General features: G+C 30.9%; 1 protein-coding gene and 1 long non-coding RNA gene across 12 annotated transcripts; one reads left to right on the top strand and one right to left on the bottom strand.

Annotated features, from left to right (window-relative positions):
- Positions 1 to 6815: 6815 nt before the first annotated feature.
- LOC107900234 (uncharacterized) lies at positions 6816 to 9410 on the bottom strand. Of its 11 annotated transcripts, none has more exons than XR_005912411.1 (7): positions 9227 to 9399; positions 9056 to 9107; positions 8745 to 8836; positions 8549 to 8645; positions 8185 to 8423; positions 8017 to 8107; positions 6816 to 7939 (listed from the first exon to the last, which is right to left on the bottom strand). It is a non-coding gene; the product is annotated as an uncharacterized lncRNA (long non-coding RNA). The 11 variants fall into 11 exon arrangements; XR_005912409.1 differs by having other exon boundaries at positions 8185 to 8258; positions 9227 to 9397; XR_005912413.1 differs by having other exon boundaries at positions 8549 to 8578; positions 9227 to 9391.
- Positions 9411 to 37426: 28016 nt separating this feature from the next.
- Positions 37427 to 39163, top strand: LOC121216300 (myb-related protein 306). The gene is made up of 3 exons (XM_041091886.1): positions 37427 to 37916; positions 37996 to 38125; positions 38212 to 39163. The coding sequence occupies exons 1-3, from the start codon at positions 37784 to 37786 to the stop codon at positions 38942 to 38944; spliced, it is 996 nt and encodes a 331-aa protein (XP_040947820.1). The 5' UTR covers positions 37427 to 37783; the 3' UTR covers positions 38945 to 39163.
- The last annotated feature ends 14657 nt before the right edge of the window (positions 39164 to 53820 follow it).

Genomic DNA, 53820 nt, shown 5'->3' with positions numbered 1-53820 from the left:
AATCTATGTACTTAATTATTTGGGACATTGTTTTTCCATTCATGGAGGAAGACCTAAAAGAGAAGGAAAGGTCTTTTGGCATTGTTTTAAGAAATTCGATTTCTTCAATTGTTGGACTAACATTTGAAGGACTCGTTTGATTTTAAAATTTCTAAATTTTACTTTTGCATGCAACTTACAACTAAAAATATGTAGAAAAACTGTAAAGTTTACCCATAAAGATTTATTCCAAGGTTTTGCCAAAAAGTGTGCAAATATTTTATTATAATATATATATATCCAAAAATCATAAGATTGATTATTTTTTAAGTACCAACTTTAGTATAATAATATTATCTAATGTTTATATAATCTTAAACAATAATCTTGAAATGATAAAATAGGGTAAATTACACCCTAAGTCACTAAGCTATGAGTAAATTTACGTTTTGGTCATTCAACTTTAAAAACTTACAAAATGATACTTAAGTAATTGGGTTGTTAAATTTGATGTTGAATGACATTCTTTGTTCTCATGCCTACACCAATTAAAAGCTCTCCTTCCTCCTCTTTTCTACTCCCATTTCAATCATATTTTATCTCATTGTCACCATTGAATCTTTCACGATTAAAAGATTATTACTAAAAAATAGTAATAACAACCTTTCATTTCTGACAAATGACATGTGATCATGTTCCTTTTTCATAATCCATACAATGCCAGTGAGAGGATATCGTTTACTCTTTAACCAAGCTATGGATTCCACTATTCTAAATGAAGTCATGTCAATATATTAGCTTTCGACTTCGATACCATAAGAAACATACATGATATTAAAATAAAAAATTAAATTAAATTAAATTATAAGTAAAACAAAATTTAAATACATAAGATTAACAATACTAAATGTACTACAATTATTTATTACGGAGTTGCCATCAATCGTGAGTTAGTATCGAGTTGACTTGTGACACTAAATCAATTAACAACATTATTAATATATACAACTGTTGAAGGTAATAAATTGTGTATATTAAAATAAAAACATATAAAAAATGAAAATAAAGTTTTGATTGAATGGTACATTTAAGGTTTTATTAATTTAATTGGTAAGGATTCAAATCCCACCATATGCATATTTTTATTAATTTCTATTAAAATAAAATGATTAAAATATCATCGTATAATATAACTTATTTAATTATAAAAAAATATTTCTCTAATTTTCTTAACCAAGAATCCAAGAGTCTTAGATATGCAAGAGGCATATATCAACAAATAAACTATATATAAATGGATTGTAGAAAACAGTGAGTCACCCTCGGTAGCCCAATAATTATTCGATAAGCCCAATAACAGTGGGTCAAATTTTTAACATTTTATATTTCCAGCCATGATCCTCATCTATTGCTAGAAATAAAAAAGAAGCAAATATCTCATTTTCTAAATTATAAAGGGTGGTTATCTCTTTTATTCGGATTTTAAGGACCAAAATTTAAATATTGTTGTCATTATTTTGGGAAAACATACTTTTTGATACTTATGTTTCATTTTGGTGTTTATTTTTATATATATTTTTTCAATTTTTTTTGTAAAAATAGAGAGTTAATTACAAATAGACAGAGACACCATTAGAATTAGACAGTAAGGGATGATTATCTAATCAGATCTGATCAACAACTTTAGTAGGAGCAACATGAAAAACGCGAGGCTCAAGCGGAAGCTCTTTCATTAGACCCGCCAGAATGTGGGGACCATGAATTCCTTTAATAGCCTAAGCGCAATCAGTCTCAACGATAACCTCTTTCCACTTGAAATCCCATGCTAGATGAAGGATATCATAAATAGCCTAAAGTTTAGCTTGTTCAACACCACATCTTCCAATATTTCTCCCAATCCCCCAGAGCCACCTACCATGCTCATATTTCGCTACTGCTGCTGAAGATGCAAGACCCGAAGACAAATTGTGGGCACCATCAACATTAATTTTATAAGAACCAGTAGATGGTGGACTCCACCTACAATTCCCACTTCGTTTGCTGATAGGTCCACTAGGCTTGCCAGTCCTCGAATTAATATAACTCGCCCAAAACCATGAAGACTGTATAATTTTGGCAAAATCAAAAGAATCCCCTTGGAAAATCGCAAGATTCATTTGTTTCCAAAGTTTCCAGCTAATACTTATCACTTGTCACTGATCAAAAGTACTCAAATTCGGTGTTCCGCTCAATTTGATCATTTATTCGGTTTTCGTATTTTTATTTTATTCTCATTTCAACAATAAATATATCTCATCATACATTATATAATTCATGAAATTAACATTTAATCATTAAATTTCAGCCATATGAACTTACTATTTCATTACCTTTCCACACTCGTTTCCTATGCACATCACATAAGATATAAACATATCATTCAACTATAGTCGCAAGCTAGTGTATTTAAACATAACTCTTTTTTTTAAAAAACTAACCACATGATAAACCATTTCACTAGAGATTACATAATTTAAACCTTACCACCATTTTCATAATCACAAGCATATTTTCAATTAAGCACTTACCATTTCAATGCATAACTTATAAATTTAACGTGGCATAATCTAGCCACTACTTGGTCAAAGCCTAAGCATATACACCAAATACGTTAGCCAAATACACATATAGCATAAGCATTATAAGCATGGATGAGCACAACATTTATTCATATATCACGTTTACCAACATGTGTTAATTCATAAACCATTCATGACATTATTTCATGCCAAATCATATACCGAATATACCATACACACATACTATGAAACTTTATTTTCACACATGAACTTAAAACATGACCAATAATGCACAAATATAAGCATCATTTATATTTCATTGTTTATCAATTATAATCAAGCATATGACCAATTATACACAAATCATTCATATATTTCCCAATTTTACTCCTCCTCCTCTCCATTCCACATCCTTAATGTGTATAACACACTTAAACAACATTAACTATAATTTTACTATTCACTCACATGTATATTCAAAGCTGTTTATTCGAGTCAGAGTCACTAAATTATTTTTATCCGGAGCTACAGAACTCCAAATTAAGATCCGTTAATTTTCCATGAAACTAGACTCAGATATCTTCTTACCATAAAATTTTCAGAATTTTTTTTCCAGCCAAATAGTACAGTTTATTATTTAAAGTTTCCCCTATTTCGCTGTCTGACAATTCCGACCACTCTTCACTAAAAATAAATTATCTAATTGTACAGAAATCGGATCATATTTCCGTTTGTTTCTTTTGAAAATAGACTCATCAATAATTCTAAGAATATAAATTATAACTCATAATTATTTTTCTTCAATTTTTGATGATTTTCCAAAGTTAGAACAGGGGAACCGAAATCATTCTAACATTGTCTCACAAAATTTATTATATCTCATAATTTACAATTTCATTGCTACACCGTTTCTTCTATGAGAAACTAGACTCAAGAAGCTTTAATTTCATATTTTATTCACCCTCTAATTCAATTCCCACAAATTTTGGTGATTTTTCAAATTTAAACCACTGCTGCTGTCCAAAACAATTTTAGTGCAAAATGTTGATTTCCATTTTTCCCCAAATTTCACAGTTCATACAATTCAGTCCTTGCTCAATTAACCCCTCAATTAAGCTAATTTTTCTCAATTAGTACTTTTCCTAGACACTATAAGTTATTTCACAACTATTGAAATTTAGAATTTCCATATAAAACCCTAACTTCAAACTCTTTTACTATTAGGTCCCAAACATTCACTTCCTATTCAATTCTTTCAATAAAATCAGCATATGAACAATTTAAAACTCTAATTCCATTCTAAATCATCACATACTTCCAGCATGTATTCATAACAACTTTCAACTTCTTTCATAGAATCAAAAACTAATGAATTCAACAAGTGGGCCTAGTTGTAAAAGTCACAAAAACACAAAAATTTCAAGAAATAATAAAAAATTGAACTTACTTGCAGTAAAAATATGAAGAGCCAGCTTAAGGAAACCCTTCTATGGTGTTTTAGCTATGAGGATACAGAAAAATAAAGAGAAATCTAGATAATTCCAATTCAATCCTAGCTTTATTAAGTAAATATTGCAATATTTCAATTTTGCCCTTAATTCTCCTTATTTTCTTGCTGATTTTGTACCTTTGCCGTCCAGCCCAAATAGACCTTGGGCCTATTTTCCTTTTAAGCCCTCTTCCTTTTATCATTTAAGCTATTTAATCATTTCCTATAATTTTGCATTTATTACAATTTAGTCCTTTTTATTCAATTAATTATCGGAACTTTAAAATTTCTTAAAGAAACTTTAATACTAACTTTTTAACACTCCACAAATATTTATAAAATATTCATGGCTCCGTTTAAAACCTCTGAGGTCTCGATACCTCATTTTTTATTCTAATTATTTTAATATTTATTTCTAGTGCACTATTCACCATTTCAAAAATTTTCCTAACTTCACATTTAACTTATACTCACTAAATTAATAATATTTTCTGCTTATTTGTCGAATTTAGTGATCTCGAATCACCGTTCCGACACCTCTAAAAATTCAGGTCATTACATTTTTTTTCCTCGTCGGATTTGTGGTCCAAAAACTACTGTTCCGACTAGACATAAAATCGGGCTGTTACATCCAATAAAGTGTCCTCAATAAAGTCCTAACAGAGTCTATCATATGCTTTCTCTAAACCCACTTTGACAGTTATCCATGACTTCTTCCCTTTTTTGGTACGCATTGAGTGCAAAATCTCTTGAGCAATTACAATGTTATTCATCACCCACCATCTTCCTTGGTGTTTATCTTGAACAAGGATGGCTTGCCAGCTCCGCCTGTTGCCTAATTTCGGATTCAGCCTAACATTGGTAGAGTTGATTTTATGTTTGCTCTGTCAACTTTGTTAGGCTCTTATTTTTCTTTGTTTATTTAATCAATACATGGATGCATTTTTCTGAAAAAAAAACTTTTACTTCAATTTTGAATATAATTATTTTACAATAAAAAATTGAAAAAGGAAAATTTTGTATTAATTATTGCATATTTGATAAATGCTAATTTTTTGTATAAAAAAAGAGATAAATGCTAATTTTTAATAAATTTTTAAGTTATGGTAAAATCACATTAATTTCATGATTATGTTGAATAATTATAGTATTTATGATAAGATTTAAAAAAAACAAATAATTTTTGGTATAAAAAAGGATGGGTATGAATTCAATGACAGTATTAACCACATATAAAGTTTGAATTTGTATTAAAAATTTTTTTAGATATTTCAGCTGGATTTTATTATTAGAAACTTAAAAACAAAGCCCAAAATAGAAATCTAATACAATTATGAACCGGCCCAAACCCAACAAAAATAACAGAGCTTGCCTAGAAGCATCCAACCTATCAGCAACAAAGCAAACATAGGCACCAAATTGTAAGATCAACCCCATTCATTATCTCTCTTTCATCTGCACCTCCACTTTCTTCCCCTTTCCTGCAAGCAAATGTTGCCCATTACAAGTACACAAAGGTCATAAATAAATACAAAATTATTTACAAATTTTCTTAAAAAATTCATTTCATATACAAACGTCATAAATAGTTTACATAAAAAATAAATATTTTTTAAATCATAATTAAAATTAAATTCCCTTAAAAAATTCACTACATATTTATTTTTAATTTTATTAATTTTACATATATGTTTAAAAATGGTTTAAAACATATTTAAAAAATAAATTAAATAAACACATTTAAAATTCAAATATTTAAAAATATAATTAATATTATGTTTCAAAACAAACAAAAAAAAAGAATCATATTCTTTTGTTAACCAATAATTTATTTTAAATTGTCTGTTTACTTAAAAAATTAGAAACAAAATTTTAAACAGAAATTTTAAATTGTTTAAAAAATTGTTAATTAATTAATTAGTTTTCTACAAGAATTCACAAGTTATTAGGTACACCAATATATAATTTGCATTGTTTTTTACACACTAACTAATATTACTAATTTAATATTTTGTTGGGAATGAAGCTCTTTTTCCAATTGTAAACTTTGCTTAGTTAAATTAATATTAAAGTTAAAACATGTCATAAGCCCCTCTACTTTTCATAAATTTATAATTAAGTCTTTGTATTTTTATTTTTAAAAATTTAAATTCCTCTACTTTTCATACAAAGACACTACACCAAAACAGGTTTTTAACGGTCTTTTTTTAGGCCTTTAGTGGAGCTTCTTAGCGCCGCTAAAAGTATTTGTGGCGCTTTCACAAGTGCCACAAAAAACGCCGCTATTGACAACGTCGCTAACATTTGCGGCGTTTTTAGAAATAAGCGTCGCTAAAGATCATGACTTTTAGCGGCACTTTCCCAAAAACGCCGCTAAAGAACAAAAACTTTAACGGCGCTTTCCATAAAAACGCCGTTAAAGAACAAGACCTTTAGCGGCGCTTCCCCCAAAAACGCCGCTAAAGAACAAGACCTTTAGCGGCGCTTTCCCCGAAAACACTGCTAAAGAGCAAGACCTTTAGCGGCGTGTTTAGAGAAAGTGCCACTAAAGGTCACGAAAAATAAAAAAAAATATTATAAAAACACCACAAATTATTATATAAAAATTATTATAAACGGCACTTTCCACAAATATTACCAGATTTATGAGATCATACATAAAAAGATAATTTCTTTAAAAGATACAATCTTCAAATTACGATTTTAAATCTTAGATTTGCATTTTAAAACACATACAAAAATAACATTATTTTTTATTTAAAAATAACATATGCAATATGAACAAAATAAAATATGTAATATGTGTAGGTGAAAACTTTTGTTTAATAATATTAATATGTACAAAAAATTTAAAATAAAGTCTAGATATTCAACCTACTTTATATGACTTTATAATATGAATAAAAATACAAGTATTCAATTGGCTCACAATGTCAAGTCCCACATACCCATAAAACCTGCAGGGTAGGTCTTATCAGTCCTAACCTTCCCATCTAACATAACATGCCTTTGCATAAGAATAGCAATCACTTCTCTGTATGTCAAAGCATACTTCAGTCTGTTTCGCAGAATGAGAATAATGGCAAACATTCCCTCAACTTGTGGGGTCCAGACGATGGCTTTGGCGCCTGCATTAACAAATACAATGAATACAAAATTAAAATGAAGTAGCATCACACACACACACACACACACACAGAGATGACAATCCAATATGCAATTGAACAAAGTAAACCACATCAATCTTATTTTGAGGAACAAACAATTATCCATTAAACTAGAACAATAAGAAACTTTAGCTCACACATTATAGATGGAAGTCTTTAGCAAAAGGAAAAATCATTTATAGAAAGTCAAGAAAGGCAAATACTACCCAAATTTCATCTATCCATGCAGCAAGTAAATTATATATGGTAAACAACAATAATTTGTTTCAAAGACCAACTGTATTCAAAACAACAACAGTTGGTCCAAGTGCATGGATGCACCAAAAACAGGATGAAATTTCCAATTTGACTAACTTTATTCACCCATCAAACTGGGGATAACAATGACTAACTTCAACTTCATTTATTATTTTATCTTAGCAGATTTCTCACAACATAAGCAGCTGAAGTACAATGAAACATATGAATGAAGTGAACCAAATTCAACCAGTCTCCAAGTGCCCCAAAAATGAGGAGGTCAAATGGTATTGTTCTCTATCAGATCTCTGCCACCACAATCAAATTTACAGCAAGAAAATCACTAAAAAAAGCTGATCCAGAAATAGTAATAGAACTCCTGATAGACAAGAAATAAGAAAAAAGAGAACTAGTTGGTAGGTTGCCTCTTTAGTTGTCAAAATATTTGCACCCTTGATATCCCGATGGATAACACCCTGTTCATGTAGATAAACCAAACCTTCCAAAACCTGTTCAACAAGTAATTAGCATATCGAAATGATACTTTAATAGGGAAATGATGCAATAAATTGCAGTAGAAACAAACCTGGGCAATATAAACAGCCACCAATGATTCAGGAAAAGGCCCAAATTTATTTGGCTTGATAATGTTTGCAAGTGAACCATTCTCCACATACCTTCAAACATGTAAAGCAATAAGTACAAGTTTCAAACAGCTCAAAGTACACTACAGTCACAATGTAAGGTTTCTTACTCAAGAATTATATGCAGGTGAGTTGTTGTCTTCAATGATCCAAGATACTTGACAATGTTTTTATGATTCAAATTCTACAAATAATTCAAATAAGATACCAAAACCCAACTTTTTACCATCAGTAATGAGACCAGCAGCAGTAACTAACTACCATGAAGATGGCCAGTGAAAAGCAAAAAATTAACAGGAAAATTAAAAGGGATTGATAGTTGCAACATAGCCAACCAGCAGTAAGACATCTGCAGTGCACATTTGCAAAACTCATGAGCATCAAACATACAAGGGAGAACACTGATGTAGCATTATAACAAGCAAAATGTTAAAAAGCACCAAAATGCAGTTAAGGCTTAAAGGAGGGAGTTACCTTCAATAACTCAATTCAATGTCAAGATTACTTGAGGATAACAAGCAACAGGAAGGCAAGACACGTAACAAGGAACATAAGCTACAAGCTTTTGTGACTAAACAAATTCCAAAAGCACAAGAACAACTAATTTCAATGATAATAACAAAAGAAAGAAAGAAACTTTACCAAAAAAAAAAAGGCGGGGAGGACTTACTAAAGAGTATCAGGTGGTCCGATAATTGTAACACTCCATTCAAAGATATTGTTTTCATCTACCAATCCGGCCGAGAACCCATCAACCGGATTCTTACAAAGATTTGACGAAAAAACAACAAATCAAAAACCCCCATTGCGATGAATAAAATTGCATTCGTCAAGCAAAGTGCTTGATATTAGTTTATACTACAGTAAGTAAAAATTGGCTACAAATGCTGATTATTTTGGAATAAAACATTTCAAAAATAAAGCTAAAGAAAATTGAAAGATAAGCACATAATATATAAAGAGATAGGCAAGGAAACTTACAGTTTCTGGTCATCGTCGATTTCTAGCTTCTTCTGGCATCGTCGATTTCTAGCTAAAATATAAGAGAAAAAAAACAATAATAAAAAGAAAAGGGTGCACGGTTAAATTTTAAACTTCGTAAAGCTTATTTTTTTGTGTAAGCAAGATACATTCATGGTTGAGAGATAGAACCTTCATGGCTGGCGGCGGAGCAGAGGCGGTGGCTAAAATCACTTCGATTTCTTCCTTCTGCTTAGGGTTTTCAAAAACGAGTTCCCTCTTTTGGAAGATGATCAAAATTATAATTAAAAATTTATATAGAATAAATAACACCCAAAATTAGAAAATAAAGAGGAAAAATGGAACGAAACGTTAGGGGTTTGAGGGGGAAAATTAAGGATTTCGAAAATTTCGGGAAAACATGGCGCGAATTTTTTTAAAAGTATTTGCGGCGTTTTTCATAAAAACGCCACAAAAAATTATTTCATTTAAGCAGATAAAATAAAAGATTTTTAGCATAACAAAACGACGCCGTTTTGTTCAAAATGAAATGATTTTTTGTGGCGTTTTTATGAAAAACGCTGCAAAAGGTAAGCAATAGCGGCGTTTTTACGAAAAACGCCGCAAACTAATAATTTTTAGCAGATAAAATAAAGGATTTTTAGCATAACAAAACAACGTCGTTTTGTTCAAAATGAAATGATTTTTTGTGGCGTTTTTACGAAAAACGCCGCAAACTAATAATTTTTAGCAGATAAAATAAAGGCTTTTTAGAATAACAAAACGACATCGTTTTGTTCAAAATGAAATGATTTTTTGTGGCTTTTTTTATGAAAAACGCCGCAAAAGGTAAGCAATAGCGGCGTTTTTACGAAAAACGCCACAAACTAATAATTTTTAGCAGATAAAATAAAGGATTTTTAGTATAACAAAACGACGTAGTTTTATTCAAAATAAAATGATTTTTTGTGGCGTTTTTACGAAAAATGCCGCAAACTAATAATTTTTAGCAAATAAAATAAAGGATTTTTAGCATAACAAAACGACGTCGTTTTGTTCAAAATGAAATGATTTTTTGTGGCGTTTTACGAAAAATGCCGCAAACTAATAATTTTTAGCAGATAAAATAAAGGATTTTTAGCATAACAAAACGACGTCGTTTTGTTCAAAATGAAATGATTTTTTGTGGCGTTTTTACGAAAAACGCCGCAAACTAATAATTTTTAGCAGATAAAATAAAAGCTTTTTAGCATAACAAAACGACGTCGTTTTGTTCAAAATGAAATGATTTTTTGTGGCGTTTTTATGAAAAACCCCGCAAAAGGTAAGCAATAGCGGCGTTTTTACGAAAAACGCCACAAACTAATAATTTTTAGCAGATAAAATAAAGGATTTTTAACATAACAAAACGACATCGTTTTGTTCAAAATGAAATGATTTTTTGTGGCGTTTTTACAAAAAACGCCGGAAAAGGTAAGTAATAGCGGCGTTTTTATAAAAAAATGCAACAAAAAATTATTTCATTTTGAACAAAACGACGTCGTTTTGTTATGCTAAAAATCCTTTATTTTATCTGCTAAAAATTACTAGTTAAGTGATTTTATAAAACATTTATTATTACTATTTTTTATAAATTAGATTTTTATAAAAAAAACTAAATACTTTCAAAATAAATATCGTATATTTTAATAAGAAAACAAATTATAAACCTTAAACCCTAAATTAACCAATCAATCTATATGCATAAAGTGATCATCTATCTATTATATATATCTTAAATAATATACTATACTCATAATTTCAATATATTAAATTTATTATTATCTATTTTACAAATACATAAGAACATATTTAATATAAAATTTAATATCCCATAAATCCCCCTAACCCTAAACCCATAACCCCTGAATCCCCCTAACCTTAAACCCCTAACCCTTAAACCCCCCTAACCCCTAAAACAAACCCTAACCCCTAAATTCCCTTAACCCCTAAAGCATAACCCTTAAACCACAAAACCCAAACCCTAAATCCATACCCCATACTCCTTAAAATACCATCCAAAAAAATTTATTTAAAAGTATTTGATACATGTATCAATCTACATGCATAAAGTGATCATCTATCTATTATATATCTCTTAAATAATATAAACTATATACTCATAATTTCAATAAATTAAATTTATTATTATCTATTTTAGAAATATATAAGAGCATATTTAATATAAAAATTAATAAAACTAATTAATATAAACATAAACTCTAACCTAACCGTTAAAACCCTAACCCCTAAATCCCTAACCCCCAAATCCCCTAACCATTAAATCCCACTAACCCTAAAGCATAACACTTAACCACTAAACCTTAAATCCCAAACCCTAAATCCATACCCCGGCCTACTCCTTAAACTCTAAACCATATACTATAGTGATAATTAATTCAATATTTTAAAATTAATACTATCTTTTTTACGATTATATAAGAAATTATTTAATATATAAACTAAAAAAATCATTAATGTATCCAAAAAACTTTAAAAATATTTTAAATAATAGTATTTTAATTTTTCCATTTTTAACAAATATTTTAAATTATTTTAAATCCCTAAGCATTAGCGGCGCTTTCATAAAAACGCCGCTAAATCCCTGAAAGCACAGAAAACGGTGCCGTTTGGCTTAGTTTTTCTTGCGGCGCTTTCCCAAAAACGCCGCTAAATCCCTGAGCATTAGCGGCGCTTTCTCAAAAACGCCGCTAAAGCCCTGAGCATTAGAGGCGCTTTCTTAAAAACACCACTAAACACCCGAAAAACTCAAAAATTGGCATCGTTGGGCTTAGGTTTTTTTGCGGCGCTTTCTCAAAAACGCCGCTAAAGCCCTGAGCATTAGCGACGCTTCCTTAAAAACACCGCTAAATCCACGAAAGCTCAGAAAACGGCGTCGTTGGGCTTAGGTTTTTTTGCGACGCTTTCTCAAAAACGCCGCTAAAGCCTTGAGAATTAGCGGCGCTTTCTTAAAAACGCCACAAAATCCCCGAAAGCTCGGTAAACGGCGTCGTTGGGCTTAGGTTTTTTGCGGCGCTTTCTGGAAAACGCCGCTAATTCTTATTTCCAGTGGCGTTTTCCTGACAGCGCCGCAAATGATCGATCTTTAGTGGTGTTTTTTATTCAAACGCCGCTAAAAGCCTGTTTTGGTGTAGTGAGAGCTTGAAATGAATAAAAACATTATGAATATTTATGGTTCAACTAATTGATAAGTTGAACAATATAAAATATTTTATACAATATTTAGAGTATATTATTTTATATTATTTGTAAAAATGTACAATTATTTTTTTAAAAATAAAATATATATTTTATATTTTATATTTTATACATACAACTAGCCTTAATATCTATGTTCAGCTTCCATTACACAAAATGGTACTTAAGACAAGTGGTGTTAATTTTTTTATGTTGTTCAATGAATAATTGATACATGATGAATCTTAACACTTGACATGTAACAATGATGACATTACAATGATATCATCATCTGAAAATTATATAAGAATTTAAAAATTAAAATTATATCAAATGTAAATAAAAAAAATATTAAACATATAAAAGGTTGAAATATATTTATAACACTTCATAATTATAAACACATCTTTTTATAATTTTCATAATATTTTATAAAAAAAGTTTATTTTTTTATAAAACAAAAATATAAAAATCAAATGTTTTTATAAACATAAATTTTTTAATTTTATAAAAAATAAATTAAAATCATGAAAATATTAATTGGGTCAAAATTTTTTTAATAAATTTTATAAATAAATAAAAAAATACATATTTTATATAAAATTAGAAAAGTTATAAATTTTTTACATAATTTTTTAATAAGTTTTAGATTTTGTATTTTTTTAAAAAAAAATTGGATGATGACATTACGATGATTTGATCGCTAAAAAAAATACATATTTTATATAAAATTAGAAAAGTTATAAATTTTTTACATAATTTTTTATTAAGTTTTAGATTTTGTATTTTTTTTTAAAAAAATTGGATGATGACATTACGATGATTTGATCGCTGTCACATATCAAATATTCATTAGACTACATAAAAGGTTAATATTGTTTATCCTGGTAGGTACCATTTTGTATAATGAAAACCAAACATAGGTACCAATTTGAACGAAGAAAAACATAGGTACCGAAATGAACATCAAAGTCAAACATAAGTTCCAAAGAGTATATTTATCCCATCATTTTTCTTGTGGTAAAAGTACCATAAAACCCCTTGTACTATACCCTAGATTGTATTTTAACTCCTCTATTGAAAAATGGGCAAATTAACCCTTGTACATAAGATGAGTGAGCAAAACTGCTCATTCGATAAAATTGCACCATTAAATGTCTATTTTGGTGTTTATATATGAGGTATAATAACAAATTTAGCCCTCAACACATTTGTTCAATTTGACTCCTACTCTTTTATTGGAAATAAATTAGAACATTTTGAAACTAATAAAACTAAAGGGCCAAAAGAGCCTTAGTAACAAATTTAAAAATAATAATAAATTAAGCCCTTTTAAAATTTAAAAATGATTTAAAAATCATAAAAAATATAAAAAAAAGTTATAAAATTTTTATTAAAAAAATAACAATCCCAACCTATTAAAATCTAACTATTTTATTGGGCCGATATTTTTATTTTTTTAAATATTTTTTATGTTTTTATAAATCTCATTTTTAATTTTTATGATTTTTTAATATTTCTAATTTTTAAAAGGGCCTAATTGATTTTTTTAAAAATTTGTTACTAAGGTCTTTTTTTCCCTTTAGCCTTATTAGTTTAAAAAATTTCTAATTTACTTCCAATAAAAGAATAGGGGTCAAATTGAAAAAAAAATATAAAGATTGAGGACTAAACTTATTATTATACCTTATATATAACCCTAAATTTTAATATAAAAACTATTTTATTCACCCTTAGTTTATTGCAACAATCATGGAGCGCGCAATCACATATTATCTTTTGATTTAAAGACTTGGAGGAGTAGAATTATAGTTTTATAATTTTTTTTCTGATAACCTTCATTTTTATTTTACGATTCATGTTTGAGGTTTATAGTTATCCCGTCTAATAATGTTGTCTCCCAGGTTTGAATTTGCGTTCTCCCTTAAGAGTGCAATGTGCCTTACCACTGCACCCAACATTTATTGATTATTATACTTTTATAATAATCATATGTTGAATTTACATATTAAATTTAAATATATATTTTTTAAAATAGGTCAAATATAATAGAAGGTTTGTGTACTACACATACTTTGTAGATTTAGATTGTAGCCTCCCCAACTCGTCCTAGACGTTAGACCCGAATTCAGGAGATTACATCGGTCACCGAGATGGCCTAGTACGATCGGGATTTATAAAACAGTCAATTTAAAATATTTGTTTATTTTAGAAGAAAATTTAGTCATATTTTCAAAAAAGCTGACGAGTTATAAAAAAAACGTTTTAGTTTAACTTTCCCAAGTAACAGTGACTTTTTTAAGGAAAATTTACTTAGTTTTTCTATTTATTTATTACTCACAATTTTTTAATTTTAATCTGGTAATAGAAAGGTGATTTTTACTTGGTTTAAATAAAACTGTTTTTCATGCCTTAAATAAAAATCATGTTTTAAAATTAAGTTAAATGTTATGCATGCTAAATAAACCCTAAATATGAGTCTCATGCCACAAAATAAATAAAACAACATAGTTCTGAAATAACATAAATTATAAAAATAAGCCTAATAATACTTTCATAAAAATAATACGTTTTCGAGCCCTCTGTATGTCGTGTCCACATCCTAACCTGGTGGGTTATCTATAAAGATGGACATAAAGGGGGAGTGAGCTATGAAGCTTAATGTGAGTTCCGTCATAAGGGAACCAGTGCAGACAATAGACAAGTCATGCAGAATATCAACTCATAGAATAAATCATAATTAATTAGCAATACATAATATCGGTAATTTAGATCAACCAATCAACAAAATATTTCAATGTTCGTAGCCATGTAATTTTCTTATGAATGTAATGCAAGTTTGGCTTAATAGTAAAAATGTTCCTACCCCACCGCTACACACCACAGTAAGAATTCCCCAGAACTCCTCTACCTTTACACCACGTTGTGGATAAACCACTGATCATTGCAGATGAATTGCTAAGGATAAAAGTACATTCGTGGATGAACCATCCGTCTGCGCAGATAAAAGCTGTTAATATGTTGTGGATAAACCATTGGTCGAGTAGATGTTTGTCGAATACTGGTGGATGAATCATTCATTTGTGCAGATATGTAACACCCCCTAACCCCGAACAGTCGCCAGAACAGGATTACAAGACATTACCGAACATATCAGACAACTTATGAATAATTCATAAATAAAATGATATTCATAGTATAATTGAATAACTAAGTCCTTATTGTAATAGCCCATTTTTGCCCGGCCCATTCAAAAAAAGACCAACCCAAAATCATTTGCACAGCCCAAATTAAATACAATTAAACCCAATAAAACTTGGGCCAAGCTTAACCCAATTACAGGGCCCAATTGGCCTAAAGGTACAGAAACCCTAAGCAGCAGTTTGGCGCCGCACGCCCCACGTCGCAGCAACCGCCCCTGGTGCAGCAACCACCCACGTTCAATAGCCCCACACGTTGAGCACACCTCGCACAATGCCCGTACCTACAACAAAAAGAACCGAAAACATCAAACAAATGGGGGGAAAGTTGTTGATTTTTATTTTCGGCTATTAAAGCCAAAGAGAAATCTGTAAAAGGGGAGAAAATATGGTATTGAAAATATTGAAGGAATACGAAACCGAAAAATCAAAAACAATTTTGAAGGTAATTAGTTGGCTCCGTTTTTCTTTTCTTTTTACTATTTTGTTCTTTTTATTTTCTTTCTTGTTTTTTAAAACGAATAAAACGAAGCAAAGAAGAAGGAGAAAGGTTCTTACCAGTGGTAGCGCGCCGTCGAGGCGCCGTCGTCATTGTGGCCGATTGGAGATGGAATTGGGACGGCAGAGAAAGGGAGGCTGCGGCGCAAACACAAATATGGCAGAGGAGGAGAATGTTTTAGGGTTTTAAAATGGGGATTTTATAGGGCTTGAAACGACGTCGTTTGGGGCCTGTTTCAGTGGCCCCAAAACGGCGCCGTATAGGCCATGCCCGTGTGCAGCCCGATCCGACCCGGGAAGGATCCGCGCATTTCTTCTAAATGGACTATTTACGTAATTAGTCCTCATGATTTTATGGTGTTTTTAAATTAATTTTTTTTTTATTTTTTTTAAATTTTACTGCGCATTTTATTTCTGTTTCAATCTAACCCGTGTTGCTGCGCAGCGTTTTGGAAGGAGGGATTAATTTTCCTTTTGGTCCTCCACTGTCGATTGCGTGTTCTAATTGGTCCATTCGCATTTTATTTATTTGCAAATTTGCCCCAAATATCTGATTAAAGTTTAAATTAGTCCTTTTTTACTATATTATATTATTTGTTATTATTATTATGATTGTTGTTATTATATTATTATTATACTTATATATATGCAAGCATATGTAGGTTAATATATATATGTGTATGTATTTTAAATGTTTTTAAACACATACGTATACTTTATATATTTTATTATTATTTTATTTTCATAGTTTTATAAATATATACATACACATATATCCATTTATATTTTATAATATTCATACATTTTCTATATTTTACATTTTATACATATATATATTTTTATAATATATATATTCATACACCATTCAAAATATTATAAGCATTTTTTTATATACCTGTATATCCATACTTTCATGATCTACTAATATATTATGTTTATACATTTTTATGTTTATTATTTCTAAAATGTAAGTATATTTTATTATTGATTCATTTTCACGATTTTTGTATACATATATATATGCATTAACATTTTATCATGCTTTCAAAGAACATATATTTTGGTTTCGTCAAAGCATTAAAATCGTTTTTTTAAATTTTTAAATATTTGGCATTCATGATTCTCGAGAAAGATCGTGTCCTACCTTACTGGATTGTGATTATTTTTCGATGAATTTAGAAAACCAAGTATTTATTTTGTAATAAATTCACAAATTTTTTAAATAAAAGCTTATTCTCGGGAATCCAAAAATGTCGGGTCCTAACTTACTGGCCATGACATTTTATCATCTCGAAATAAGAATTTCTAAAAACAAATAGTGCAAATATTCGATATTCGGGATTTTCGAGGAAATTGAGCCCTAACGTATTGGGTTCCGATTTTCTTTATTAATCCTAAATAACCAAGAATATTCTTGATTTGAAGTGCATAGGTATAAAAATCATTTTCGGGAACTTAATTTGTGATGTCCTAACGTATTGGGCATGACATATTGCTTTCTCGAAATGAAGATTTTCTTTAAAAGCTAAAAAGCGATATTCAAAATTCGGGGATTTTGAGAAATTGTACCCTAACGTATTGGGTCTCGATTTCATCGCATGACTTGAACAATTGATTATTCTTTTCAGATTTCATCATTTTTAGTTTTTTAAAAAAATCTTTTTAATCCTCGATGCTAAGATACTAAAATAATCAATTTGGTACCGATTTTGGGCATTACGAGGGTGCTAACCCTTCCTCGTGCGTAACTGACTGCCGAACCTGTTTTCTCAAATTTCACAGACCAAAGTCGTTTTTAGGTGAGCCGATCACACCTCAATCAAGGATCAGTGACAACTCCAATTTTTGTTTTTAAAGTCTACAACTAATTTTTGTTTTTCAAAAAAATGGTTTCGACAACTTGGCGACTCCACTAGGGACATTAGAGAGTCGAGCCATAAATTGATTATTTTGTGTCTTTTTGTCGAAATTAAAGTTATTTTAAATCATGATTTCCCCTTTGCATTCATTGGTTTTTCATTGTTATATGTTTGCTTGATTGGCTTAAGGTTGTTAGCTTATTTGCATTTTGCATCTCATAAAGTCGGTCATTCTTACCCTTTTAAGTGGGAGTGAGAAACTAGTCTTTCGTGAGGTTTTCACCTCCGTGCAGGATAGTGGATCACTTTCGGGATACATCCGTACCTATGTCTTCGTGAGATTTTCATTTCCGTGTAGCCATAGGGAAATGTATCCCCCTAAACTGAACTCGGTCTGTATGAGCCTATAATGGTTGAAGATCGAGGAATCTGCTGGTTCGGGTACCCTTGCTCTAGAAGTCAAACCTCATATAGTGAACCTCAGGAACTCACCTTAGGTAGAATTACTCTGAACCTTAGTAGATACTTGACTAGAAGTTATTATTATTATTATTATTGTATTGGATTTAATGTTTATACCTGATACTAACTTGTTGTGTTTTGCTTTGATTGCATGACATTATGACTGCATAGCATTTCATCCTAAAAGGCGTTGAATCACATTCAGTTGCTAAATAGAGAGCTTGTCATAAGAAAATGAGTTTGTTGATAAAGTGGAAGATAATACGGCTGCCTGAATATATTTCGAGAAACACAAGAAGAGCGATGGAAGAGTTTGTAACTTTACTTGGTGGCCCGAGGATTCAAGATGATTGTCTAAGAGCTTTTAATATTCCAACTTCCTTAAAAAAGCTAATGAGCATTGCAAGGATAGGTAGACAATGGATTGTGACCAGGATCAAGCAAAAGGAGATAGAGGAGACACCATTTTAAAGAATTCGTAAGGTTTATCTTAGCATTCGGATGAAGAAAGAGAAGATGTCCTCGCTTGGAATATGAGGGCAAAGCCGTATATATACCGCTTTATGTAAAGAAATTTGTCTTTTAGTAAAGTTTTCTAAATGCAATTGAATCAGAATCAACGTCTCTTTATGCATTCATTTCATGCATTTACATTACATTGCATCATATGCATTAAAATTCATTAAAATGGCCTAATTGAGTCAAATTATTTCAGTTAATTTGGAAAATCGACACCCTTACGGCACCCAAGCAAAGACTAGAGAAATGGACCAAAGGTTGGAGAAATTAGAGCGAGTGCAAATACAGATGTAGGAACAACTGACCAAATTTTTATAGGAAATGAGAGATATGATAACAGAATTACAGAGAGCTATGACGAATCAGTTAACCTGGTTGCTAGCTGGAGAGTTAGAAAAAGGGAAAGACTCGGTGGTTCACCGTGGGGTTGATAATGAGGATCTCGCCTATTCCCTAGGTTGTACTCCAATAAATGTCCAGGTCCAGCCAGATGGGTGTCCACAAGAGGCACTCTTTACTATCAGATCCCAACAATATCAAACTGGCACATCGACAAAACTGAGTTGCTTGATAGGCTTAGGATCCAATCTGAGGAACAATTTAGCTAATCCTGTTGCTCTTGAAAATCCAACCGAAATAAAATAGATGAGGGTAGAGTACTCAAATACTATAAGAGCCCCAAGGAAGAAGGGGAATAAAGGGGATAATGAGGGCAGATATAACAAGGGCCACTCAAAACCAATCACTATGGGCCGGCCAAAGACAGAAACCACCAGCCATCAGAGCTTTTTAAAGCGAGAATCTTACACGAAGACAAATATAGAAAGGCTTCAGTTCACGCCTATACCGATGTCATATAGCGAGCTATATCAAAGCTTATTTAATGCACATGTAGTGTCCCCCTTCTACTTGAAGCCCATGTAACCCCCATTTCTTAAAGGATACGACGCAAACGTCCAGTGCGAATATCATGCAGGAATCACGGGGAATTCGATAGAAAACTGCGCCACTTTCAAGAAGCTAGTTGAAAAGTTCATCAATAGGGGTATTATCAAGTTTGATGACTCATCTAATCTGCTACCCGATCATGTTGATAATGGGGTAGGAGTGAGAGCAAGAAGGGGATTAGTTATTTCTGATTCAAGAGGTAACCATGGAAAGACAATGAACCATCGTGAGTTCCATCACGAGAAGGGATACGAGACCCAAGAGAGTGTAGAACTCAAGACCTTGGTTCCAGGCATGATAGATGATAAAGAGATGGAGTTTTGTGAGGAAATTAAAGAAGAGAGAAATATGCACATAATGTTGGGAAGTGTTCACATCAATTCCATATATAAAGACACACTTGAAAAGGGACCTTGTTAGATATCCACTCTTATAAACTTGGGAGTGTTCTAAAGTAATCAGATTGTAGAAGAAATTTCTGTAGCATTTAGAGTTTATTTAGAGCAATGTTCAAAACACACTTGTTGCTTTTAGCCTAGAGGCAATAAGAATTCCTTAGTAAAATAAGCTCATGTCTGAATGTCGTTATTTTAATGAAATGCGTCATTGCGATCATTTTTTTGAACCAATATACTTTCAGTCTTTTTGAATAATTATTCTTTCGTTCTTTTGGATTTTCTTCCACACCATTCATTCATTCATAATCATAATTGTACAAATAGTTATTCATAAATTTATACATTCATTTGTATATTTTTTGATATTTATTATGGGTCCCTAGATGTCAATGACATGAATGACGCTGCTACAGACTCAGAATTTTCTTTTAAGCGAGGTATGTGTTTAGAGGGATTTCATGACTTTGAAAATGACATAGATTATAGCTTATCTCCTGATTTGTTGAGGATGGTAGAGGAAGAAGGGAAACAAATTTATCTCATGAGGAGACAATATAGATTGTGACCTTGAGGGAACATGCACAACCAGAGAAAGACAGCAAGACATTGTTGAGCTGCTTCAAGAATTCAAAGACGTCTTCGCATGGTCATACTAGGACATGCTCGGGTTAAGCACTGATATTGTAATCTAAGCAACAGCACAACGCCAAAAATTTGCAGTATGTTCAAGATTAACATCGTGAATGATGCTTTGCTGGGGCAATGTCTTTTGCTTTGGCTTATCATAGCTTTGCCCACTGAAGTTGAGTTGCCATCGCTCCATTTTTTTTGTTGGATCCCATCCTAATTGAAGAGGAAGATTCAAAGTTCTTTTTGTCATAGTTAAAATTCGCCCCAAAAGGTTCTATGAGAGGAGCCTGATACCAAAGAAGATCTTTCGCATACAAAATGAAAGTGGAAGATTTTATGTGGAAGACCTTATTTGGAATAACATTGATTCTGATCGAAAGGGATGAACAGGACTTGCCTAATCCTACGAGTGCAGATTCAATCCAAAAAAATAAAAAACAAAAAAAAAATAAAAAGGAAAAAGAAAATAAAAGGAAGAGAAAAAGAAAAATAGGAACAAAAAACAAAAAACAAAAAAAGAAGAAAAGAAAGAGAAAAATAAAAATAGGAACAAAAACCAAAAACAAAAAGAAACAAAAACCTCTACCAAGGTAATGCCTTTGTTTTTAGCTTATCACGGTTTTTCATTAAAGTTAAAATTCTCTCTCCGGGTATAGGCTGAGTTAAAGTAGAATGAAGATCCAATCTCGATGATCAGTCGAACCTGATAAAAAGAAAAGGGCTAAAAGCTGTTAATCACGGTCAGATGTACTAGAAACAGACGATGCGAGCCATTAACAAAAAGGTTCGTCCTAGAAAATTTTGCAAGGGGGACCTAGTGTTGAAAAGATTCTTCCTCTTCAGAAGGATTTTAGAGAAAAATGAGTACCAAATTGGGAAGGTCCTTATGTTGTAAAGAAGGTATTTTCTGGAGGAACACTGATCTTAATTGAGATGGATAGTACAAAATTTGTCTAAACCTGTAAACTCAGATTTTGTTAAGAAATACTTCGTTTAAAGTAGGAGAGGACCAAGGTAAAAACCTGTAAAGGGTACTTTGAGTCGTAAAAAAATGAAATGAAAAAATGACAGAAAAATGAAAATGAAAAATGAAAAATGGAAAAAGTAAAAATGGAGAGGCTAGGGTGAAAACCCATAAAAGGCGCCTTAGACCAAAGGGGATTTGAGTTGAAAATCCGAAAAGGGCGGCTCAAATTTTGATTTGAATAGGGCAGGAAGTGATCAGAGTAGCTCAGATTTTGATCAAAATGGGGCATATGGTGGTCTTGATATACCTGAATCAGCAGGAAAGGGTATGTGACATCTTGGGGCATCGACAAAGTACTGTAGATCTCCTAAACACATATCAAACTCAGAATGGTCTTTAACAAGTTTGTACAGAGAAGTTCAAGCTGCGATATCTGCGGCACCTGGTTTTCATACTATTTATATTAGATTACTTGTTCTTGGAATACTTTATTCTTTTTCAAGATACGTGTTACCAATCCATTCTTCTTTTATTTTTACTATTCTTGATATTCTATTCATTTCAAGCCATACTCTTAAATCAATTCTAGTTTTATCATTGTTATGATTTTTTGCAAACATGTCGCATTGGAATAATGATTAATGGACCAATAAAACTTTCACAAAGGAAGTTTTGCATATTACTCTAGAAGTTTCTAAATAGTACAGTAACCTGAAACAAGACTATTGTTTAGAACGCACCTGGTTTGAAAGGTGGGAAATCTGAAAAGGAAGAGTTTAAATTAAGACCATCTCTTTGGATTTTTGTTGTCAAAAGCATTGATTGAACAAAATGAAAAGAGGTTGTGTTGGTGATAAAGCGTCAATAAACAAACAAGCAATGATCACTTTGCAATAAGAAGAGGTTTTCTCGGGGAAAAATTCTTCATTCGTGCATAGGCATTTAGTATAACACCCTGAGATTGGTATAAAAGACTAAAGAGCTTCACATTTTGCATCTTTGAATTGCGATAGAAGAGGATTGAGAAAAGACCAAATTTTTCTACCCTTGGGTTACAACGGGAGAAAGATGGTACAAATATTGCATCCTAGTGGATTGAACTTTGAAGTTCACAGTAAGGGGAAATTTGATTAAGTGTTTTTTTAGAGATGCTAGTCGAGCAAGAGGACGTTGTAGTGTGTCAGTGATACGGCTTTAATAAACTTTGAGTAATGACTGCCTAAGTGATAAAGAAGGATTCTCGAAAAAATGACATTCTGTATTCATTCAAATGTCATTCATACATGTCTAGTTAGGAGCATTGGATTCATTCTAATCATGTCATTCTAATCACTAGGCATAATTAGGTTCATAAATCGAATTATACAGGTCATGTTACCCAAAGAACAAGTCGAAGACTTCAGCCTTGTCTCCCTGGGTAGTAGTGGAGTAGGTTGAAAATAGCAGATCTTGTCTTCCTGTGTTAGCAGCGAAGTAGATCGAAGACCTCAGCCTTGTCTCCTTGGGCAGTAGTGGAGTAGGTTGAAAATAGCAGATCTTGTCTTCATGTGTTGGTAGCGAAATAGATTGAAGACCTCAGCCTTGTCTCCCTGGGCAGTAGTGGAGTAGGTTGAAAATAGCAGATCTTCTCTTCCTGTGTTGGCAGCGAAGTAGATCGAAGACCTCAGCCTTGTCTCCCTAGGCAGTAGTGGAGTAGGTTGAAATAGCAGATCTTGTCTTCCTGTGTTGGCAGCGAAATAGATCAAAGACCTCAGCCGTGTCTCCCTAGGCAGTAGTGGAGTAGGTTGAAAATAGCAAATTTTGTTTTCCTGTGTTGGCAGCGAAGTAAATCGAAGATACCAGCCTTGTCTCCCTAAGCAGTAGTGGAGTAGGTTGAAAATAGCAGATCTTTTCTTCTTGTATTGGCAGCGAAGTAGATTGAAGATACCAGCCTTGTCTCCCTGAGCAATAGTGGAGTAGGTTGAAAATAGCAGATCTTGTCTTCCTGTATTGGCAGCGAAGTAGATCGAAGATACCAGCCTTGTCTCCCTGAGTAATCGAAGACCTCAGCCTTGTCTCCCTAAGTAGTAGTGGAGTAGGTTGAAAATAGCAAATTTTGTCTTCCTGTACTGGCAGCGAAGCAGATCGAGGACACCAGCCTTATCACCTTGACGTTGCAATGGAAAAGATTGAATCCACGACGGTAAATCTTATTTTCCTGGTGTTGCAGCGGAGCAGATTGAAGTCACGACGACCAATCTTATCTCCCTGGCGTTAAGACTTGGATTAGCTGAAGCGGAGTGGATTAAAGCTGTGGGTAGTGAATCTTATCTCTTTAGCATTGCAATTGAAAAGATTGAAGCCACAATGGCGAATCTTATTTCCCTGATGGTGTAGTGGAACAGATTAAAGCTACGACGGTGAATCTTGTTTCCCCGACATTACAGTTAAGCAGACAGAAGGAACGAATCCTATCTCCCTGAAGTTGTAGTGGAGTGGATTAAAATGGTGGATCTTATCTCTCTGAAGTTGCAGTAAAATAGATCACATCAAACTTCATCTCCTTGAAATTGCAGTAGAACAAGTTGAAGCTACAAGTCTTATCTCCCTGAAGTTGCAGTGGAGCAAACTAGAGATATCAAATTTTATTCTTTTGAGAAGCTACAAGATACAACTCCTATCTCTCTGACGTTGCAGTGGAGTGGATCGAAGCATCAATTTCTATACCTCTTAAGACGCAGTAGGTTAGAATGAGGCTACTTAAAGAAGAAGAGCGCCAAGGTTCAGCATGACCGGGCAAAATTGACCATTTTAAAGTCTTTACTTTGTTCCCGTTGCAAGACAACGAGCAAAGAGGTGTAGCTGTAATAGCCTATTTTTGCCCTGCCCATTCAAAAAAAGACCAATCCAAAATAATTTGCACAGCCCAAATTAAATACAATTAAACCCAATAACACTTGGGCCAAGCTTAACCCAATTACAGGGCCCAATTGGCCTAAAGGTACAGAAACCCTAAGCAGCAGTTTGGCACCGCACGCCCCACGTCGTAGCAACCGCCCCTGGCGCAGCAACCACCCACGTTCAATAGCCCCGCACGTTGAGCACACCTCGCACAATGCCCGTACCTACAACAAAAAAGAACCGAAAACATCAAACAAATGGGGGAAAGTTGTTGATTTTTATTTTCGGCTATTAAAGCCAAAGAGAAATCTGTAAAAGGGGAGAAAATATGGTATTGAAAATATTGAAGGAATACGAAACCGAAAAATCAAAAACAATTTTGAAGGTAATTAGTTGGCTCCGTTTTTCTTTTCTTTTTACTATTTTGTTCTTTTTATTTTCTTTCTTGTTTTTTAAAACGAATAAAATGAAGCAAAGAAGAAGGAGAAAGGTTCTTACCAGTGGTAGCGCGCCGTCGAGGCGCCATCGTCGTTGTGGCCGATTGGAGATTGAATTGGGACGGCAGAGAAAGGGAGGCTGCGGCGCAAACACAAAAGTGGTAGAGGAGGAGAATGTTTTAGGATTTTAAAGTGAGGATTTTATAGGGCTTGAAACAACGTCATTTGGGGCCTGTTTCAGTGGCCCCAAAACGGCGCCGTATAGGCCATGCCCGTGTGCAGCCCGATCCGACCCAGGAAGGATCCGCGCATTTCTTCTAAATGGACTATTTACGTAATTAGTCCTCATGATTTTATGGTATTTTTAAATTATTTTTTTTTTATTTTTTTAAATTTTACTGCACATTTTATTTCTGTTTCAACCTAACCCGTGTTGCTGCGCAGCGTTTTGGAAGGAGGGATTAATTTTCCTTTTGGTCCTCCACTGTCGATTGCGTGTTCTAATTGGTCCATTCGCATTTTATTTATTTGCAAATTTGCCCCAAATATCTGATTAAAGTTTAAATTAGTCCTTTTTTACTATATTATATTATTTGTTATTATTATACTTATATATATACACGCATATGTAGGTTAATATATATATGTGTATGTATTTTAAATGTTTTTAAATACATACGTATACTTTATATATTTTATTATTATTTTATTTTCATAGTTTTATAAATATATACATACACATATATCCATTTATATTTTATAATATTCATACATTTTCTATATTTTACATTTTATACATATATATTTTTATAATATATATATATTCATACACCATTCAAAATATTATAAGCATTTTTTATATACCTGTATATCTATACTTTCATGATCTACTAAGATATTATGTTTATACATTTTTATGTTTATTATTTCTAAAATGTAAGTATATTTTATTATTGATTCATTTTCACGATTTTTGTATACATATATATATGCATTAACATTTTATCATGCTTTCAAAGAACATATATTTTGGTTTCGTCAAAGCATTAAAATCGTTTTTTTAAATTTTTAAATATTTGGCATTCATGATTCTCGAGAAAGATCGTGTCCTAACTTATTGGATTGTGATTATTTTTCGATGAATTTAGAAAACCAAGTATTTATTTTGTAATAAATTCACAAATTTTTTAAATATAATCTTATTCTCGGGAATTCAAAAATGTCGGGTCCTAACTTACTGGTCATGACATTTTATCATCTCGAAATAAGAATTTCTAAAAACAAATAGTGCAAATATTCGATATTCGGGATTTTCGAGGAAATTGAGCCCTAACGTATTGGGTTCCGATTTTCTTTATTAATCCTAAATAACCGAGAATATTCTTTATTTGAAGTGCATAAGTATAAAAATCATTTTCAGGAACTTAATTTGTGGTGTCCTAACGTATTGGGCATGACAAATTGCTTTCTCGAAATGAAGATTTTCTTTAAAAGCTAAAAAGCGATATTCAAAGTTCGGGGATTTTGAGAAATTGTACCCTAACGTATTGGGTATCGATTTCATCGCATGACTTGAACAAATGATTATTCTTTTCAGATTTCATCATTTTTAGTTTTTAAAAAATCTTTTTAATCCTCGACGCTAAGACACTAAAATAATCAATTTGATACCGATTTTGGGCATTACGAGGGTGCTAACCCTTCCTCGTGCATAACTGACTCCCGAACCTGTTTTCTCAAATTTCGCAGACCAAATTCGTTTTTAGGTGAGCCGATCACACCTTAATCAAGGATCAGTGGCAACTTCAATTTTTGTTTTTAAAGTCGACAACTAATTTTTGTTTTTCAAAAAAATGGTTTCGACACTTATAATGAACTCTCAAAGTCTAAAACATGTATTAAAAGTGAAATGGGACTCGTTCAAGCACTCCGAAATTTTTTTTTCGACAGCACCTGTGCTTATTTTCATATAAACCCATTGCAATTAAAACCGTACCCATTTCCAAACATAACCAATTCAATATAATATCAATTTAAATTTATCAATGTACTAATTAAATTGAAACGGATAAATTTCTTTCATTATAATTCTTAGACTTGTACTACTAACATTTTTAACTATTTATATTCAAAACATAATAACCTTTATATACATCCTATGTACATGCCACATTACCAAAAGAAAATATACATCACCAAAAGTTTGCTGAAGTTGGGTCTGGCTTTGGATGCTGGTTCAGTACTTGACTTCTACAACCTGCGCACAAAAATAACCGTATGCTGAGTATGCATATACTCAGTGGTATCACTATAATTCAATTTATATTTAAATACATTAAATCACACACTCATACTTTTACATTACAATTATCATCACTTAATGAACAATTCAATCTTTTATGTTATCATTTGATTATATATATATCATTCTTATTTTTTTTATTTCAATTCTCACATTTCACATATGTCATATCATTCAAATTTAGTTTTATCAGTAAATTTATTTCATTTTCCCCTATTAACTTGACTCGGACTCGACGGATACACGGATTCCAACCAACACACCAATACTACACATTGTACCTTAACGGTACACAACACCTAAACAGTAATCAGTAACGGTAGCAGTAACAGTAACAGTATTCAACACACAAAGTGCTGAATCTATAACAGTAACGATAACAATATTCAACACACAAAGTGTCGAATCGGTAACAGTAACAGTAGTCGGCATATACATGCCTGATCAGTAAGCCGACAAAAATCCGTACTCTTCCATATCCTATGGCAAGCCAACTATATCCGACTAGCCCGACTAGTTAATAGGGTATTTAATTCTCTTTTCAGTACAATTTCCATCTTAGTTCAGTATCAATTATAATTCCTTATTTCAATCAGTTTCACAGTATTGCAGTAATTCATTACTTCAGTAATCTCACAGTTCAATGCAGTACACATAACAATATTCAGTAACTTTACAATTAATTCAGTACTCAAAACAATATTTAGTATTCCATAATTCAGTTCAGTATCAGTCTCAATTTCAATACCCAATCATAAATTTTCATTTTACTAAACACTTACCTTAAAATACTTACCACACATAATTAGTAAATTAAACACATAATAATGATAAAGTTTGAATTGTAGAGATACAAACCAGAATTCTCTTCGGATTTAATCCTCGACGATCTTTTCTTTTCCTTTTTGGGCCGATGCTTCAGGCTCGATATTAGCTACGAACAATTAAAATAATTTCACAATCATTAGCACAACACAATTTAATTGTTGAAATTTTTATCTAACTTTTACTTTAATTCCAAATTGAATCCTAACTAAACCTATATATTTTTCTTTCTCAATTCATACCTTTTGCTACTCAATTTCTTGCCAAACTCACATTTAACTATCTAATTTTTATCATATTTTCATAATTTTGAAGTTATTTCAATTTAATCCCTAAAACTCAAAACTTATAGCTTAGTATACAATTCAATCCTTTATTCAATTCCAATCAAAATTTCTATCAAATAAACCCTCAATTTCATCATTTTTTTTCAACATAAACCCTACTAAAAAATCTATTAACTTTCAAAATTTCAACTTAAATCCAAGAGTATTTCACTCTAGGATTCCAAAAACATCAAATTTATAAGAAAAGAACTTGATTAAACTTACCAATTAAATTTCAAGCTTTAAAACCCTAATTTTCCCTTTATTCTTTTTTTCCTTTTTCTTTTCTGCTCTGTTTCGAAATGGCCTCTGTTACTTTTAGCTTTGTTTCTTTTGTTTTATGTTTTCTTTTCTTTTTATTCATTTACTTTATTTTATATTTTATTTAATTAATAATTATAAAATATCTATTTTAATAAAAATATAATTAATACGTTTGTACTATATCATAACCTTACATTTGTCTTAATCTAACTAATTTATCAAATAAATAAAATTTTTTAATGTAATAATTTAATTAATAAATATCTTTTACTTAAAATTTAAGAAAATATACAATTATATTACAAATGTACAAATACATATATTACACATGTATTTTATCATATCCATACAATTGGCATATTTTGATTTATTTAATAAGATAATATCATTATAATTTAATTATCATTAATTATATAATTAAAACAAATAAAATCTTAGATTTTATTCCCTTTATGCCGCCTCAACTATGCTAAATGGCTTAATTCCCATTTTACCCCTTTTTACTTTATTTTAATCTATAATTAGACTTTCATTCTTTATTCAATTTGATCCTTTTTCATAATTACTTTAAATTAAACTAAATTCACTAAATAAAAAAATCTAATTAAACACACTATCAGACTTTTTCCTAATAATTATTTACTATCTCGGTTTACTAAGACGAAGGCCCGATAACACACTTTTTCGGTGCCCACGGATTTTGGGCCGTTACAAAATAAAAGCTGGTAATATGTTGTGGATAAACCACTAGTCGAGCATATGGATGCCGACTAAAATACGTTGTGGATAAACCACTAGTTGAGCAAATGACTGCCAATTAGAATACATTATGGATAAACCACTAGTCGAGCATATGACTGCCGACTAGAATACATTGTAGATAAACCACAAGTCGAGCAAATGAACTGTCAACTACTTCTTCCGTTCAAATGTCTCACCCCATGCAATGCAACATGACATGCTATAACAATTAAGTACGGTAGATTAACATGCTTATATCAAGTATATACAACAACAGTTATTATGCTTATAATATATAATAACAGTAGCAGCAAACATGCTTTTCATCTGTTCGATTTTATGGTAACAATGACATGTATCTCATGCAATCACTATCATCGAGATTTTGGATAATAGTATCAATTCATCAGAAATATAATAATAGTAAATATGTAACAATCACATAACATGCATTCACAATAATGATCCAATCAATTATATCATGGATTCTAGCACTATTCATATTATCAGGGGCTTAATTGAATAAAATAAAACACTAAAATAGTTTAGGAACCAATTAGGGGCTAAACTGAACAAAACAAAAATTATGGGCCAAAATTGTAAATTTGAGAAATAGGGGACATACGACTGCGTGATCAAGTAGTGTGGAAAGTCGTGGACCGTGTGGAGGGGTTACATGATTGTGTGACTAGGCCGTGTAACAGAATGAGGCTGTGTGGCATTCGTAAAATCAACCTACAAGGGAGACACGATCGTGTGGCAGACTGTGTGGATGAGTTTTGGTCGTGTGGTCTACACGCCCGTGGGTCAGACAGTGTGGCCCTATCCTAGGCACGGTTCTGCACCGATTCACTTGTAAAGAACACACATCTTTTGTCGGAAGCTAGAACGACATCCGTTGCAATCGAATCTGGTTCAATTCACTTAAGACGAGTCCTTCAAACGACATTTACACAAGAAATTAATGGTTTATTTCAAGATTAATCAAGATTTATGAAAGTTTTTGACAAAAAATTAAGAAAGATCATTTAATCGATCCTAGGATTGTCGTTAGATAGAAATTCTATAAGGATTGAGTCTTACTTACCGATTGTTGGCAAAGTTTAAGGGTATTTTGAACGATTACGAATTCGAAAAAAAAACTTTTCAAACGGAAATCAATTTTGATTCGGGAAAACAAAAGTAATTCTCAGCAATAGAATAAAAATTTGATAAAAAGAAAATGGAAGAAAAGAAAAACAGATTTAAATAGAAAGATGGATAGCTAATTCTATTAGGATTTAAAAAGGAGCAAATTGAAATTCTAATTAGGAAAAGAAGATAAAAAGATGGCAGAATTCTAATTCTATTGGAATTTTTAAAAAGGGTAAGATATGAATTCTAATTAGGATAAAATTTGGTCAATTTTTAAGGTTTGTAAACCCTAGGGGTGTCACTTGCAATTTCCCAAAATTTTTGCGGAATATGAAATTTAAATGAAAGGGCGAAAAGAGGCAGCAACTCAAATCCTAGTTTCAAGAAGTACTAACGCCTTACCATTAAACTCATTCTTGCTTAATTTTTACACTTAAATTTTTTTACATATTTTAATGTTTGGGAGGGAAGGCTAGAACTTGGGTTTCTTGGGAAGTGTTCTAGTGCTTTAAAGTTTAACCATTGGGTTATTGCCTTAAGTTTTATCCTCATTAGTCTATATTTTAATGTGACTTTTATTCTAGGTTGTTGAAAATAAAAGGAAAAGAAATAAAAGAAGAATGACTCAAACCTTGGCCTCCAAGGAGGAGACACTAACACCTAACCACTCAATATATGCCTTATTTCTTACTTATTTTAGTCACTTAATTATATATTCTAATTTCGGACTCAACTTATATATTCTTTATTAGCTTATACATTTACTCAATTTTTTTTTCTTATTAACTTATTTAACTTTATAGTTTTTAAGCTATTCCATTTTAGTTTATATATAATAATTAATACTCATAGTCAAGTCTCATTATTAATATTTTAATTTATTTTACCCCTTTTCCAGTTAGGTCCTAACTTAATTAAAACACACTATTTTCAAATTAAACCTCGTAATCAAGTTTCATTTTTAGATTGATTAATGTAATAATACATGATTATATTATTTTAATACTTGAATTAATTATATATATCCCTAATTTTGGTATTCGCTTCAAACCCTCAATTTATAAATGCACAAAGATAGCCGTATAAATTAGGGCGTAACCACTCTCAATTTTCACAAACCCGATTCTTCTAATCCGGTTTTTGGGTATGACATAGATACTATACTACAATTTTATTATTTTAGATTTTTAGTTCCGATATTTTTTGAAATGTGTTTTTTTTTTAATTTTGAGATTAATTTTTTTGTTAATTCCAAGGGCTGCATCAAGATACGGTCTTGGTCTCCCTCCTTAAATGGTAAAATTATAATTTAATCCCTCAAAAAATTATAAAATTATAAATTAATATAAAAATAAAATTACATTTTGCACGTCAAAATTTATAAATCAAATTTTCCCTCAAAAAGTTGTCTAGTTAATTTAATCAAATATGACGTGACTATACAACATTGGGAAAATTCTGTTGTACACTCAAAGCATACACCAAAAATTCTAACCCTTTTATTAGAAATTTTGATATTGGTATAAATTAAAAATCTTAATTTAAGTTCGAGTGTGCATTTTTTTGGTACAAATCATGCATTTTCTTCACACTCTTTTAAGAAGACACACACACACACAAAAGAGAGTATAATATATATTCAACTATACAAAAAAGTCAAGATAGATATGCCACATCTTTTATGTTAAAACAAATAAGTTATGCCAAGTTAAAATAAGTAAACATTGGGACTAAAAATACAAAATTTTAAAAGAAGAGGAATTAAAAATATCGAATTATAGTAAAAGGATTAAATTCACGATAAATACATAGTAGAGGGACTTTCTACAAACTTTGACCCTATCAATATCTCTGATCCCTTGAAAGAAAGTATATAATGGGTACATTTCATTAACATCTTATAAATTAAATAATTAAAAATATATGACAAAAATAGAAAAAAAATGAAATTCTAAGAATTATGTGTTAATTTATAATTTTGATAGGGTTACAGAGTGGAGTAAACAGAAAATAATGAAAATTTAATTAATATAAATAAACGCATGAGTACACAAAAGGTCAAGTTTGCAGAAGTCCACAACATTAATTTTGCAATTAATTCAATTGCTGGACTTTTTTTTTTTTGAAAATTTTTTAATAAGTTATAAGTATATAGAAGTAAAATTATAAATAATATACATCCAACAAAATTTAATTCTAAATAAATTATACAAATTGAAATTAAAATATATTTGAACAAATCCACCCGTAAACCCGTTCTTGACATTTTTGGGCCCTAGGCAAAACAATAAAATGAAGTTTTAGGTTCCTTAAAAGTTGAAGATTTTTTTTTTTAGATTCTTTAAAAGTTGGTAAAAAAATTTTTGAGCCCCTTAAAAACTTAAAAATAATATTTTAGACTCCTTTTAGCTTTGGGCTTTGGGCGGCCACACTTCCAGACAACCTCCAGGATCGGGCCTACCCATGGTAAGACTTGAACCATAATAAATATGGTGGAAGTGGAGAACTCACAATTAGATATGAAGAGACTTGAACATAAGTTCTTAAAATTCTCTAGATTTTAACCTTACCTCTAATCTAATATAAAGAATTTGCAAAATTTGAAAGTTAACTTATGTCACCCTAGTACTAAATTTGAATATAATTAATATAATATTAAAAAATGTTTTTATTATATCTATAATTAAATTAAAATAAAATTATTTTTTAATTATTAAATAGCAATAAAAGTGAAGTGAAATGAAATTGTTAAATATATTATTTAGGATTTGACATGAATGAATAAATTTATCGAGTAACCTAATCTTTAAATAATATAAAAGTATATATTTATGAGTATTAACTCCAAACAAATCTAGAAAGTATACATATATAATTGTCAATTATGTTATATTTATGAATGTTCTCTTTTAAATTCTAAAATTTTGACACATGTAACCTTTTAAATTTAGAAAGTTATTTTTAATATTTAGGTGGTGTTTGATGTGGATTTGAAATATTTGGTAGTAGAGTTTGGGACCATAGAGATAATTAAAGAGGTTGAGATTAGTGGCAAGGCAAAGCTTTCACCCATTTAGCATTGAAAGGATGATAAATGATGGGTCCAAAGACCCCCATAATTGAAGACTAGTTTAACACACTCCACCAAGGTGTCTCTCTTAATGTGCCAGAAAACTGAAAAATGTCCATGTTTATGCATGTTCATTTATTGAACTCACTAATGAGCTGGTTCTCAATTCCTTTGATTTCACTCTTGGTCCATTCCCCTATTATTCAAACTTGAGACCAATAAAAAATGTGTAGAAAATCAGTACCAATATATTCAAATATATATATTTAAATATATATCAACAAACGCATATCTTCTCTATAACAAATTTCATTAAATATCATAAATGAGAGGGAAAGCAACCTTCGGGAACAGCACCAACAGCAATTGGACTTTCAGTTCCAGTCTCAATCCTAACATATCATAAGAAAAATGAAAAACTGGTCATCCAAGCCTTTCTTAATTATGCATTTCTGTACTAGTTTTTTTTCCATAGTTTTTTTTTACTGCATTTTCTATAGGTTTTTTAAAAGTGGGAAAATGAACCTTTTGTTTATGCTATTACTGTCAACCGGTGGAATTAACAAGGAGAGGAAGTGATGGATTAGATGCGGTGGTTCACCTCTGGGTAAGGTGAAGAGCCACTAGAAATAGGATGGGTTTTTTGGTGAGAGAGTTTGAGAGGAAGAAGTTTCTCATATGGAATGAAACTTGGGTCCTCTTCGGTTATTGTTGTTGGCTTTTGTATTGAGAGACAGAGTTGTTTATGTGCTTAAAGATTAAATTATACATGATTTTCTTACAATGCCGTCTTAAGATATTACATTTGAAGACAATTGGGTAATCAATGATTTTGAAATTCACCGTGCAACTCATACATGCTTAGTAAAGATATGATATAGTATGAGGTTCAATAGGTTCAAATTTGTTCATGATAAAAGGTGGAAGGTTCATTAGGTGCGTGATTCACTAATTTATTTAAATTCGTCAGATCGTGTGACATTATTTATGCGATATAAATATAACAAGTAATAGGAGGAAACAAACACAAAACGGATTGATACAAAAGTTATAAGAGGAATCGAGTTTTACCATTCCTGATTTTAGATTAAAGCAAGAAACAGGAGGCACTTGTTAACAACAAATTGTCAAATATTAATGTTGTTGCAGGTTCAATTGACCAATGCGAAGGGCTCAAAAGATTATGTTAACACTTTTCTCAAACAGTTGCTGTTTTACATGGGGTCCTGTGTCTTTGTATGTGTCTGTTTTTTTCAATTGTCATGTCGTGATCTTGAATTTGACTTTGTACTCTGCTGTTGGACTACTAATGAGTTTGAACAATTAAGTTAGTATACTTTTGTAGGACGGTGCGTGCATGTAGGGCCTGCATTTGTTTGACGGTGCCATTACCTTAATATTAAACACACAATACGAAAGAAAAAAGAAGAAGAGAAAATCATATGGATATCTCAAAATTTATAAAAATATCTTAAATACATAAACCCTTACTATTTGAATCAAGCAGTCGAAGGGTACGTTCTATTTTTTTATCTTAATTTTCTTCATTTCTAAATATATTTTAAGAGGTATTTCTTATTTTGTTAATCTAGTTTTTTAAAGTTTCACTTACGTGAATGGAATAATTTTGTTTTTGAATTTTAATTTAATTTAATCCAATTTGGCTACTTTCAAAAGCAGCCATGATACACTTGCACATGTTAATAAAGTGATAAATTGGTAATTGTCAAGTTTTGATTGGCAAATTACCTGATAATTAATTCACCACCCAAACATGATAAGAGCATATTTATTAAATTTGATTATTTCATTTATTGACTAAAGTTAATAAAGAAACACATGTACATCCCATGCAATACATGCATGCATGCCTCATGCACTTTTCTCTCCCGACCATGCGGAAGAAACTATTTTATTTATTACCATTACCATACTTACTATGATTAATAAGCAACTAAACATAAAATCCCATTAACAGGTGTTTATGATCAGTGTATTTGCTTTTAACAAGATTCTGATTGTATTTTATTGTTCATACTATATACTTACTCATAATTCCTCCAATTTGGGAGTTAATATTAATATATATTTAAGTATATTCAAATTTATGTTATTTTTATTGTTGCAACAATAATAATGTCAACTGAACTAAGACTTAATCAACTATATTTGTGTATATATATTATAGAGTTAAATCACTATTTGAGCCTAAACTTGGCAACTATTTTCACATTGAGACTTGAACTTGACAATTGTTCCTACATTAGAGCCTAAACTTTAGGGTTTTTAAGGAAAGATCAAGGACTAACGTGGACAAAAAAATGTTTAAGCCGAATGTGAGAACAAATTGACAAGTTTATGTGGCTTAACTTGTACAAAAAAAAGTTCAGGCCCCGATGTAGAAATAGTTGCCAACTTCAAGCCTCCAAAAATGATTTAATCCTATTAAGCTTTTCGCTGAGTTGGTGTCACCCATCAATCGAGTGTCAACTCAATTTGAAAATTACTAAAAACCCTTTTTACTTTTACAATGTATCAAATATTAATATGAGGTTATTTTTATCTTTTCGTGTTTTTTAATAAAATAATACTATATGAGATTTGAACTTGAGTTACATGATATAATTAACTATTTCAACCAAAGGGGATAAATATCAAAATTATATTTGAACTTTGATCTAATTTACAATGTCATTCGCGAACTTTGATTTTATGCAATTATATACATGAAAAGTTAATTTGATTCAATTCTCACAAATTAATAACAAGATTATCGAATTAACAACATTTTACGTTTATATATTATGTACACAAACAATTATATTAATCCAATATGATCATAAAAATGTATGTATTTGTTTCTTTAAATGTATACAATTGAATCAAAATCAAAATTTCATGTATACATCTGAACCACATTTTAAATTTTATGTGTATAATTGCACCAAATCAAAATTCATATATTAAATTGTATATTAAACCAAAATTCATGTATAAATTTAATATTTATATCCAACCAAAGCCTTAAGTTTAAGATAATTTTTTTTATAAATATATATTTTTTTGTATTGTTCATGTGCATCATATAGATTTTCTTATACTCACGTCATCGATGTAACATAATTTAATATTCATAGTATTACATTTGTTATCATAATACCTTTAACTAAACATACATTTATGATAGTAATTAAATCTAACCAAGATTTTTTTTTTGATATAAAATCTAAAACTACTCATAACCACTCTTTAGCTCTTAAATAGGAGAATAAGCGTGCTTCAACGCACTAGTACTCACATCCTCTTGTACTAATAATAATGTTGATGCTAATCGAACTAATACTTAGTGGGCATCTCGATTAGATATTTATCATCACTTTTTATAAACAATGTATTTGTTTTTTTACAAAATTTTAAATTTTGAACTTAAATTATTCTTATAATGTAATTTACCTCCAATATTTATTGATAATTTTGACTTTTGTTCATCGTGAAGATTCGTTAAATTAACTACTTTTCGTCGCTATAAAAAATTACACGCAACTAAGACTAAGTCTACAACGGCAATTTAAATCTGCAGACTTGCATATACTGTAAATTAATTAACTCCATTATTCATAACCTATTTTTCTTGACTACTACTTTTTTTTTAATACAGCAATAAAAATGGCAGAGTCTGGCCAAAAATATAAATAAAAATGGGAGGGAGAGAGAGGAGAGAAATAACTAGGTTTCCTTTGTACAGCAGAAACCACATTGAATGCAACGCGGTTTTGTGAGGCAGAAGAGGCATTGGCTTTGCCGTAGCTCAGCTGACTTCGCCATTTCATTGAATTAATGCCCCTTGCTGTCATCTTTTGACTCTTTGCATACACCCCCCAGTTGCAAAAAAAGGTCTCTTTAAAGTTTAACCCCTCTCTCTCCCATTTTTTTCTTATATATGCCAATTGCAAAGTCATAAACTCTGCCTTAGACCCTTGTCTTCAATTAACCACAGAAATTCCTATAGAATATCTGTTTCTTTGGTTGAGGTTTTCAGAAGGTAACTGGTAATGGGGAGACCACCTTGCTGTGACAAAGTCGGTGTGAAGAAAGGTCCATGGACTCCTGAAGAAGATATCGTCTTGGTGTCTTATATTCAAGAACATGGTCCTGGGAATTGGAGAGCTGTTCCTACCAATACAGGTTTGTCATCTTTTTGATTAAATCATAAATGAAATGCAATCAAAATTCAAGATATTAATGAATTTTTTTTATTTCCCAGGGTTGCTCAGATGTAGCAAGAGTTGCAGGCTTAGATGGACTAATTACTTGAGGCCCGGGATTCGAAGGGGTAACTTTACAGAACATGAAGAGAAGATGATAATCCACCTTCAAGCTCTTTTAGGCAACAGGTAATTGATTGATTCATCTTTTTTTCTCTGATTTATTTTAATCTTAGATGGAAATGAATAAATGGGGAGTTTTAATATTGTTGCAGATGGGCTGCAATAGCATCTTACTTGCCTCAAAGAACAGACAATGACATTAAAAACTACTGGAACACTCATCTGAAGAAGAAGCTGAAGAAACTCCATGGAAGTGAAGTTTATTGCAGAGATGGGTTCACATCATCAGCTGCATCAGACCAGATTTCACGAGGTCAATGGGAGAGAAAGTTGCAGACTGATATAAATATGGCTAAACAGGCTTTATCAGATGCATTGTCCCCTGAGAAATCAAGTGATTTAACTGAGTTGAAACCTTGTCATGGGAACACTTATGCCAAACCAGAAGGGTATGCATCAAGCACGGAGAATATAGCTAAGCTGTTGAAAGGGTGGATGAGAAAGAACCCATTAAAGCCTGCTTCAACAAACTCTGGTGTCACTCAACAATCATATGACAACAGGGTGGCTACTGGGGTGACCACTGATTCAGCTAATTCTAGTGAAGGGAATGATCAAAGGTGCAGCAAGCCAATGTGTGAGGGTTTTGAGTCGTTGTTTGTGTTTGAATCTTTTGATTCTTCAAATTCAGATGATTTCTCACAATCCATATCAACTGAGGCAAGCCTTAGTTTGCAAGATGAAACAAAGCCAGATCTTAGTCCCCAACTTTCATTGCTTGAGAAATGGCTTTTTGATGATGCTGCAAATCAAGGGAAATATTACCAGCTTAGTGATATCACATTAGATGAAAACCCTAGTTTTTTTCTAGAGGGGGGGATTTGAGAGTTCTTGTTATAGGAGCTTTTGGGGATTCTTTCTTGGCTTATTTTTTTCAGTCACCCCCTTTAGTGGTACCACAGAAGTGTAAATTTTCACTATATTAGTGTGTTGGCAGATACCTTTGGTCGAGAATAAGTAATTTCTGCCTTCAATCCTATTTAGACAATGATTTGTCTGCTTTGTAAAATCTTGAATTTGGAATTATAAGATGATTTAAACTTACTCCCAAGTATGTGTTTATATGATAGTCTATAACAATACAGGTAAGCTAGATTTTTTTCTTCTTCATATTTTTAGAAAGTTTTATAAAAAAATTATATGATATATTATACATGAATTTTGATTAAATGTGCAATATGATATATAAATTTTGATTCTGTGCATTGCATGAAAATTTTTTTATTTTAATTTGGTTATAATTACATTGACCTATCATAAAAATAATTAAATTAATTTATTTTTATAAATGTATACAATAGAATTAAAATCAAAATTTTGTATGTATAATTATATAAAATCAACATTCATGTATCATGTATCATGTTGCACATTAAAACAAGGGTAAACTACAAAAATGGTCACTTTTGTTTGCCTTAAATTACATATTAGTCACTTATGTTTGAAATGTTATGTTTTAGCCACTTATGTTATTGTTTTGTTACGAAGTGGTCACTCTACCGTTAAACTTCGTTACCTCCCTAACGACAGTCCTATGTGGCAGTCTAAATGGGTTTTAAATGCCAACTTGGATGTCTAGTTGCTAGGATAAAAATAGGTTTTTAATTAAATAAATTTAATTTGGACTACCACGTAGGACATCCAAGTTGACATTTAAAACCCATTTGGACTGCCACGTAGGATCACTGTTAGGGAGGTAACAAAGCTTAACGGTAGAGTGACCACTTTGTAACAAAACAATAACGTAAGTGACTACAACATAACATTTCAAACATAAGTGACTAATATATAATCTGAGGCAAACAAAAGTGACTATTTTTATAGTTTACCCTTAAAACAAAGTTAATCTCGTATACTTATATCTAAATAGGAATATAAATATTAAAAAATGCAATATTATTAGTTTTTTTTTCCTGGCTTTAGCTGTACTGAGCAATTACTATAGGAACTTGTCATTAATTGTTTTCTTGGATTGTAAATAGAAAAGAAAAAAGTTGCCAAAAAAAAAAACAAATAAATGAATCAACAACTTATTAATAGCACACACTGGCTTCAATTTATTGGATGTGCTGAGGAATTAAAGTTTGACTTACTTTCTTGTGATGCTGTGTGCATTATTTCATGACCCCATGATATAAACAAAGTCAACTACCAAATACCAATGTATTGTAATTGCTTTTTGTTTGATTGAAAGTTAATTGAAGTAAAGGTTGGCCATTAATTAGGTAGGCTACAACCTTGTTTAACAAGTTATTGTGAAGTAAATTCCCAAGTTAATATCTTCAACAAACTTTTGATTCCTTTTAATAAAATATATCTTAGAAATTTTTTTTAAATCTCATTTCATGTTTACAAGAAGGGTTTGATTTGATGAAAAATTTTACATTTTTTAGAGTTATCTTCTAAACGGATAAAAAAAATGTTGGGTTTCTTTCAATTTTGAAATTGAGTAGATTAGTATTTTTTCAAAAATTTTGAGTAATTTAATCCTTTTTTATTTTGAACTTGAGTAACTAAGGATAATTAATTATGTTATTAATGTTTTTCCGTCAATTGTACATAATTTTAATTGGTATAATAATAAATTTAGCCTTTGATATTTACATATTTTGTCATTTAATTGGGTTTGATTCTAAAAAATTCAACAATTTAGCCTTAGCATTTACACATTTGCACAAATGTTGCGGAGTAAATTTATTAAATTAGGAGTAAATTGACAAAATGTGTTAACTTCAAAGTCTAAATTTGCTACTATACCAATCAAAATCATGTACAATTAATATAAAATATCAACGTTGCAATTAATTATCTTTAGTTGCTCACTTTTAAAATTGGCAGTGATTAAATAAGTTGCTCCAGTTTTTCTTTTAGAATGATCAATTTGCTCAATTTCGAAATTGAGAGAGATTCTAATAATTTAGATTTAATTAGAATTATGAGATGAAAATATTCCAAATGTATTTTATGATAGGATTCAAATTTAAACTTAATTTTTTTTGGGTGAATAGTAAAGATGGCCAGATCATATACAACCCAAAATGTCACAAGATCCTTACTAATTCTAGAACCTTTTAAAACTTGGATTATAAGTCTGAGAAAGTTGTTCGGCCAAAACCGGTATATGAAATAGGGAGATATTGCTTGGTTTGCAAATCACCACCAGGGTCGTCTGGTCATAAATGCAAACATGTGAAAGCCTTTTGATTTTCCTTGCTTGAGTTTCACAGGTTAGACTGGGAAGATGAGTTTTCAATAATAATCCTGGCCACCCAATTTTGCAACAAAATTGATACACACTGTAAAGCCATATACAAAGTCATGGAAACCACCATTTTCCCCAAATGTCAACCAACACCAATGCAAAATTTTCGACTTGGTTAACTTTCTTTTTTCTACCCACAATTCCAATTTCCAATGCCACCTCTCCTTCTATCACATGCCATTTCCAACTTTGTATTACGTACTCAGAAACTTGAATAATATTTATCAAGTTTTTTATGATTTTAATTTCTCTATCAATAATATTTACGATTGTGATCATATTAATATTAGATATAGTGGTAACCTTACATAAATACATTACAAAATAAAAATGAATTCGAGATTGTTACGGTAAAATGAGTTCTCCAATTCTTCTCAATTTTAAAATAAGTAAATTAGTTCCTATAAAAAAAATTAAAGCAATTATTTAATTCTTGTCAATTTCAAAAGCGAGCAATTAAAGATAATTAATCACGGTGTTAATATTTTCCATAATTTGTATATTATTTTGATTGATATAATAACAACTTTAGCCTTTAAAATTTACACATTCTGCCAATTTGGTCTTAATCTCGTGATATTTTGGAAATGTGTAAATGTTGAGGCAAAATTTATAGATTCTTTTAGAATTAAGGCTAAAATGACAAAATATGTAAATATTGGAGGCTAAGTTTATTATTATACCAATCAAAATTATATACAATTGACAGAAGACATTAACGCTGTACTTAATTATCTTTAATTGCTCAATTTAAAATTGACAAAAATTAAATTATTTTAATTTTTTAAGAATGACTAATTTATTTAATTTTGAAATTAGGACCGAAATCGCGGGTATATTATCGAGCACAACAAGTCAAATATAACTTGTGAAAGACAAATTTTCTTATCTCAGACGCCATTTAGTGCAGCTACATGCCGAAGTGATGGGCATAATTTTAATTTTCACATTTCATATTTTGCAGATTCTTTTAAGTATTTATATTTAAAAACATTTAATATATTTTTTAATATAAGTATAAATTTTGATTTTGGCTTAAATCTATCCTCTCCAAAAATATTTCTGTTTGGTTTCGGATGTATTTTTTATTATTAACTTAGTTGCGCTGTATAATGTTTGATTCTGGTTATAATTTATTTAAATATGTATTATCAAGGGGCAATGCTAGAAAGGGATAAGCAAAGGCTTTAGTGATAAAAAGGGAGCGGAGAAAGTGGAAGAAGAATCATATTTAAGTTATTCGACTCAAGGAAAAAAGATTCAAATCTGACCCGTAATGAAGAAATAAGTAAATTTAGCAATTAAAGAAAATACTAAATAAATAAACAAAATTTAAAAGTGGAAGATGAATTGAATAAATCGATGAATGCGATGAATGGATGGATAAATGTCCAATTGAACCCTTTGAAATATAAACTCTAACAAAACTCAATTAATGACTCTAATCAACCCTCTAAAAAATAATCCTTGGCAAATTGAAAGATGGAAAATGAATTCTCGTGACTCATTGAAGAAAACTGAGAAGAAAACTACTTCTAAAAATCACAAGAAAAAAATCTTGAAAAAAAAATAGACTCTTAGAGTTGAAAACTTTATTAATTAAAACAATTGTGAGTCTTTATATAGGCTAGCTAAGTACATCCAAATAAAACTCTAAAGTATACTGAAACTCTAATTATTCTAAATAAGAAATAGTTTTAAACTAAATTTTTTTTTGATTAAGAAATATAAAACTCCTCAACAATTTAAAATACTTAAATAATATCCAAAATTTGGAATAAATAAATAATAAAATAATAAAACCTAATAAATACAACATTGTGCTCATATATAATAAATATTGAGCCTAAAAATCGAACACAATATGATTTAAACTCGAACTAAAAACCTAAAACTTATAATTTCTGTAATAATCCCATCCAAAAATTTTGTTCGTGCAGTTTTTACTAAAATGATCATCCCTCAAGCTCCCGAACTCAAAATTGAGTGATTTAAAGTTCTTTTCGAAGCTAAGAAATAGATATTCAAACGCCATGAAACATCTCAACCTAAAAATGTCTAGACCCCATCTAAAAAGTCATCACAAGTCAGTTGATTTCCTAAACTTGAAAATTGACAGCTTCGGTGAATGAAATTTAATAAATTTCACCCCATCTGTACATGGATCACTTAGCCTCTCCTAAAATAGAAAATTTATATTGCAGTCTCTCTAAAATATGAAAAATTATTAATTAATACATGATGAAATTATATTTTACCCCTTCAAAAATGATAAAATTGTAATTACTCCTAAAAATTATAAAATTATAAGCTTATAATTGTAAAATTATATTTTAACTTTGATAAAAATTTAATTTTAGCCCATCCAAAATTTTAACTTTGCCCATGTATATTTCTTGTAATTAAACTGTGCTAATAAACTTCAAATTTATCTATTACATTAATTTTCTTTTGTTATGCTTTCTTATAATTTTTTTAAAACAATTTATTATTAACGTAAAATAATAAAGATAACCAAAATATAAAAGTTTTAAACCATGATTAGATTCATAGATAAACCTACCAATTTGCTATTAGACACTTCAATTTATTTTTGTTTTATTTAAAAACAAAAAAGGGAGTCGTCACCGATCATTTTTATGAGATGTGATCGGGTCATCTTGTAACGGTTTAATTTATTAAAACAATAATTTTGGTCTACGAAATTCCAAAAAACGGGTTCGAGAGTCGGTTGCGTACGAGGAAGGATTAACACCCTCGTAATGTCCAAAATTGATACTTAATTGATTAATTAATGTATTAATTTCGAAAATTGAAAACTCGAAAAGAATTTAAAATACGATCCCTCTTTATTAATGTTGTTTTTAGTTAAAATCGCTTGGATAAATCAAAACGTGCGTTTAAGACTTTCTCGTCCCAAAGTAGCAAAATATCACGTTCTGTAAGTTAAGACACAACACTTTGAACCTTTGAGAATGAGCTTGCCTTTATTTTTTTTATTTTAAATCTTATTATTTTGATTTTAAAAGGATATTCGGTTATTTGAGTTTAACTAGAGAATCGAAACCCCGTGAATTAGGGTACAATTTCTCGAAGCTCTAAACACGGAATATTGCCTTTATTTCCAAAAGTTTTTGAATAAATACACATGTAATGTTTAAAACTATACATATTTATTTTATTTGGATTATAGTGTAAAGAAAGAATGTTTAAACACGGCTCGCGACATGATTGGAATAATAATAGAATGATAACGTGAATAAGCGAAATGACGATATATCTATAATAATGAGATAACAAATAAGCAATGACAATAATTGATTAAATCTAATGTTAATTAAACAATAAAAAAATAATAAAAGAAAGTGGAATATGCATGATAAAAATAATAGATATGAAAGTATCAAAAAAAAGTAACAAAGAAGAATTAAAATAATATAATGATGATAATAGTAAAATTTTGCGTAAATAATAGAATATAAACAATTATAAAATAATAAACAAGCAAGTGAATAAATAATAGATAAAATGGAATAATAAAAAATATGTATATATATAAAAAGAATACACCATAAAGAGAAAAAAACGAGCCAATTTGAAATACAAAAAAAAACAATAATAAAAGAAATGATAGTAAAGTAAGTAAAAAAAAGAATCATTAATAAAAATTTGATTAAAGATTGAAATTATACAAATAAATAAATAAATTAGACAGTTTGAAATAATACCAAATTTGAAGATAAATAGATTAAGGGTGGAATTGAAATTAAAAGGAGGTTTTGGGCCTAAATTATAATGAAATAAATGCCTAAAGGACTAAATTGAAGTTTAAACAGAATTTTGGGCAAAAATCGGGAATGAAAATAAAGTAAAGGACCAAGTTGTAACGCACGAATAACAGGGAGGGACCAAATGGGGAAATAACCCAATCCTCTGGACACGTGTCCCTTCTCCAGTAGATCAGCGAGCCAGGGACTAAATTAAAACACGCGACAATATTGATGGCCAAATCTATAAAAAGAAAAATGTAGAAAAAAAAGGACTGAATTGAAGCGCGACTCAAAAGCGGAAGGACTATTCGTGCAAATAGCCCAAACGTTGAAAACACGTGGATCCTAGCTCTCGGGTCGGGTCAAAGCCAAACCGACGCCGTTTTGGCATTTGAAATTAAAATCCAAAACGACGTCGTTTTACAACCCATATTTAAGTCAATTTTTTTCCAAAAAGAATCTTTTTTTTAGAAAAAGAAACCCTCTTCCGTTTTTCTCTGTAGGACATCTCAGGCCGGCCATCAGGGTCGCCATCGGCCACCGTGGCAGCTGCTAATTGCCAGCGGCTGCGGCATGGTGGCTGACGAAATAAAAAATTCCTTTTTTGATTACTTTTTCGCCCTTAGCCCTGATTTAAAGACGAAATACCCAAAAAGCCCACCAAAATTTCGAAAAGTGAAGAAAAAGGGAGAAAATGAAAAAAACGAAAGGACCTTTCAGTCCTTGGCGCCAACGATAGGGTTTTTGACGAGCCCACTGACTCGGCCACCCTCCAGACCGGAGAAGACTCCGACTACGACGACTCAAGTAACCTTTTTGTTTTTTAGTTTTTGTTATTTATTTGTTTCAGAAATAAAATCGAAAAAAATAAAAAGACTACCTTTCAAAACTTAAACTCTTTGTGTTTTTTTTTATCTTTAATTTGTATCTTCCGAAAATAAATGAAAAAAATGGAAGTCTAAAAACAATCACCTCTTCAAGTTTGAGTTCTGTTTTTTTTTAATACTGCGTCCGAAAAAATAAAAAGTGAATGTTTGTGGCCTTGATAGTCGGATTACAAACTGTTAGCTTCTATTTTTTTTTGTCCGTTTCTATGTTGTTTCTTCTGCTTGGCGCATTTGCTGTTGCATGTTCATCTTTCCTTGTAGGTAGCGGCGGCAGAGGTGTTAGACGCGTGCGAGGCGGTGGCTGGCGTGCAACGGCGCGAAGAGGCTAGGCTGGGGGCTAGGGTTTCTGTAGCTAGTTTAAGTTATGGGCTGTTTGGGCTAGGGTTAGTTTTGGGCTTGTAAAAGAAAACTGGACTATTTTTATGGACTATTAATATTTATTTTGGTTTTTATTTCTGTTTATTTTTTTGGGTCTTGGGCCTGGACCAAGAATGGAGCAAAGACTTCAAAAAGGGCCAATTTTGCCCGGTCTTGCCAAATCTCGACTTCTTTTGGCACTTCTTTTCTTCAAGTAGTCTCATTCCATCCCGTTGCATCTTCAGGGGTATAGGAATTAGTGCTTCGATCTACTCCACTATAACTTCAATGAGACTAGACTCGCATCTATAATCTGTTCCACTGCAACTTCAGGGAGATTAGACTCGCATCTACAATCTGCTCCACTGAAACTTCAGGGAGATAAGATTTGTAACTTGTAGCTTTAATCTGTTTCGCTACAACTTTAGAGGTATAAGATTTATGACTTGTAGCTTTAATCTGTTCTACTACAACTTCAAGGAAATAAGATTTGCTATCTTCAAGATGCTCCACTGCAACTTCAGGGAGATAAGATTTGTCATGGTAGATTTAATTCGACCTACTACAACTTTAGAGGTATAGGATTCGTGACTTGTAGCTTTAATCGGTTCCACTGCAACTTTAGGGAAATGAGATTTGCTATCTTCAATCTGCTCCACTACAACTTTAGGGAGATAAAATTAGTATCTTCAATTTGCTACACTGTAACATCAGGGAGATAAGATTAGTATCTTCAATCTGCCCCACTGCAACTTCAGGGAGATCTGACTTGTGGCTTTAATCTGCTCCACTACAACTTTAGGGGGATAAGATTCGCCACGATGATTATAATCCATCCCACTGCAACTTTAAGGTATAGGATTTGTGGTTTCATTGACCTATTCTTTGGGGAACATGACCTGTAGAATCCATTTTATGGACCTATTTATGGCTAGTGATTAGGATGTCATGATCAGAATGAATCAAATGCTCCTAACTAGATGTGTATGAATGATATTTACATGAACGCAGATTTTCATTTCATTTTTTTAGAATGATCCCTTTTTAATGCTTATGTTGTCATTACTCGTTGTTCATCAAAGTTCTTTCACTGATGTGTTACCATGCCTTCTTGTTCAACTGGTATCTTTAATAGAAAATCCAAAGAAATAGTCACAATTTAGACTATTCTTTCTCAAATGTTTCCAACCCTTAAGTTTGGTTAGCTTTGAACAGTGGTTCTGTTTTCAGATCCTTGTACTATTTAGAAAACTTTTTAGAGCAATATGCAGAACTCTTTTTACTTGAATATTATTATTACATTAATCATTATTTCAATGTAAAAATGCTTGAAAAAGATTATCGCAATGGACAAAAGGAACTTTATTGAGAACAAATTGAAGCTTTCACAAGTTTAACGCATTTGTTGTTTTAAAATGCACAGGTAAAGTTTAGTAGAAATCTATTGCTGAAGTGGTCGTTCTCATCCAAATCTCAACACTAAGACACAATTGAAAGTGTATGGAACTTAGATTTTGGTAATAGAGTGGCTTGTACATAGATTTAGAACCATATGGATTTTTGTTGTAAAGTAGCTAAGTGGTTCCAAAACTATGTCATGCATGTTTAATATCATTTTGTACCTCGAGATGATCTTTCTTAGATGGATATACTCATGCATTATATGAATTTTTTGAATGGTAATCTAACATATTTCGGTTATAGAATGGCTTGTACATAGATTTAGAATCATATGGATTTTTGTTGTAAAGTAGCTAAGTGGTTCCAAAACTATGTCATGCATGTTTGATATCATTTTGTATCTTGAGATGATCTTTCTTAGATGGATATAGTCGTGCATTATATGAAGTTTTTGAATGATAATCTAACATATTTTGAGTCCTAAAAGTGTTTAGAAGAGTTATGGAATGATTGATGATACTTTAGTCCTGGTTTTAAATGTTTCAAACATGTTTTGGGTAATTTGTGTTAGATTTGGTGCCATAAGTGCAGTATATTTGTTTGTATACTTCTATTTTTTCGAACAGATTGGTTTAATAAAATTATTCATAAATTATATTAATACCCTTTTTATATTGTCCTTAATGGTTTTTGCACATAAAGCAAAATGAAAGCAAATATTGACTCATTGGTTATCTAACATTTAACTAATACTAAGCGATATTACGTGGTTAGATAGTAATACAGATAGACAACTTGTATTAGTAGATGAACCTAAACATGTCATTATTCTAAAACATGAGCAAACCAATTGAAAGACTAATATGTTGTTTATTAAGCCCAATTGGGGAGATGTTTTGTCTTGGGCATCGGAGCGGATGACTCTTAGAAGATACAAACATAGATGTGACTGTCTGGACATATAGTAAATCAGACATGACCCAAGTAGAATAGATCCTGAATCCGTTTATGGATTTATTCACTTGTGATGTTCATAGTGTGACTTACCTTAATCCTGAGTGGATGATGGATTATATATACGTGACTCGTATACTTGGATGTAAGTAAAATCTTAATTTTGAATAGATAAAGAATCAAAAGTTGGTGCGTTAGGTATATGACTCTTGCAGTATGTAGCACCATTCACAATAGTAAAATTCATAGACTAAGAAATGGGTAAATAATATCCTCTTATTGGCATTACATGATTGATGAAAAATAAACGTGGGCATAAGATATAATGATTACCATGAGATAAAATAAGATCGTATTAAGAGAATATATTTATCCCAAAGAGATTAAGGATACCTTACGATGGTAACACACTTATGATAAGGTCATTGGACGAGTACTGATCAAGTAGCTTTCGTAATGGTATGTAATTGGGAAGACTTGAGTCATGATACTATAGTGGAATGACTTCGTGACTAAATGAGTGTATAATTAATAGGCGAAATGTTGGAACTTAATTATAAATCATTTGAGCTCTAATTATATATATGCTTAATCGGTCCCTCCATTAGCTCATTGAAACAAAAAAATGAACTACATTTAGAATCAAATGACTAAAAATAGATAGAAATGATAAAGTTAGAGAAATTAGTTACATTTGAGAAATAAAACAATTTCTCACTAAGTATGAAAATGACCTTTTGAAACAAGAAATGAATCGCATTTAGAAACAAATGACCAGAAATAGATAGAAATGATAAAGTTAGAGAAATGAGTTACATTCGGAAATTAATGTAGTTTCTTACTAAGTATGGAAATGACTTGAGAATCAATTTAAGTTTTTCGAATTATTATTTTATCAAATAATTGAAGTTCGAAAATAGAATTAAATTAACCAGTCATTGTGAATACATTGAATATGGAAATTAAACATATTTTCTTATAGATTCTTTTACGATAAAGTTTTTATGACTTTAATGAAATTAGAATTGGATTGAGAAAATTATTTAATTAGAAAATTAATGAATTTAATAAATAATATTTATTTTAGAAAATAGAAAAAAAACATGTATTGGGTTAGATTAAATTATAAAATGTTGGGTTAAAAGTCCTAGAAGCATATATAATTAAACCCAATACAGGAAAGGCCCAAAAATCCCTCATAATACTTGAAGGGTGACAACCCTAGTATATTTAGCTAGAGTTTGCCACTCTTCTCTCTTAGTTGAATTATGGGACTAGTTTTTTTTAAATCGAGTATTATTTATGCTCTTCTTATCTCTTCCTATAAATATATAGGACTAGTAGGGCTAAAATACATAAGTTATTCACAACTTTGAGATATTGTTGTTCTACCTAAAAATAGTGAGAATTTATTTTCTAAGTATAAATTCTATTTTCTAGGAATAACAATTCTATTGGTTTTAATTAAGAGAAAGATTTACTTTCCTACTGAAAGTAAAAACTTGTTTTTGGTTTTGTGTTTGATTCATGATTGTTCGAGCCCACACTTGAAACGATTCATAGTATGAGAAAGCGGAGAGGGTCATTTGATTGAAAGCCGAGAATGTTAAGGATTCATCTAGCACAAAACACAGGTACTTTTTAGAAAAAGTTTGTTGCTATAAATATCACAAACTAACTCAATTTTTTAAATTTTAATTTTTTGTTATAACAGAAAACAGTTTTCAAACCAATTTTTTTTTTAACAATCTACCCTCAATGTCGCTACATTGGAGCCTTCTTTCCTCAATATCGTGACACCCATTTTTTAATGTCGCGACTTTGACATCCTATTTTGACCCGAATAAGCCTCGTATGGACCCCATTTATAATCAAACTTTGAAAGAAACCTAGAAATGACTTAATTAGCTTCAAATGAGTTTATTTATGATAAAACAAAATTTTGAAATTGATGTTCGAGTTAAGTGGTCTTAGTGTCCAAATGTAAAAGTCCTTGCTCAGGATATATTGGTTCATTCCGGGTGAATGGTGTTACAATATCGAGATAGATATTTTCTATGTTAAAAAGGTATTTTGATTTTTTGTTTACAAAATTATGTTAGCATTTTAACTAGGGGAGAAGCCAAAAATTTGCTTTAGGTGGGCCAGAGATGAATCATAAATATTTTTGGGGGTCAAAGTATAATTTTACCATTATATTAACTTATAAATTCATAAACTTCAAAGGGACTAAATGGCATATTTATCATTTGGTGGCCCCTGATTTCAACCTTGAAGATAATAACTATTTGAACTAATTAATATCATTATAAAAATAAAGGACCAAATAAAATACAACAATTAACTTTCAAAAGTAATCATGGTTGAAGGACCAGAATTGAAAATTTTCTGTCGTCTTTCTAGAAGCAGCAAACGTGTCATGAAGTTAACGTTATGGACAATGCTTTCATACAATTTAGATATATTGTATTTTTGTTCAATAGATTTATAGATTTTGGGTTTTGTAAAGATTGGGTGGTTAATGAAAGAGCGATGACCTTCGTATCGTATAATGTCCCATCAAATCAATCACCCCAAATACAACAATGAGTCTTCCCCATATACGTGTTTAGTCTTGATTATCTCTTTATTTATTTATTTATTTTTGGTTTTTAATATATTTATTAAAATGAATTCAATAATTAATTATCGTGTCTTGTAAGTTTATTAAAAGGTAATGCTAATCACAAATTTTAAAAATATTTCATATATAAAGTAAAAATCAAACTCTCAACTCAACTAAAATAGTTAAAAAAATATAGTAAATAAGTTTACTATTCTTATTGGTGAATTTTAGTAACAAAATCTTTGGGCTTTAATTCTTGCTAATACTTTGAATGAATGCAAACCCATTTATGATATCAAAACTGTTTATAGTAGCATTTCTTAGAGGCTAGTTTGGAATGGATCAAAGAAATTGACTTCTCAATTTTGGTGAGATTAGATTGAATCTAGTAAACTTGAAAGCATATGTTGAAGATTTAAAACTTTCCCTGAGCTAATTGAAGATATTCGATATGCTTATTATATTGGTGATTTTATGAGAAAATTGCTTATAATAGATATACTATATTAGCAAGTTTGATTTCTTATAAATTGAGGAGACTTGTATAAGTGAGAGATTGATTGGAGATCACTTATTCATTTAGATTTAGGTGCAAAAGTGAGGAGTCTAATCTCATAAGTGTTAAAAATTGTAATCATTTGTTGTACGAGTTACTAATATAGTGAAGTATCTTTCTAGACAAGCCTTTGCAAGCATAGGGAAATCAAACTATATAATTTTTTTTTTTTCATCATCAGTGTTTGAAGCTGCTATCACTACCCGTAAACACTGCTTCTGATACTTGTATTTGCCTACCAAAACTTGCCTCTTGACACATCTACTAATTTCCTAGTGTTGATATTTGAAGCCGGGCAAAAAAGTTTTTAAAATATGGACTCCAAAATCAAATTGTAGTCTCAGACTTTAACCAAAATTTAGACAAAAAAAATGCATTTACAATCAAACCCCCAACATTGGGTCCTAGTGGGCTTCAAAAATAGGTATAAGAACAATTTACAAAAGGCCTTAAGCTGGAGCTAAAATGAGCCAAAACATGGGCTCTAAAATTAGACCAATATTGATTCAAGATTGGGTTGAGCACACAATTCACTAGAAATAATTGAGCTCAAAGGGGTGTAAAGACGATTGGATTTTCAAAAATAAATTTCCAAATTTAAAAGGGCTCAAAAGTACTCCTTTTCATGCATGGGTTAAGGACCAAATCCAAAAAGTTAGGCTCACTTGGGACCCAGAATTAGGTCTTCCAATTATTTCACCCAAATAAAAAATGTGTTGGCCTAATTCAACTTCCCTTCTTATTTTACCCTTACATTTTGGTATAACAATTCTGGTCCCCAACATTTACAACCAAACCTTTACATTTTAATTTTTAAAACTAAATTAAGATTAATCCAGAAAACCCCACGAGACCCTATTTCATGAACTCAAAGTTCAATCAATCTTAAATAGAACAGCGCCCAGTACATACAACTTATTCTTTTTTGTGCATTTTCTATACCTAATTATCTTCGACCCCTTTTTTCTATTTAAAAAACAAGACTTTTATCAGATGATTTCTTGATTTGATCCATAAACGCTTCTACTGATATGATTTTTTGTGTTAGTGAAAATATGAATGAGCATGCAGATGATTTTCCTGAATTAATAATATATCAAAGCTTGCTATTTTGTGGTCCAAATTGGAAAAGGGTTCTTAATTATTCGCAGTGTTTGAGATGCTTTTTTGCATAGAAGACAAGCAATGCAATGGGATAAAAATATAGTTTCAAAGAGGGTAAGTCTTTTTTTTTGTCAATTTGCATCAATCAACACAACTTTTCTATTTCTATATTAAGTTTTCCACTTTAATCTCTATTATTGGGTTATCTTCATCAAAATCGCTTGTCTTTGGTGAATAGGATATCATAATTTAAAAGTATATATACACATATATTTGTAGATTCATTTTAAAATATTCATGTTTTAGTTTTAGAAATCGTGGCCAGTATTTAGCCTTAATAGGCCTACAAAATACGGAAGATTAGTTATTGGGTTCGTTCTAGTAGATACCTTAAGAATTGAACTAAAACCGACCCACCAGGTACCAAAATCTGATTAACTATATTTTATTTAAAATTGCAAATGAGATTATGAAATAAAATTGGAAGCCTAAGATGCTTTGTTGAAGACCTAAAAAGCCAAAATGAAACTATAGGCTTTATTAATTACTGTGGACATCTTTAGTTGGGTTGGGTTGGTGAGTGGCAGAGAGGGTCTCAGCTTTTCAACATTTTAAAACATAATCATATACTTAAGTCTTTATCAATCCTCAAATCCATCCTTAATAAGCAAGTGCCTTTCTCCCCTTTTTATATTTTCTACTTTAATTGTGTTTTGTTAATTTCATAATTCCATATCCATACCCTTAACCTAAATAAAATACCCTAATTAGTATAAATTATTGTAGGACCAATGCATCTCTATTT

This window comes from Gossypium hirsutum, chromosome D04 (assembly GCF_007990345.1).
Source record: "Gossypium hirsutum isolate 1008001.06 chromosome D04, Gossypium_hirsutum_v2.1, whole genome shotgun sequence".
NCBI lineage: Eukaryota > Viridiplantae > Streptophyta > Magnoliopsida > Malvales > Malvaceae > Gossypium > Gossypium hirsutum.
The sequence above is the reverse complement of the archived record's forward strand: the minus strand, read 5'-3'. Positions and strand labels throughout refer to the sequence as shown.

Bases quoted from the DNA above. Each gene is read 5' to 3' on its own strand.
- LOC121216300 (XM_041091886.1), top strand. From the start codon at position 37,784: ATGGGGAGACCACCTTGCTGTGACAAAGTCGGTGTGAAGAAAGGTCCA. The intron at 37,917-37,995 runs GTTTGTCATCTT...TTTATTTCCCAG, and splicing joins AGCTGTTCCTACCAATACAG to GGTTGCTCAGATGTAGCAAG. The intron at 38,126-38,211 runs GTAATTGATTGA...ATATTGTTGCAG, and splicing joins CAAGCTCTTTTAGGCAACAG to ATGGGCTGCAATAGCATCTT.